The sequence below is a fragment of the Juglans regia genome, chromosome 4, assembly GCF_001411555.2.
Source record: "Juglans regia cultivar Chandler chromosome 4, Walnut 2.0, whole genome shotgun sequence".
Taxonomy (NCBI): domain Eukaryota; kingdom Viridiplantae; phylum Streptophyta; class Magnoliopsida; order Fagales; family Juglandaceae; genus Juglans; species Juglans regia.
In genome coordinates this window covers 25,673,092-25,745,180 of record NC_049904.1, presented here as the reverse complement: position 1 = coordinate 25,745,180, position 72,089 = coordinate 25,673,092, and the positions used below count along the sequence as shown (strand labels likewise).

The 72,089-nt window shown below is 34.2% G+C and overlaps 4 protein-coding genes across 7 annotated transcripts in view; all 4 read right to left on the bottom strand.

Annotated features, from left to right (window-relative positions):
* Nucleotides 1–1,681: 1,681 nt before the first annotated feature.
* Nucleotides 1,682–3,244, bottom strand: LOC109018730 (collagen alpha-1(I) chain-like). Its single transcript, XM_019000897.2, has 3 exons — nucleotides 2,984–3,244; nucleotides 2,629–2,713; nucleotides 1,682–2,473 (listed from the first exon to the last, which is right to left on the bottom strand). Exons 1-3 carry the CDS (start codon nucleotides 2,993–2,995, stop codon nucleotides 1,872–1,874), a joined length of 699 nt encoding a protein of 232 aa, XP_018856442.1. The 5' UTR covers nucleotides 2,996–3,244; the 3' UTR covers nucleotides 1,682–1,871.
* A 16,744-nt stretch (nucleotides 3,245–19,988) lies between these two features.
* Nucleotides 19,989–22,017, bottom strand: LOC109018731 (collagen alpha-1(I) chain-like). Of its 3 annotated transcripts, none has more exons than XM_035689857.1 (4): nucleotides 21,824–22,017; nucleotides 21,467–21,548; nucleotides 20,852–21,359; nucleotides 19,989–20,326 (listed from the first exon to the last, which is right to left on the bottom strand). In XM_035689857.1, exons 1-3 carry the CDS (start codon nucleotides 21,833–21,835, stop codon nucleotides 20,854–20,856), a joined length of 600 nt encoding a protein of 199 aa, XP_035545750.1. In that variant the 5' UTR covers nucleotides 21,836–22,017; the 3' UTR covers nucleotides 19,989–20,326; nucleotides 20,852–20,853. The 3 variants fall into 3 exon arrangements, with proteins under 3 accessions (XP_035545750.1, XP_035545751.1, XP_018856443.1); XM_035689858.1 differs by lacking the exon at nucleotides 19,989–20,326 and adding an exon at nucleotides 20,636–20,656; XM_019000898.2 differs by lacking the exon at nucleotides 19,989–20,326 and having other exon boundaries at nucleotides 20,679–21,359.
* Nucleotides 22,018–45,011: 22,994 nt separating this feature from the next.
* Nucleotides 45,012–50,727, bottom strand: LOC109018752 (desmethylxanthohumol 6'-O-methyltransferase-like). Of its 2 annotated transcripts, XM_019000932.2 has the most exons (4): nucleotides 50,275–50,727; nucleotides 49,111–50,075; nucleotides 48,428–48,640; nucleotides 45,012–45,203 (listed from the first exon to the last, which is right to left on the bottom strand). In XM_019000932.2, exons 2-4 carry the CDS (start codon nucleotides 49,876–49,878, stop codon nucleotides 45,132–45,134), a joined length of 1,053 nt encoding a protein of 350 aa, XP_018856477.1. In that variant the 5' UTR covers nucleotides 49,879–50,075; nucleotides 50,275–50,727; the 3' UTR covers nucleotides 45,012–45,131. The 2 variants fall into 2 exon arrangements, with proteins under 2 accessions (XP_018856477.1, XP_018856476.1); XM_019000931.2 differs by lacking the exon at nucleotides 45,012–45,203 and having other exon boundaries at nucleotides 48,236–48,640; nucleotides 50,275–50,725.
* Nucleotides 50,728–71,141: 20,414 nt separating this feature from the next.
* LOC109018703 (desmethylxanthohumol 6'-O-methyltransferase-like) overlaps nucleotides 71,142–72,089 on the bottom strand; it is a 1,654-nt gene continuing 706 nt past the window's right edge. Inside the window, exons 1-2 of the mRNA XM_019000852.2 lie at nucleotides 72,028–72,089; nucleotides 71,142–71,550 (exon numbers count right to left, since the gene is read on the bottom strand). The exon at nucleotides 72,028–72,089 is cut by the window's right edge and continues 706 nt beyond it. Coding sequence (XP_018856397.1) covers nucleotides 71,251–71,550; nucleotides 72,028–72,089 — 362 coding nt within the window. The 3' untranslated portion in view covers nucleotides 71,142–71,250. The remainder of the gene's footprint in view (nucleotides 71,551–72,027) is intronic.

The following is a 72,089-nucleotide window of genomic DNA, read 5'->3' as shown; positions in this document are numbered from 1 at the left end:
TGCACTCATTTCTTGGAAGAGTAAGAAGTAAGACAAAGTTTCCAAATCCTCCACTGAGTCTGAGTGTCGTGCTATGTCTTCTGCATGCTCTGAGATCATATGGCTTCGTGAGTTATTGGGTGAACTTGGTTTTCCTCAACTTCAGTCCACTCCTCTTCATGCTGATAATACCAGTGTTATTCAGATCACAGCTAATCTTGTCTTCCATGAGTGTACGAAACATATCAAAGTCGATTGTCATTCCATACGTGAATCCTATGACAAATATGTGATTACTCTTCCTTACACTTCTGCCGAACATCAAACTGCCGACATATTCACTAAAACTTTTTCTCAGCACCGACATCAGTTCTTAGTTGACAAATTGATGCTTCTTGATCTACTAGCATCAATTTGAGAGGGGATGTTACGAAGATATGATTTGGGAAAATATTTATTATATTTTTTGTGATAATTTTCTTTCTAGCTAGATTAGATATTGCGGTAAATACTTACCTTGTACAATATATTACACATAGAATCTGGCAACAATCTTGTATATTTTCTTCTATATAATGACAGCAAATCCAAACCCTCAATAAATGGTATTCAAATGAATTTTGACATAACATTCATTTTACTCATACATAAAGATGCTAATACCTCTTCATCTTCATCCCTCAAAATGATACATGCCCCCATCTTCAATCTCTTGGAGCCAAAAGAGGCATCCCAATCAACTTTCACCATGCCCTCCCCTGGTCTCTTCCATTTTTCCACTGCACACCCAGACCCTATAGCTCTGAAGTTGCAAACTAAGTCCTTTTGTGCCTTTTGGTACTCTTCTAAATTTTTTAGAGTTGTTCTTATAACTTTGTAAGGACTAGAGAACTTTTATTCAAAAACAAACTTATTTCTTCTTAACCAAATATTCCTTATAATGGCTGCCACCTTCTCCAGTTCTCATTGATTTAAGTTCTTCACTAACATTTCCCACAGATGATAAAAGTCCAACTCAACACATGACCATTTTTTTATTGGACTTTCACTTTTTGCCCAAACATCTGAGGAAATTGCACAACTCCAAAGTGAATGGGTAACTGACTCCACTTTCCTACTCCATATGAGACACATGGGTGACTCAACAACTTTCCTCTTTTAACAAGTTCTCCTTGTGGGTAAACAATTGTTAACTACTTTTTACAAGAAAGTTTTTACAATAGCAGGTGACTTCCATACTTATTTTCACGTTTCACTCTCACTGTTTGTTCTAGAAGGTTCACCAATATTAATATCTTCTAAGCCACATAGTTGTTGGTTTAAGTAATTAATATTTATGGTCATGGATATATATATGCAGAACCCACACTCGGGAACCGTACACGTGTTTCTAGTCCAAGCTGTGCATGGCAAGCATGCATTTAGGCTAGGGAGGATAAAGCTTCACTTGCATATCCACCTTGTACCCCTTTTTTTCTAAAAAAAAAACATTCTTGGACCTTGTCATGTTTCACTTGTAAGCCCATGTCCTTGCATACATTTGTATAAACTCTGAGATTCACATTAAAAAAAATTATTTTTTTAATAACGAATTGCACTATTTTAAAAAAAGAATTTGCGAAGTTACATACCTTTAGCATTAATTACTCATTAATCTCGAATATTGACTTGTTCTCAATCTGGAGTATTACTACAAAGTAAATTCAAATGAGAAATTTGATCAATGAAATTGATCAATATATTGTAAAGATAATCATATATAGAATTGAAATCATTAAATGGACGTACAAGATTTAATGAGTAATATTATGTCTCTCATATAACACGTACGTACGCGGGATCACATTAATTATTTGAATATTGTAAGAGACATGATGATGACCAGCTTACATTTACATTGTTGCGCATCCTGTGGAATCTCCTTCACTGCAGTACTCATAACGGCTCACATTACAAGGCGCATGACAATCACTAAGATACGGTTGCGGCCTCCACCACCATGGGGGTGTCCATCCTGGATAATTGCAACTCGAACCCCAACCGCCGCAACCACAAGTACATCCTCCGGGTGGATAAACGCCTGCTGGCCAGCATGGTACAACAATCGGACGGTCCTTGTCAATTGGATGACATGGTACTGGCTTTGGTCCCGGAGGCCCGGGTGGCCCGGGTGGCCCTGGAGGTCCTGGTGGCCCACAATGCACTGGCCCAGGAGGCCCCGCAGGCCCAACGGGCCCACATGGCCCGGGAGGTCCCACAGGCCCAGGTGGCCCAACTGGCCCAGGTGGTCCCTTAGGCCCTGCAGGCCCCGCAGGCCCAGGAGGCCCCTGAGGCCCTGCAGGCCCTGGAGGCCCCGGTGGGGGAGCTGGAGGTACAAACTCAATGCAACCTCCACCCTTGCAGATGATCTTTTGCTTAATCCTCTCAGGAAAGCAGGATACAACTTTGATTGTGACCAAGTTTTTCTTCTCGTCGAATATCTGGTCATGTATTTCTGTTGTTCATAACAAAGTTCAACGTTAACGCATATATATATATATATATAATATATTTAACTCAGTCCTTTTGTAGGCAAATATTGCTAGATATATATATATATATAGAGAGAGAGAGAGAGAGAGAGAGAGAGAGAGGGAGAGGGAGACTGACCAGGAAATTTACATAGAATTCTCTTCACCTTCTTGTAGCAGTGATAGCACTGCAGGTCAGCCTTAAACACCATTATGACTGTGGCCTGTAAGATCAGTACGGAATTTCTAAATCCATACATACATATATATATATATATATATATATATAATATTCCCAGCCAAGAAAAACATATATATATAGAACAGACTTTCTGACAAAACAAATAGAAAGTTGTTGATGATCATCATCTGCCGACAAAATGAAATCAGCTGGAAACCCAAAAAAGAAACGATCGAAGAATAATAAATGATGAGATCATAATATGAAAGAAATGCATCATGGGTTAACGAAAGATGCCTCTAAATTTACAAACCTTTTCACCCATTGCTGTATGTTCGGATTTGATCAACCTGATCGAAACCAAAGGATTGCAGGAAGAACACTACTACTCTACTTTCACTAAACTGAAACTGCGAAACAGAATGCTTAGAGATTGCCAATATAAAGATGCAGGATGGAAAACAAAACACAGAGGTTTCCCACGTTGTATTTCTGCTGCATGCGATGATCTATCACGAAGAGACCTTCGGCATTTTATCGTGAGCGTGCGGTACTGGCTGTTTGGCCTACAAGAAAAGTGGATATGTTTTTAAATTTTTACATTTGCGCTGTGCAACTGGCTTTGATTGATCCACGTCACCTTCCATTTCTCTTTAATCATTAACATAGACCGATCTATAAAATTTAATAAAAAATTTAATTTTTAATTTTTATCTCATTTAATAATTAAATCAGACTTAAAAAGCTGAATTGAATTTTTTTCCTTAAATATAGGATAAATATTTATTTACTTTTTTCAAAATAAATACGCATCGTTTTGTATATTTTATGACTATAAATATTATTTTTTATTTTTTTAATTCACATTAAAGAATTATATATAATTGTAACCTAGAGTAGCTGTGGCCTTGTGGGGGTAATTAATAATCCATGGGCCTATTTAAATGGCATGCATATATGGTAGGTTAGATGCATCTTGAATATAAATACGTTTTGTCTGTTTTGTTATCTTTTCTAAAATATAAGACATTTTAGGTTACATCTCTACTATTCGTAGGTTTTGTCATTCTCTGTTATCTTATTCCATTATTTGTTGGAAGCTGAAGATAACGTACCACCACACGATATTTATCAATAAATTAACTATCTATTGCAATTTATAATGAATATTGTGCAAATTTAATAGTAATTTGTAGGAACTAGGAAGTCTCATCCCTCTTAGCCCCTTATATATATACAAGTCTTCATAAATTTAAAAAAAAAAAAAATTCTCCCAAAAATTATTTAAAAGTAGCCCCTAATTATAAATATCCAGTTAGTCTATTTTTATCATAAATAATCATTATCGTCGCAAATAAATAAAAGAAGAACTCCCCGACCATAGTTGCAAACATTGTTTTGTTTGTTTCCTTTTCTTTTTGTTAAAGAAATAAAAACTCATAATATTTTCCAAAAACCTAAAAAAATGGGTGGTCATGTAGTGTTGCTTTTAGGTGAAGTTTTGTCAAGTACTAGCTAGTAGTTTAGGTGTTAGATGGATGGACCTAATTAATTTGTCATGAAGTGATTTTATAAGTTGGTTCTCGGTGGTTTCTAATTCATTGAGCAACATTGAAACCTTACGCTGTTAATTACTTTGTGATGAAGTTTTATATATGAAGAAGTTGGTTCGATCGAGTACTATGCAGGCTTTTAATATAATGGGCAACTTTGAAACTTTATCACTTTGTGATGTTGCTTTGTGACGAATCAGCTGGCTTTATGATATTCTTTTGCTCATGAAGTTTGATGCCTGTCACAGTCATATATATACAAAAGAAGTTGCATGGGGACCGCCATATAACAACTTACTCGATCATTTATAATTACCAAATGCTTTATCATATTAGTTATTTCACATGGTATGATTAGAGTAGAAATACTTCTGAGTTCGAATCCTGATCATATATTACCGGAGCGGTCAACTATGAGTCGCATACAAGCTTTTCTCATATATAATAAGGATCATGCTTAGTTTCTGGCCACGACGTTGCCCGCGATCGGACCAAGTCTCTATCAGTACTATTAATTGAAGATAAGATGTTTCGGCCACTTGTTTCGAAGGTTGTACTATCATGCATGTGCAAGTATGCCAAGACTAAGCATTGATTATATATAAATATATATATATATATATATATAATGAGTTATTATCTTCTTATTATTTATTTATTACTTTTTTTTATTTAATTTTTTTAATTTTATATTTTACTTAATAGGAAATAACTATTAATAAATTTATATATATTTTTAATTTTTTCTTAATGAGTAAGAATGTTAAAAAAATATTTAAAATAAAATGATAAAAAATAAATATATTATAAGTAGTAAATATATAGTAAATGGGAAGTAACTCTATCACTACCTCTATATATATATATATATATATAGAAAAATTATAGGGTTACTATCCTCTATTACTCATTTACTATTTATTTTACGTTTGATTTTCTTAAGTTTTTTATTTTATTTAATGGTTAAGAAAGTAATTATTAGTAAAATTATATATCTTTTTCTTAATGATTAAGAATGTTAAAAAAATATTTAAAAAATAATAAATTTGAAATGAGCTATGAGTAATAAATACGTAGTAATAGGACAGTAATCCTTTTATTATTACCCTATAGTATAATAGGAGTTGCTAGTACTAATGCCTCTCAAGTTAAGTTAACACGGCTTATACTACCACTAAAAATATAGATTTATCTAAAAGAAATAAAGTTGTTAAAGAAGAAGACAAAAGACCTCTTAAATGTCTCCTATGCTTCTATTATTCACAATTAATTATTTGTGATAAATAAAATTTTTGAAATTAATTTAATTTTTTTGTATAAGGAGTATAGTTCTGATAAAAATAAAGAAGAAATGTCATCATGCAACTTTTGATAAAAAGGAAAAATTATGTGTTAAAAGAAAATATAAAGAAAAAACGCATGACACCCAAGAGTATATACTATTTTTTTATTTTGTTGAAAACTTTTAGGTTTCAAAGAATGTTTCACAAAATAGTTTAAATATGGTAAAAAAAATCAAATTTTGTTACTGAAAAAAATATATTATTCAATCGCTTTCTTGGTATTTAATTTTCAATTATTGACGTAACATCTTTTGATCATTAAGGAGTTGGAGAAGATGGTGAGTGAGTTACAACAGAGTCAAGAACAATAAGGGAAGCATCTTGAAGATCATCAAGGATCACTGGAACTATTGAACTCGAAGATGGATGTCTTGATTGAACCTGTTAATGGTGGAAGATGAGGTCATCAAAATGGCGGTAACAGACCAGAAGATTCTGTGCGAGGATTTGAACACAGAGGTATGCAATTTCGTACCATTATACTCGACTTTCCAAAGTTTGATGAGGAGAATCCGACGGGATGGGTTTATAAAGCAAATCATTATTTTGCTTTGTATGCCATGTCAGATGGGCAAAATATTTTATTATCATATGTTTATATGGAGGGGAGTGCTTTAATTTGGTTTTAAGATGCTGAATCTACTGGTATCTTTGATTCTTGGAGTGGGTTTGTGAATGCTTTGCAATTGAGGTTTGGGAATTCGTCTTATGATGATCCCATGGAAGCTCTTACTCGACTTAAATAGAATTCTATAATGACTGCCTATAAAACACAATTTGAAGTGATATCTAATAGATTGAAGAGGTTGTCTGAAAATTACAAATTAAGTGGTTTATAAAATGAAATAAGGCTACCTGTGAGGATGCTACATCCTTAGAGTCTCAATTTAGCATTTGGCCTTGCCAAGATTCAAGAAGAGTACATCCTTAGTACTTGTGGCAACAGTAGAGGTGGGAATTATCAAACTTCCTATGTACGATTTTTTGCTGGTGGAAATGACTTTAATAATAGTATTGTAAGGAAGGAGAGTACTAGGAGGGTAGGAAGAGCTAACAGTTTTAAGCCTTCTTTGCCTATACAAAAAAATAGTCCAGATGAAATGAAGGAAAAAAGGGAAAAGGGTTTGTGCTATTTCTATGATGAGAAATGGAACCCTAGTCATGTGAAAGATGGAAAGCAAGAATTTTTCTCATGGAACGGATAAATTGTTTTAAAAAAGATGAAGTTCAAGACTGTAAGTAGATAGAAAAAGAAATTGTTGTTGATAGTTTGGCATCTCAGAGTGAAGTTCCTGAGATATTCTTGCATGCAATTGCAGGATCCTTGAGCCCAAGAACCAGGAGAATTCATGGTTGGGTTCAAAAATGTTCTGTAACCATTCTTTTGGATACAGGTAGTACGCATAATTTTCTTGATCCCATGGTTGGTAAGAAGGTGGGATTGATAGTTAATGTTGTACATTAAGTGGAGGTACGAGTGGCAAATGGAGAGAGGATAAGGAGTGAAGTTATGATAGAAGGGTTGCAGTTTCACATGCAAGGGCATCAGTTTAACACTGATTTCTTTTTATTACCACTAGGAGGCTGTGATGTGGTGGTTGGGATGCAGTGGCTAAGGACTTTAGGTCCTGTGTTGTGGGATTTTAATGGTCTCACAATGTCCTTTCAGCACAATAGCAAGTCAATAATCATTCGAAGAATGAATGCTGCCAAGTCTGAGATAGTTGAACAGATCTGCCAGTTACCAACAATTGAGAGGAAGGGAATGTTCTTGCAGTTAATTCAACAGCAGCAAAGTGATGTTAAGGAAGAAATTGATGGGGTGATACAAGAGGTTTTAACCAAAGTTTCTCTGCAATCTTTAAAAAGTTTCCCTTTGTACAAAAAGCTGAGAACATAGTCAAAGAATTACTTCAAGCTGGGGTAATACGGTGTAGTCAGTCTCCTTTTTCTTCTTCAATTATTCATGTGAGGAAGACTGATGGGTCTTGGCGAATGTGCATTGATTATAGTGCTTTGAATAGGGAAACTATTAAAGATAAGTTTCTTATTCCTGTGGTGGATGAGCTTCTTGATGAGTTGTGTGTGGCTACTATTTTTTCTAAACCAGACCTATGGTCCGGTTATCATTCGATCAGAGTGAGGGAATCTAATATTAAGAAGACTGCCTTTTGAACCCATTAAGGACATTATGAGTTTTTAGTTATGCTATTTGGCTTAATCAAGGCTCTTGCTACTTTTCAGTCTTTAGTGAATGAAGTGTTCAGTCATTTTTGAGGAAGTTTGTCTTAGTTTTTTTTTTTTTAAATATATAATAAAAACAAGACTGATCACTTACAGCATTTGACTACGGTATTGACAGTTTTAGCAAAGCACTCATTGTTTGCTAAAAGAAACAAGTGTAGATTTGCTTGTCAGCAAATTGATTATCTTGATCATTTAGTATCTGATAAGGGAGTGTAGGTTGATCCATCCAAGATAAAGGCCATGATTGAGTGGCTTCAACCTAAGTCTATTAAATCCTTAAGAGGATTTCTTGGATTGATTGGCTACTATAGGAAATTTGTGAGACATTATGGATTGATTGCTGGTCCTTTAATTGATCTGCTCAGGAAGGATGCATTCCATTAGGGATCAATAGCTACTCAAGCATTTGAGACACTGAAAAAAGCTATGACTCAACCACCTGTCTTAGCTTTACCTAATTTTACTAAACCATTTTTTATTGAGCGTGATGCATCAGGTAGAGTTGTGGGAGCTATCTTGATGCAAGGTGGAAGGCCTTTGGCATTCCTCAGCCAACCTTTGAGAGGGAAAGCTTTGGATTTATCTGCCTACGAGAAAGAATTCTTAGCCTTGGTGTTGGCTGTTAAGAAGTGGAGACCTTACCTTTTGGGGACTAAGTTTATCATTAAAACTGATCAATAAAGTCTAAAGTTTTTGCTAGAGCAGAAAATAGGCACACCATCACAGCAGAAGTGGTTTAGCAAGTTGATGGGCTACAATTTCACAATTGAATATAAGAGAGGTAGAGAAAATGTAGTTGCTGATGCAATGTCAAGAATGGATGAAGTTACTGAGAAGGAAGCAGTGTTAGCTGCTATTACTGTCTTGGATCCTATGTGGCTGCAACAATTTAAGGATTCTTACTTGAAAGATGAGGAAATTACTGACATTGGCAGGAGGTTGCAACAAGGAGAGCTGGTGACTAAAGCTTTTACAGTCAAGAACGGATTCTTGTTAAAGAAAGGAAAGTTGTTTCTTTCAGCTAAGTCTTCTTTGAAGCAACAACTTCTCAAACTTATACATAGTAGTACCTTTGGTGGACATTTAGGGTATCATAAATCATTGCATAGGGCCAGAGCGGACTTTATTTGGACTGGAATGAGAAGAAACAATAACTAGTTCATTAAAGAGTGTGAGGTTTGTCAGAAATGTAAATGAGAGAATGTATTACCTGCAGGCTTACTTCAGCATTGCCGATTCCTATGAAGTCATGGAGTGATATCTCTATGGACTTTATTGATTCTCTTCCCAAGTCACAAGGATTTTATGTGATCCTAGTAGTTGTCGATCGTTTAACAAAGTATGCTAATTTTTTTTCTATGTCTCATCCTTATAATGCAGCTTCAGTAACCTTGATTTTTATATCCTAAGTTTTTAAGTTGCATGGAATGCCTCCAACAATTGTTACTTACAGAGATGCTACATTTACAAGTACCTTCTGGAAGAAGCTTTTTAGGCTTCAAGGGAGTAAGTTGCAATTTTGTAATGCCTCCCATCCTCAATCAGATGAGTAGACTGAAATTGTCAACAAGTATGTGCAACAATACTTAAGGTGTTTTGTCTCGGATAGTCCTAAACAATGGAGTCATTGGCATCCTTGGGTATAATGGTGGTATAATACATCTCTTCACTCAGCAACTAAAAATACACCATTTGAGGTGTTGTATGGTGTGACTCCTCCTACCTTATTGCAATAAGTGGCTGGCACTACTCGAAATAAAGCAGTGGATTCTAAGTTAAGATCAAGAGAAGAAATTATGCCATTATTGAGGAAGAATTTGGCAACAGCTCAAAATTATACAAAGCAGCAATATGACAAGAAGCATGTTCACAGGCAATTCCAAGTCGGTGATATGGTTTACTTGAAATTGTAGAAATATAAACAACATTCAGTAGAAGCAATTGTCATGGCAGAAAGGTATTGCGGTCCCTTTAAAATACTGTAGTGCATTGGATCGGTTGCATATAGATTGGAATTACTAGAGGGTATAGTTGTACACCCAGTATTTCACGTGTCTAGATTGAACAAGCATATAGGTCCATTGACAACTGTTTCTCCAGTACTGCCATTACAAGATTCTCATGGTGCATTTATAAGTGAACCTGAAGCAGTATTGCAGAGGAGAATGTCTGTTGTTGATAACAAAGCTTTTATTGAATTGTTGATCAAATGGAGTGGAGCTGCTGAGGAGGATGCTACTTGGGTTTCTATTGATCAGTGGAGGTTAAAATATCCAGACCTTGTGGGCAAGGTCTTTTGAAGGGGGTGAGTTGCTTTTAGGTGAAGTTTTGTCAAGTAGTAGTTATATATGTTGGTTCTGGCATGGGTGGTTCATTATTTTTTTGCTAGGTGTTAGATGGATGGACTTAATTGATTTGTCATGAAGTGATTTTATAAGTTGCTTCTGGGTGGTTTCTAATGCATTGAGCAACATTGAAACTTTACGCTGTTAATTACCTTGTGATGAAGTTTTATATTTGAAGAAGTTGGATCGTATATGATCTAGGTCTTCTATTTCTCTTGTTCACAAAATTCAAACACATCACGAAGAACATCTGTCTTTTTCTTTTGCAGGAAATACTGATTACAATTAAAGAGATCATGACAAAGAGAAGAGACTCATGAGGATATTTAGACAAAACTCTCTTCACCTTCTTGTAGTAGCAATAGCACTGCAAGTCAACCCTCCTCACCATTATTGTAGTAACCTGTTAAAAGTGTTCGAAACTCTAAATATATCCCATTATATATGCCGAGTAATTAAAAGCAACAAGGGAAGAATCTTGAAGATCATCAAGGATCACTGGAACTATTGAACTCGAAGATGGATGTCTTGATTGAACCTGTTAATGGTGGAAGATGAGGTCATCAAAATGGCGGTAACAGACCAGAAGATTCTAAGCTAGTGTTTGATCACGGAGGTATGCAATTTCGTACCATTAATCTCGACTTTCCAAAGTTTGATGGGGAGAATCCGACAAGGTGGCTTTATAAAGCAAATCATTATTTTGCTTTGTATGCAATGTCAGTTGGGCAAAAGATTTTATTGTCATCTTTTTATATGGAAGGGAGTGCTTTAATTTGGTTTCAAGATGCTAAATCTACTGGTATCTTTGATTCTTGGAGTGTGTTTGTGCATGCTTTGCAATTGAGGTTTGGGAATTCATCTTATGATTATCCCATGGAAGCTCTTACTCGACTTAAATAGAATTCTACAGTGGTTGCCTATAAAACACAATTTGAAGTGATATCTAATATATTGAAGGAGTTATCTGAAAATTACAAATTGAGTGGTTTAAAAAATGAAATAAGGCTGCCTGTAAGGATGCTACATCCTTAGAATCTCAATTCTGCATTTGGCCTTGCCAAGATTCAAGAAGAGTACATCCTTGGTACTCGTGGCAGCAATAGAGGAGGGAATTATCAAACTTCCTATGTACCATTTTATGCTGGTGGAAATGACTTTAATAATAGTATTGTAAGGAGGGAGAGTATTGGGATAGGAAGAGCTAACAGTTTTAAGCCTTCTTTGCATAAACAAAAAAATAGTCCAGATGAAATGAAGGAGAGAAGGGAAAAGGGCTTGTGCTATTTCTATGATGAGAAATGAAACCCTAGTAAAAAAATGTGAAAGAAGGAAAGTAAGAATTTTTTTGCTGGAAGAGATAGATTGTTTTAAAGAAGATGAAGTTCAAGACTGTGAGTTGACAGAAAAAGAAACTGTTGTTGATAGTTTGGCATCTCAGAGTGAAGTTCTTGAGATATCCTTGCATGCAATTGCAGGATCCTTGAGCCCAAGAACCATGAGAATCCATGGTAGGGTTCAGAACTGTTCTGTAACCATTCTTGTGGATACAGGTAGTATGCATAATTTTCTTGATCCCCTGGTTGGTAAGAAGGTGGTATTAATAGTTAATGTTGTACAATAAGTGGAGGTACGAGTGGTAAATGGAGGATGAGGAGTGAAGGTATGATAGAAGGGTTGCAGTTTCACATGCAAGGGCATCAGTTTGACACTAATTTTTTTTTATTACCACTAGGAGACTATGATGTGGTGGTAGGGATGCAGTGGCTAAGGACTTTAGGCCCTGTGTTGTGGGATTTTAATGGTCTCACAATGTCCTTTCAGCACAATAGCAAGTCAATAATCATTCGAAGAATGAATGCTACCAAGTCTGGGATAGTTTAACAGATCTGCCAGTTACCAACAACTGAGAGGAAGGGAATGTTCTTGCAGTTAATTCAGCAGCCGCAAAGTGATGTTAAGGAAGAAATTGATGGGGTGATACAAGAGGTTTTAAAAAGTTTCTCTGCAGTCTTTGAAGAACCAAAAGAATTACGTCTAAGAAGAAGCCATGATCACAAGATTAATTTGAAGGAGGGTACAATGCCTATTTCTGTTAGGTCCTATAGGTATCCATTTGTACAAAAAGCTGAGAACATAGTCAAAGAATTACTTCAAGCTGGGGTAATAAGGGGTAGTCAGTCTCTTTTTTCTACTCTAATTGTTCTTGTGAGGAAGATTGATGGGTCTTGGTGAATGTGCATTGATTATAGTGCTTTGAATAGGGAAACTATTAAATAAGTTTCCTATTCCTATGGTGGATGAGCTTCTTGATGAGTTGTGTGTGGCTACTATTTTTTCTAAACCAGACCTATGGTCTGGTTATCATCAGATCAGAGTGAGGGAATCTGACATTAAGAAGACTGCTTTTTGAACCCATTAAGGACATTATGAATTTTCGGTTATGCCATTTGGCTTAACCAATGCTCCTGCTACTTTTCAGTCTTTAGTGAATGAAGTGTTTCAGCCATTTCTGAGGAAGTTTGTCATAGTTTTTTTTATGACATTTTGATATATAGTAAAAACAAGACTGATCACTTACAGCATTTGACTATGTTATTGACAATTTTAGCAAAGCACTCATTGTTTGCTAAAAGAAAAAGTGAAGATTTTCTTATATGCAAATTGATTATATTGGTCATTTAGTATCTAATAAGGGAGTGTAGGCTAAACCATCCAAGATAAAGGCCATGATTGAGTGGCCTCAACCTAACTCTATTAAATCCTTAAGAGGATTTCTTGGACTGACTAGCTACTTCAGGAAATTTGTGAGACATAATAAATTGATTACTGGTCCTTTAACTGATCTGCTCAGGAAGGATGCATTCCATTAGGGATCAACAACTACTCAAGCATTTGAGACACTGAAAAAAACTATGAGTCAACCTCCTGTCTTAGATTTACCTAATTTTACTAAACTATTTTTTATTGAGTGTGGTGCATCAGGTAGAGTTGTGGGAGCTGTCTTGATGCAAGGTGGAAGACCTTTGGCATTCCTCAGCCAACCTTTGAGAGGGAAAGCTTTGGATTTATCTGCCTACGAGAAAGAATTCTTAGCCTTGGTGTTGGCTATTAAGAAGTGGAGACCTTACCTTTTGGGGACTAAGTTTATCATTAAAACTGATCAACAAAGTCTAAAGTTTTTGCTGGAGCAGAAAATAGGCACACCATCACTGCAGAAGTGGCTTAGCGAGTTAATGGGCTACGATTTTACAATTGAATATAAGAGAGGAAGAGAAAATGTAGCTGCTGATGCACCATCAAGAATGGATGAAGTTACTGAGAATGAAGCAGTGTTAGCTGCTATTACTGTCTTGGATCCTATGTGGTCGCAACAATTTAAGGATTCTTACTTGAAAGATGAGGAAATTACTGACATTTGCAGGAGGTTGCAACTAGGAGAGTTGGTGAATAAAGCTTTTACAGTCAAGAATGGATTCTTGTTAAAGAAAGGAAGGCTGTTGCTTTCAGCTAAGTCTTATTTGAAGTAGCAACTTCTCAAATTTATACATAGTAGTGCCTTTGGTGGACATTCAGGGTATTAGAAATCATTGCACAAGGCCAAAGCAGACTTTATTTGGACTGGCATGAGAAGAGACATTAAATAGTTCATTAAAGAGTGTGAGGTTTGTCAGAAATGTAAATGGGAGAATGTATTACCTGGAGGCTTACTTCAGCATTGCCAATTCCTATGAAGTCATGAAGTGATATCTCTATGGACTTTATTGATTCTCTTCCCAAGTCACAAGGGTTTTCTGTGATCCTAGTAGTTGTGGATCGTCTAATAAAGTATGCTCATTTTTTGGCTATGTCTCATCCTTATAATGCAGCTTCAGTAACCAAGATTTTTATATCCTAAGTTCTTAAGTTACATGGAATGCCTCCAACAATTGTTACTGACAGAGATGCTACCTTTACAAGTACCTTCTGGAAGAAGCTTTTTAGGCTTCAAGGGACTAAGTTGCAATTTTGTTATGCCTACCATCCTCAATCAAATGGACAAACTGAAATTTTGAACAAGTGTGTGCAACAATACTTAAGGTGTTTTGTCTCGAATAGCCCTAAACAATGGAGTCATTGGCTTCCTTGGGTATAATGGTGGTAGAATACATCTCTTCACTCGGCAACTAAAAATACACCATTTAAGGCGTTGTATGGTGTGACTCCTCCTACCTTTTGCAATATGTGGTTGGCACTACTCGAAGTGAAGTAGTGGATTTTGAGTTAAGATCTAGAGAAGAAATTCTGTCATTATTGAGGTAGAATTTGGCAGCAGCTCAGAATTATATAAAGCGTCAATATGACATGAAGCATGTTCATAGGCAATTCCAAGTGGGTGATATGGTTTACTTAAATTGCATAGATATAACAACATTCAGTAGGAGCTGTTTTCGTGGGAGCAAGGTATTGTGGTCCCTTTAAAATACTGCAATGCATTGGATTAGTTGCATATAGATTGGAATTACCAAAGGGTTCAGTTGTGCACCTAGTGTTTCACGTGTCTAGATTGAACAAGCATGTATGTCCCTTGACAATTGTTTCTCTAGTACTGCCATTACAAGATTCTCATGATGCATTTATAAGTGAACCTGAAGCAGTATTGTAGAGGAGAATGTCTGCTGTTGATAATAAGCCTTTTATTGAATTGTTGATCAAATGAAGTGGAGTTGCTGAGGAGGATGCTACTTGGGTTTCTATTAATCAGTTGAGGTTACAATATCCAGACCTTGTGAGCAAGGTCTTTTGAAGGGGGTGAGTTGCTTTTAGGTGAAGTTTTGTCAAGTAGCAGTTATATATGTTGGTTCTGACATGGGTGCATTATTTTTCTGCTAGGTGTTAGTTGGATGGACCTAATTTATTTGTCATGAAGTGATTTTATAAGTTGGTTCTGGGTGGTTTCTAATGCATTGAGCAACATTGAAACTTTACGCTGTTAATTACTTTGTGATGAAGTTTTATGTAGGAAGAAGTTGGATCTTATATGATCTAGGTCTTCTATTTCTCTTGTTCACAAAATTCAAACACATCACGAAGAACAGCTCAGTCTTTTTCTTTTGCAGGAAATACTGAATACAATTTAGGAGATCATGACAAAGAGAAGAGACTCACGAGGATATCTAGACAAAACTCTCTTCACCTTCTTGTAGCAGCAATGGCACTGCAGGTCAACTTCATCACCATTATTGTAGTAACCTGTTAAAAGTGTTAGAAACTCTAAATATATCCCATTATATATGCCACAAACAAAAGTAATCAAAAGCGAAAAACAACGACTTATATAGATCTGGAAAGCAAATGATTAATCAAATGATCAAATAAAGTTGTGACACAAAAGATATTGATCCTGGATCATATAATTATAAAATGGGTATTAATTAAGAGATAGAGATCATCTGGTTAGTACAGTATTTAGAAACCTTAATTTCTGACCTTATGGCTGTCAATTCAGATGTACATGAGATTGAAGAACACTTCTCTTAGAGCAACTAATTAAAGTGAAATTGTTGTGGATCAGATCGTCATGGGTCGTATAGAAGGCAGGGCCACCGGACAGTGAGAGATCGATCGACTAGGGCATTATATTAGAAACATTAGGACAAAAGGCATCTTATAAAGAAGATGCATGGATGGGGTAAGCTGCATCATTTCGTATGCCCAAGAAAGAAAAAGAAAAAAAAAAGATTTCGTAGTACGCTTTGATCGAAAAGTTTCGAGCTAATGGGTTGTAAACACGTAAGAAAGTTTCCCACGTTGAATGTCATTCTAATTTGTAACACAAGGGCCAAGATGTTGGCAGCTTGGCTATTTGATTGCTTATTAGGTACTGATCTCATCTCTGGCAGGCCAATCTAACATTTGCATCTGTTGGCTTGGATTAATTGAATTAACCACCTCGATCGATCGTACGTAGTACCACCTTCGGATATTAATATATTCTTTTTTGAAGTAAATATGTATTATTTCATTACAAAACTAATACCAAGAGATACAAAGTTTGTCCTGTATTACAAGTGTAAAGATCTCCGATGGGTCATTTTCAATCCATACTAATTCCTCCTCTGTTTACAAAACTAACTTAGCTAATTGATGCGCCACTGTGTTGCTTTCCCTATATGTATGTTGTATCTTCCAATCTGTTCTACTGGTAAAAATGCCTTTCAAATCTTCAATTAACTAACCATACCACATCCAAACCACCTCTTTACTATTTACATCTCTTATCACTATTTGTACGTCTCATTCAAAAAACAATGTTCTTCATGTTTACTTCCAAACAAAACTCCACAACCCTCCATAGTGCATAAATTTCAACAAGTATACGGTGGCTAACGTGTTATGGACATATGATTTGGGAAATATTTATTGTATTATAGTCATAATTTCCTTTCTAGCTAGATTAGATATTGTTGTAAATACTTACCTTGTATAGCATATTAGAAGCATAGAATCTGGCAACAATCTTGTATATTCTCTTCTATATAAGGAATGCAAACCCTCAGTAAAGGGCATTCAGACCAATTTTGACATGCTACCAGAGCCCCTACTCTGATATTCATCTCTGCGGCCTAAATCCTTCATGAGCGATAGGAGTAATTTTTTTTACTCTATTTCTACAAGATTTTCTTGCTCTTGGTGTTATAGGTTGCGGAGTCGGAGCTATCTGTGGTGGTTCTCGGCTATTTTTTGGTTGTTCTCGGTGGTGGGTTTGGTTATTTTTTTGGTGTTTGTGTGTCTGTCGGCAATTTTTGGTGGTTCTCGAAGCTATCTGTGGTGTCTATCGGCACTGTCTGTGGGTGGTTGTGTGGCTGTCGGCACCATTTGTAGCCGTCGGTGTTTGGTGGTTGCGTGACCATCGGCCATTTCTGTCATGCTTTGTGGCTTTAGGAAGTTCTTTGCTTGTTGTTTGCATGCTGGCAAAAGGTATTTCCGCATATAATTTTTTTTGTGGGCCGTTCCTTTTTTTACCTTCATTGGGCTGCTTTATTGGGCCATTTGTTGGTCTTTTACCATGCCTTGGTTTCTTGTAGGCTGTCTTTTTTATTGGGCCATCAGCATCTATTTGGGTTGCTTTTGTTGGATTTGCTACTATTTTTATGTCTTTTATCATGTCTATTGAGAATACTATTGTTCCTTTGGAAGAATTTTCCTAGTTGGGAATTTCAATTTAAGATGTTCTTGAAAGGGAAAAAATTATCAAATCATATTGATAGTTTTGTTCGAGTTCCCACTGATAAAAATGAATTTGCCCAATGGGAAGTTAAGGATAATATGGTGATCTCTTAGCTATTGGAAATGATTGAGTCCCATCTAGTCACCAATCTTCGGTGTTTTACTACGACTCAAGCTATGTGGGACTACTTGCATCGTATTTATCACCAAGACTACAGTGCTCGAAATTTTCAATTGGAGTTGGAAGTTAGCAATTCCAATCAAGGTAATTTGACCATTGAGCAATTTATTCTGGTTTTATTAATCTTTAGAGCGAGCATTTTGCTATTGTTCATGCTAAGGCTCCCCTGGGGCCCTCGTGGCTCTTCAAGCGGTTCATGCTAAGAGTCAACGCGATCAATTTTTGATGAAGCTTCAACATGAATTTGAGCCTATTCGAGCCGGTTTATTGAACTGTAATATGATTCCTTCTTTGGATACTTGTTTGGGAGATTTATTGCGTGAAGAACAGCAGTTATCCACTCAGATGGGTATAACTTCTGAAAAAGTCTTTTCTGAGGCTGTGAATGTAGCCTATGTATCACAAGGGAGAGGGAAGAACAAGTTACAATGTTTTACTTGCAAGGAGTTCAGTCGTATTGCTTGCAACTGTCCAAAGAAAGTTTGTAAATACTGCAAGAAAGATGGTCATATCATCAAAGACTGTCAAGTGCGGCCTCAAAGTCGCCAATCCCAAGCCTTTCAAGTTGTTGTTCAGTCCTCGTCTTCTTTTGCGCCCCCCACTGGAAGCTCTGATTCAATTGTTTTCACAACTGCCATGGTCCAATAGATGATTGTGTTTGCTTTTATGGCTTTAGGCCTGCAGTGTATGGATCTTAACTCCACTTCTTCTTGGATCATTGATTCGAATGCCTCTAATCATATGATTGGTAGTACGACAAGTCTTCATGGTGTTCGTAAGTATGGAGGCACGCAAACTATTTAGATTGCTAATGGCAGTACAATTCCTATTATTGTTGTTGGTACTTTGGGCTCTTCATTTCAAAATGTTTTTGTCTTTCCTGGATTATCTACCAATTCAATTTCTATAGGACAATTGGTGGATATAACTGTAATGTTCATTTATCTCGTGGTAGTTGTCTTGTGCAGGATTAGATGTCGAGGACGGTGATCGCAAAGGGGCCTAAAGTGAGACGTTTATTTCCTTTACAGTTTTCTATTCCTAATGTTGTTTCTTTTGCTTGTACGGCTACTGCCAATAATAATGAAGTTTGGCATCAGAAATTGGGTCATCCTAATTCTGTTGTCTTGACTCATATTTTGAAACATGATTTTTTGGGCAATAAATATTCATTTTCTTCTTCTCCTGTATCTTTTGATTGTACTACTTGTCATCTTGGTAAAAGAAAAATTTTACCTTTTCTTGCGCATGGTAGTCGTATTTCTAATTGCTTTGAGATTGTGCATACTGATGTTTGGGGTGTCAGTCCTGTTATTTCTCATAGTCAGTATCGTTATTTTGTGACGTTTATCAATTATTATAGTCGATTTACTTGGATCTATTTTCTCCGTTCTAAAACTGATGTGTTTTCTGTTTTTTAAAAATTTGTTGTGCTTGTCGAGACATAGTGCAGTACTTATATCAAAATCTTATGCTCTGACTTAGGTGTTAGGGACCCGGGTCTTGTCCCTATACACTAAAGACCACGAGCTCGCCTTGGTGAGAATGATGACTGAGTGAACTTGCCAACTTGCTTAGGTTTCAACTTCTGTGGCAATGGAGTGATGGTGATGATGATAGAATTGGGTAAATTGAGTAATTAATGGAGGCAAAACAATGTGGAACGGCTAATGAATTGTCGTTGAGGGTGGCGCCAAGATAGATGAAGGCTAGGGTTGATGGGATGAAGTGAGGTTAGGGTTTCAGGTAAGAGGTAACTAGGGTTGCAGTGGACTATGGGAATGGATTAGGGTTGGCGAGAATTGGGGATTGGTTAGGGTTGCACGATTGAGAATGGATATGGTGAGATTCCTACATGGAAGGAATCTATCTAGGAAAGAAAGGGAATTCAGCTATGGGCTAATATGGTAAAATGGAAGACTTCGACCAGGGCAAAATGGAATAAGGAAATATTTGTGGTAGCCGAATATGATAAGTGTATTTCATCTAGGGCAAAAGGGATGGAAGAAATCAAATATGGAAAGGTAAGACAAACACTCTAGTGGTCGAGAATTAGGGGTATGGATGGATTGAATGAGCAATGCAATGGATGAACATGAAGAACAATGAATGAACACTCAAGAACTTGAATGAACACAAAGATAAACCAATCAACTTTGATTCACGAATTGCACAAAGATGAAATGAAACCTCATATATTGATAAATGAATCACACTTATTCACGAATTGTAAAGTGTGATTCTGTCTTAAAGAATTCACGAATTGCACCCCAAAGAGCTCAAGTGCTAAGCACCGAAATAATGATCTCAAGAACAATAGCCATCTACAATGAAAAATTGTCAAAAGATGTAAAAGAAATGCCTAAGGGTCCTATTTATAAAGTTTATAAAGTGGAAACTCCCAAAAGGTCTATTGGAAAATAAATAAATAAAAATAAATAAGAAAGCAATACAATAGTTGGCATGGGTCAAGTTGGCATGTGACATGCATGAGCCCATGGGTGAGCTAGGATGGTGCATGGTCTTCGATTGGGCTGGTCTGGTCCATGGCTAGTGGGCACGACATGGCTTACTAATGAGCATGGCATAGGGCCATGCAAAGGCCTGTTAGTGGGCATGGCATGGTGCCATGCAAGGCCTGCTAATGGACTTGAGCCATGCGTGCGTGCTGCATGGCCCAGGCAGGGGGCCTGGGCATTGGCTCTGCATGGCCCAGGCTGGTGGCTTGGGCGTTGAGGTTGTAAGGGATGGATTTGAGCCATGTGCTGGATGTCATACCTGGTGAGAAACCATATCCTTTTACACTGTATCGAATGTTGACTTCTTCTCGATCTAGAAGTAGTACTAGTCGAGTTGAGTGACTAATTTCCACCAAATTAAAAAATATGTGTATACATTCTCATGACCAAGTAAATTAAAGTGAGAAATCTGATAAATGAAATTGATTGAGAATTTAACTTCTCATTAATTCACAAATACCCAACAAATTATATTAATGTCTCATGTGCACGAAAAATCCTCAACAATTCTCATGTAAATTACTGAGGCATGCAGAGCACTGTAAACTTGAATAAATCAGCATGGAGGTTTGCAACGACAGTACCAAACCTAAAAGGTTTAGAGATAAATATGCAGCAAGAGATCAATATATAGTAAAGATCAATCATATACATAATTCAAATCATTAAATGGACGTACAAGATTTCATGGGTAATATTAATATGTCTCTTATATAACACGTACGTACGCGGGAACACATAAATTATTTTAATATTGTAGGAGACATGATGATGACCAGCTTACGTTTACATGGTTGTGCATCCTGTGGAATCTCCTTCACTGCAGTACTCATAACGGCTCACATTACAAGGCATATGACAAACACTAGGATACGGTTGCCTGCACGACCATGGGCGTGTCCCTCCGCAACCACAAGTACAGACTGGAACTGGATAAACGGGCGGTCCTACCATATAACATGGTCCTGGAGGTCCTCGAGGTCCCTGAGGCCCTTCAGGCCCCTTAAGCCCCACAGGCCCGGGAATCCCTCGAGGCCCGGGCAGCCCTTGAATCCCTTCAGGCCCTTGAGGCCCGGGAATCCCTTGAGGCCCGGGAAGCCCTTGAATCCCTTCAGGCCCTTGAGGCCCGGGAATCCCTTGAATCCCTTGAGGCCCGGGAGGCCCTCTCTCAACAAACTGAATGCAACCTCCACCCTTGCAGATGATCTTCTTCCTAATCTTCTCAGGATGGCAGGATACAACTTTGATTGTGACCAAGTCTTTCTCCTCGTCAAATTTCTGGTCATGTATTTCTGTTGTTCATAACAGAGCTCAACATTAATGCATAATATACAACATCATATATATATATATATATATATATAGAGAGAGAGAGAGAGAGAGAGAGAGAGAGACTGACCAGGAAATTTACTTAGAATTTTCTCCACCTTGTTGTAGCATTTAATGCACTGCAGGTCAGCCTTCAGATACATTTCTCTGGCCTGTAAGATCAGTACGGAATTTCTAAATCCATACATATTATATATATATATATATATATATATATATATATATTCCCAGCCAAGAAAACATATATATATATAGAACAGTACTTTCTGACAAAACAAATAGAAAGTTGTTGATAATCATCATCTGCGACAAAATGAAATCAGCTAGAAACCCAAAAAAGTAACGGTCGAAGAATAATAAATGGTGAGATCATAATATGAATGAAATGCAGAATGGGTTAACGAAAGATGTCTCTAAATTTACTAACCTTTTCGCCCATTGCTGTATGTTCGAAACCAAAGGATTGCAGGAACAACACTACTACTCTACTTTCACTAAAGTGAAACTGCGAAACAGAATGCTCAGTGACTGCCAATATAAAGATGCAGGATGGATCGGAAAACAAAACACACAGGTTTCCCACGTTGTATTTCTACTGCATGCGATGATCTATCACGAAGAAGAGACCTTTACCTTATATATTATTTATTTAGTATATTTTAATTCATAACTTATAAATTGAATCTTATCGTTTAAGTTTTCGAATTAGGAATAGAATAATTCCTTTACACTATTGCAAGGGCCATGCACGCATTCCCTCTTACATGGCAACAGCATATGTCCGTACACCTTTAAAGTGGCAACAATGTTATAGTCTCGTGAAAAAGTGGTCGCAACTTCACTTTTTCTTAGGTGTGGACTTCACTTTTTAAGGTCTTTTTAAAGTATTATTAATTGAAATAAAATAGATTGAGATGAAAATTAAAAATTAAAAAATATATTATAAGAATATTTTTTTAATATTATTATTATTTTAAAATTTTAAAAAATTAAATTATTTATTATATTTTATATAAAAATTTAAGAAAATTATAATGATGAGGTAATATGAGATAAGATGAAATATTTTTTCTATTTAAATTGGGCCTAAGTTAGTCTTTGTATATAAACTATAACCTACATTTTCTTTTTCCTTAATTTGGCACGAAATTATCTATTCCTTAATATATAAAAATTAAATTATTAAAATATTTTTTTAGTAATTTATATTTTTAGAATAAATAATAATTTAACATAATATCTTAATAGAAGTTTAGAATTTGATTACCATTTAAAAAAATAAACTCAAATATAATTATGAGAAGAGATAAATTTAATTACTTTATGCAATTTTTTTTATACTAGATACAATCATAAGTTATGCAAACGTCGTGCATTCTTTTTTAAAAAGAGTTGGCTTTATTATTTAAAAAATAATTTTTTTCATATAAATTCTATATTTATTCAATTTTTTAAAAATAAATACATGTCGTTTTGTACATTCTATGACTACAAATATTAATTTTTATTTTTTTTAATTCACATTAAAGAACTATAATTGTAACCTAGAGGAGCTCTGGCCTTGTGGGGGCAATTAATAATCCATGGGCCTATTTAAATGGCATGCATATATGGTAGGTTAGATGCATCTTGAATATAAATACGTTTTTTCAGTTTTGTTATATATATATATATATATATATATATATATAAGTCTTCGTAAATTAAAAAAAAAAATCTCTCAAAAATTATTTAAAAGTAGTCTCTAATTATAAATATCCAGCTAGTCTGTTTTATCATAAATAATCATTATCATTATAAATAAGTAATTTTCTTATAGTAACTAGAGAGTTTAAAAAAAAAAAGGAACTCCCCATTGAGCAACATTGAAACTTTACGTTGTTAATTACTTTGTGATGAAGTTTTATATATGAAAAAGTTGGTTCGAATATTATGGCTTTTAATATAATGGACAACTTTGAAACTTTATCACTTTGTGACGAATCAGCTGCTTTATGATATTCTTTTGCTCATGAAGTTAGATATATCTCCTTTATCTTAAAAGAGTGTATAAAGATGAACAGGAGTGAATAGTGCCGTCCAAAACCGCAAAACCGCGTCCTCTCTCACACGGCAAAATCGCAAAATCACACGGAAAAATCGCAAAATCACACGGGAAAATCACAAATCTCGTCACATCACAAATCACAAATCACAAACCGAAGCAAAACCACAGCAAATCCTCCGTAAAATCATCACAAAAATACACGGTAAAATCATAAAATCATCGTAAAATCTTCACAAAAATACCACAAATTAACAAAATCACCACAAAGCAAAATCACAAAACCGCAAATCTCGTCCCTCTCTGCATCCTCGAACGAAAACCACAGAGACAAAACAAAAATACCACAAGGAGATATGGGCGTCCGTGAGGCCGGAGGATATGGGCGTTCGTGGGAGCAAACGGCACGGAGATGGAGGCCGAGCTCGCTGGAGGGGGATGGCCGGTGGGAGACGAGACTACCATGGAGGTGGTGGCGCCGGAGGATGGCGTACGGCGGCGCAGCAGTATCAAACCCATTCGCGCTGTGCACAGCCGAGAGAGAGGAAGAGAGAGCGTGAGAGAGGGAGACCGGTGTGGGAAGACTCGCCGGAGTGAGGTGGTGCCGGTGGAAGAGGCGGTGAGGCTCACCGACGCACGGCGGCGTCGGGCTGGGCAGACGAAGATTCGGCTGGGAGGAGAGGCAGCGTACCGCGTACGCGTGAGCCGAGGGAGGAGAGAGAGAGGGGAGGGAAAAGTGTGGGAGAAAAGAAAATATATAGGAATTTATTCACTTCTTTCATTTTGGGATCTTCAAAATGATTTAACAATAAAAAATTAAAATACTGATTAAAATATACATAAATATTAATTTAATTAAAAATATTGAAATAAATTAAATAAATAATAAAATTTTATTAAATATTTTTAAGAAATTAATTTCAATTCTACATTTTAAATTTTTAGATTTGATCTAACAATAGAAATTTAAACATTAATTTAAACTAATTTACTAAATAATAAAATGTAAACAATAATAAAATTTTACTAAATATTTTTAAGACATTAAAATTATGTAAATAATTAAAATTTTAACATAATTTAAATATGATAATATTCTTAATTAATTAAATTAGACAAACGTGCACGGGAAAATGTTAGTTTTTAGGTTTTAAATTACAACCCTTCATCTTTATTCTTCAGATTTAATCTAACGATAGAAGTTTAAATATTGATTTAAACTAACATAAAACAAATAACTAAAATATAAATATTTTACCATACACTTAAAATTAACTTTAATTTATAAAATATTAATTTTTCATCATTATAGGAATTTATTCACTTCTTTCATTTTGGGATCTTCAAAATGATTTAACAATAAAAAATTAAAATACTGATTAAAATATACATAAATATTAATTTAATTAAAAATATTGAAATAAATTAAAAAAATAATAAAATTTTATTAAATATTTTTAAGAAATTAGACAAACGTGCGTGGGGAAAATGTTAGTTTTTAGGTTTTAAATTACAACCCTTCATCTTTATTCTTCAGATTTAATCTAACGATAGAAGTTTAAATATTGATTTAAACTAACATAAAACAAATAACTAAAATATAAATATTTTACCATACACTTAAAATTAACTTTAATTTATAAAATATTAATTTTTCATCATTAAATAAAAGATAAAATTTTACTGAATATTTTTAAGAGAATAATATTATATCATACACTTAAAATCAATTTTAATTTATAAAATATTATTTTTTCATCATTAAATAAATGATAAAGTTTTACTGAATATTTTTAATAGATGATGAATATAATTTAATAAATTACTGAATATAATCTAAATTCCATAATAAATGATGAATATAAATAAATAATAATTTTATTCATATATATTAAATTATTTTAATATTAAAAATTATTATTTATTTATTTTCTCAATTAAGCGGACATGGCAAACGTGCTTTGCACGTTAGTCACCGCTAGTATATATATATATATACATACACACACACAAAAGAAGTTGCATGGGGACCGCCATATAACAACTTACTCGATCATTTATAATTACCAAATGCTTTATCATATTCTATCGTTACATTATTAAATTATATAAATACAAAATATCTTATAATTTATCGATCGGCTTAAATTTATGAGACAATTAATTATTTCACATGGAGTGATCAGAGTAGAAGTACTTCTGAATTCGAATCGTGACCATATACTACTTCACTTCACTTCACTAATTAAATATTCTATGTGTTAGGTTCATTTATATAAAAAAAATATTATTAATTTATATTTTGTAATTTCTAATTCGTGCCGAATAGATGTGCCAACAAATTAGATATTAAAACCCATGAACAAATTGAATTTTACATATTCATAATACCTCCCAATTTTTACAGCTAAAGAAAACCAAACGTACTACTCGTTCATAGCTTAATTAATCTTGACCAAAAGTCTTAAAGTTTGCTTGCACCTTGATTCCATGACAATATATAATGAGCAGTGCTACTCTATAACTTAAGTAGCATTGTTCATTTATATCGTTAATTATTATTTTTTATTTATTTTTATATTTTTTAATTTTTTAAAATATTTTTAAAAATTAAAAAAATACGTTAATATACTTAAAATAAATTATTTAATTATTAAATAAATAAAATAAAATAAATTTTTTTCTTCTCAATGGTATACTGTAGCGGTCAACTATGAGCCGCATACAAGCTTTTCTCATATATAATAAGGATCATGCTTAGTTTCAGGCCACGACGTTGCCCGAGACCAAGTCTCTATCAGTACTATTAATTGAAGATAAGATGTTTCGGCCACTCGTTTCGAAGGTTTATCATGCATGTGCAAGTATGCCATGAGTCATGACTAAGCATTAACTTCACACACACACACACGCACATATATATATATATATATATATATATATATATATATATATATGGACGGTGCTACTCCCACAGAGGGAGTCCACCGAAATCACCACCGAACATGCAAAAATTTTATCTTTTTTTTTTTTTTTTCAAATATATTTTTTAAATTTATTAAATATTTCTTTTTAAAAAATAAAAAATATATATTCATTTTAAAATAATTACTTAACAATTAAGTAAAATAAATAAAAATAAAAAATGCATTCGGTGGCCACCTTCGGTGACCACGGAGAAGCAATTTCCTATATATATATATATAACACTAACGATTATATAATGTGCAGAGCAAGTTTATCTATTTATCTAATTAAAAATAATGTGTTTAAAAAAAGAATATGATGTATAAAAATAATATGTTTTTTTAAAAAAAATTAATTGGTTAATAATTTAATACACATGAGCAGAAAAATAAATTTTAACAAGCATTATAATGATAACAAAACGTTACAGTAATATAAGTAATATGAAAATTAAAAGATTTTAGATATTTTTACAATAATTTTCTTAGCAAAATATTTGAATTTTGTAGAATTCAACCAGAATACTCAATGACCCAAGGAGAACTGAAAAAATACAGAATCTTTTATTTCTATATTGTATTCACATTTTTTCATTATTAAAGTAAGTATTTTCTATTTTTAAAACTCCAAAAATATTATAATGGTAACAAATCATTTTATCTAAATAATTTTAGTTAATTAAGAATATTATGAGATTTAAATTATATTAAAAACTCTAATTATTTATATGATTTTACTCTCTTAAAAATATGAAAAATGATAATTGCAGTCGTGAGCGTGCAAGCGCCGTGCAGTCACTTTGAAAAAAGTGAATAAATATTAGACCCACATGAAAATAAATTAATTCTTTAATAATAGACTCCATAATTTTTCAAAGCGACTGCACAGCGTTTGCGTATTACATGACTGTATATAGTATTACTCTAAAAATATTTAACAAAATTCTATTATTTTATTTTACTGTTTAGCACTGTTTATACAATTCACGAACACTGTTCATCACTGTAGCACATTACTGTAACACTCTTCGGCACTGTTGATTACTGTAGTATGTTGCATACTGTTCACATTGTTCAACACTATTTATTACTGTAGCACTGTATACTGTTCGTTAGAGCACTCTCATTGGATTAGTTAAAGTTAAAGTACATTTTTTATGAATGTAAGATGAATTTAGCATTTAGCTATTACATTCACATAAATTTCTACATTGAAATAGCCATTTTTTCATTATATGACAATAAAATAATATAAGATGAATTTAACTTTGACTATTCATATCAAATTTTCACATTGAATTATCTATTTATTCATTATATAGTAATGAGTAATTAATAATTTTAAAAATTTTTTAACTTTTTTAATTGTGAATTTATTTTATTTTATCATATTTTACTATTCATAATATTATATATTAATTAGTAATTGTATTCTAATTATGTTTTTTCAATTGTCATTTAAAATGGAGAGATAAATAATTAATATTAAAAGGAGAGAGAAAGAAATAATATAAAAATGATTTGATGAATGAATAGTGTGTTCCAAATTTGAAAATTAGTTTAGACTTTACTGTAGCTAATTCAATGTGAGCAATTTTATGACCTAATAGTTAAATTCTCATTGGATTTAGCTTTTAGCTAATCCAATGAGAATGCTCTTACTGTTCGCGTTATTTATAGCCACTTTTAAATTAAAGGATATATATATATATATATATATATATTAAAAAGATAGAATTATTATTCTTCTATTACTCATTTATTATTTTTTTATTTGATTTTTTTTAATTTTTAATTTTACTTAATGGTTAAGAAAGTGACTATTAGTAAATTTATATATATTTTTAATTTTTTCTTAATGATTAAAGATGTTAAAAAAATACTTAAAATAAAATGATAAAAAAATAAATATACTATAAGTATTAAATGGATAGTAACCCTATCACTATCCATATATATATATAGTATAGAAAAATGATAATGTTATTACCCTCTACTACTCATTTACTATTTATTTTATATTTGATTTTTTTAATTTTTTATTTTATTTAATGGTTAAGAAAGTGACTATTAGTAAAATTATATATTTTTTTAATTTTTCTTAATAATTAATGATGTTAAAAGAATATTTAAAAAAATAATAAAAAAATAAAAATCTTGAAATGAACTATAAATAATAAATAAGTAATAATAGGATACTAACGCTATTACTACCCTATAGAATAATAGGAGCTGCTAGTATTAATGGCTCTCATGTTAAGTTAACACTGCTTATTATACGACTAAAAATATAGATTTATCTAAAAGAAATAAAGTTGTTAAAGAAGAAGACAAAAGACCTCTTAAATGTCTCCGATGCTTCTATTATTCACAACTAATTATTTGTGATAAATAAAATTTTTAAAATTGATTTAATTTCTTTGTATAATGAGTATAATTCTGATAAAAATAAAGAAGAAAGAAAATGTCATCATGCTACTTTTGACAAAAAGGAAAAATTATGTGTTAAAAGAAAGAGTTCCTCCTTGAACCTGTGTATCCTATAAGTGGTGTTTATCGGATACCAATAATATTTGGACACATCAACTAAGCACACGCACACAGCCTAAACCTGGTTGCATCATAGAAACAAATCCCTTCAAATCGGTTGAACCTGGAAAGTGGAACCTGCCAAGCATGAGACACCCAGCTGCATGCTAGACCAGTCCCAGCTGCAAGCCGTACGCCGGTGGACGAGCAACTCTTCCGACGAACCTAGACCAGCGCACCCCACTCTTTTTCGTACACCCACAGTTCGCAGCAACTGCCCTCCAGACCATTCCAGCAAGCGATTGATGAAAATGGAGTTGTTAGCATTCATAAATGCTGATGATTATTTGGCCAAAATATTTCATCTGCACCCCACCCTTTCTTGCTTGGACTGTCTTTCTTCTGGCAATTCACACGGAATGGCAAAAGGAAGCAAGAAATGAGGTGCTCAAAATATTTGGCCACCAAAATCCAAACCTAGATAGTGAGAGGAGAGGGAGAGAGAGAGAGAGAGAGGGATGCAGAGAATCGGGGGGATGAAAAATTATTTCAGAGAGAGAGAGAGGGGGGGGGGGACGCAGAGAAACGTGGGTGGGGGGCGGGAATGGAGAGGCTCGAATAGCTTTTTTTTTCATTTGAATCGCATCACATAACAATTTGGGTGTGTGGTCTACATGGTATGTTTTAATTGGACACTATTATTTAGAAAAAAACCGAATAACTTGTATTAAGTTTTTCTCTAAAAGAAAATATAAAGAAAAAACGCAAGACACCCAAAAGTATATACTATTTTTTGATTTTGTTAAAAACTTTTATGTTTCAAAGAATGTTTCACAAAATAGTTTAAATATGGTAAAATATGATAAAAAAAAAATCAAATTTTGTTACTAAAAAAATCCATTATTCAATCGCTTTCTTAGTATTTAATTTTCAGTTGTTGACGTAACATCTTTTGATCATTACATATGCTTGTACTAAGTTTCTTAATAATACTGATAATTTTACTATAGTGAAATTATCATACTTAATCAATCTAGTAGCATCAATAAGCTTGTCATATATATAAATATATATATATATATATATATATATATAAATGCTTTAATTACAAAGTGATCCCGTAAAAGTAAACTTATAAATAAATATATTTTAATGTAATACATTAGATTGAAAACTTAACTACTGTTATTGTAAAGTTGATCTAACATATCATATTAAATTACACCAGTTTGTGAGATCTTTTTATGACTATAACACTTCTTATATATATAAAAGAATGTGTATATATATATATATATATATATAAGAATGATATACTCTTATATATATAATTAAAAAGTACTCTAAAAATAATATACTCATCTGGGCATGTTCTCAATTCTCAAACTCAAAAAAAATAAAAATAAAAATAAAAATAATAAAAAAATAAAACCAAATGCCTCCAAACCAAAGGAAAACGTACTGAGTTTTTATTATTTCTCTCTTATTATTATTTTTCTTTTCTTTTCCTCGCATTTTCAATGAAAACGTGAGTTTTTTAGTATTATTTTTCACATCCATAAAATGTATGTCATGCACCTTATAAGGTCAATGAGTAATTGGATATAATATATATATATATAGATATATTGTTTGTCTCAATCCATTATGTAAAACAAATGAAAAAAAATAAAAATAATTGAGATGATATATATTAATTCGATCTAGGAGTGTCAAATCGTGTTAACGGGTTATGTTCGTGTCGTGTCAGAGTATATACATTACAGTCAATGGGTCAACATGAACACGACCTGTTAAGGGTTTCGTGTCAAAATTTTAAACATGAACACGACACGGTTTGATAACGGGTTGACACGACAAGACCCGTTATGACACATTAAGAAATAAATTGACACGACATGACCTGACCCGTTCCAACCCGTTTAGGTTAATGGGTTGAATAGACACGATACGACACGACACGATCCATTTGACCTGAATATAAATTTTAAATATAAATAAATAAATAAATAAATTACAAGTCTAAAATTACAATCCAAACAAATATCCACACACATTGTAACAATATATTAAAATTACATCCCAAATATAATAAACAAAACACACATAGTAAATATATTAATGTTACAATCTCAAATATAATAAAAATTAAAAATATAAATCTAAACAAATCTAGAACTTGAAGAATGAGGTGGAGCATCCTCCAAGTCCTTGCCCTTGTTGTTCTCCAACTCTATTATATCTTCAGTTAACTCGTCCAATTCAACTTCTTATTGTGTTTCTATTAAAAAAAGACATAAGTAAAGTTTTATATTATTGAAAAATTACAGTCATTTATTCAATAAAATAAAAATAATATTACCTTGCTCTTCGCCATATAACCAATCTCTAGTGCAAACTAATGCTTCAACAATATATGCTTTTAGTGCACTCCTAAACTGATCAATGATACGCCCACCAACACTAAAAGTAGATTCAGATGCAACTGTAGAAACTGGAACACTCAAAATGTCACGAGCCATACGAGCAAGATCAGGATAACGAAATTCATTTCCTTTCCAAAAGAAAAGAATATCAATCTTTGCATTTCTTTCTGCCCTAGGTTCATCCAAGTAAAGATCCAATTGACTTTTTTTCATATAGCTAGAAAGTTCATCAAGTCTAAATGTATCAAATTCCTATATACAAAAAACAAATAAAAATATTTTCAAGCCAATATGTGATATGAAACAACAATATAATATAAATCATTAAACAAAAAATATTATTTGATATTATCTCCAATAAAAAATTATCATATGAAAACTGACTTTCCTCTCTACTAATAGTGCTATTAGAAGTCGTGATAGAACATGTCATTGTGGGAGCACTAGAAGAACCATATTCCATGAAAAGATATGACATTTTACTCCGAACATTCATATACTCTATGGAACATTCTCCATAAAGCTTTGTATAAGAAAAATCAACAAAATAAAGCTTGTATTGAGGACTCAATATAACTGCTATAGCCAACAACACATTGAACTTGGACATATATTTCTAGAACTTAGCAAGCATTTTACAACACATTCTTTTCATGTAGTCATCTTCACCCTCAAAGTGCTGCTTTAATGTAAAATAAATCGAAAACACTGATAGAAAGTAGATATTGGTTGTAGGGTGTTTCATCCCAAAAAAATTACAGTTGTCTCTATAAAAAACTCTCAATAAATCGTTAATCTTCTGTATTCTTTCCCACTCAGATATTGATGAACAATGCTTAAAATTGGAATCAGTCAACTCCAAATGAGTAAAGGCACGACGATAGAAAAGAGCACTCTCAAGCATAAGATAAGTAGAATTCCATCTAGTGGGGACATCCTGTCTCAACCCTTTCTTGTTATCCAAAGACATTTGATTTGTTGAATCTATAAATTTTACTTTCCTTGTTTTATGATCTTTTGACATACTTGATACTTTCACGAACTTTTTGGATAGCAACATCAATCTCTTTTAACCCATCTTGTACTACCACATTCAGAATATGAGCATAATAACGAAGATGAAAGAACTCACCATCACAAAGAAGAGCTTTCTTAATGTTCAATTGAGTTTTTAACAACTCTACTGAAACATCATTAGAAGAAGTATTGTCTAAAGTCAATGCAAAAATCTTGTGTTGAATTCCCCACTCACATTTTCTTTTTGCAAACTATAAAAAGCTCACACGTTTGACCGTTTCCTTCTTTTTGCTTTAACTTCCTCATTTTGAAAACTTTCCGAGTCAAACGGGTCCAAATCAATCATCTCGTCATTTTCACTTGCTACTGAACTCATCTAACAACAAACAACAAGAACAAATGTAAGAGTAGGACATTATATATAAGATTTACAGAAACTTATGGACAGATGTGGTGCTAGTTGACTGAGAAATATACATGGAAATGATGGAATGTACAACTACTAGTTGATCTCCAAAAACATATATCTATGAATTATAGGTCCAGCAGACTACTAGTTTATCCTTTAGCTTCATATGTACAACTATTAGTTTATCCTTTGGCTTCATATGTTGTTTTGTTAGATATATAGTTACATACTACACGTAACACCTTCATTCACTCTTTTCACTAGGAGTCTAGGATCAAGTATCAAATATCTGTAAACTTTGCCATAAATGGATAAAACGTTATATATAAGGTACTTTTAACAAAAACATCTTACAACCAAATCTCATTCTCAATAATTAGTAGGCTTTCTTTCACCCTGTTTTGCTTTGAAAAGGGGAGGTAATAGTGCAAAAATCAAACACCACCAAACAACTATAGTTTGTAGCCGGCAAAAAATGCTAAATTAGTCACAAATCTATTCCAAAAACTAAGATGAAAGTGAGTCTTAGCCATAAGTAAATTTCGTTTGGCACGGGTCTCACAAACTATAGCATACCGAATCCCTCGATGTATTCCTAATTTCCCTTATTAATGAACATATGGCTCTTTGAAGCCTTTTCACAAACAACTTGTATCCAAAATTTTATTTCATTGCTACCATACCATTTCTGCTATTACATCCATTCCTTAGTTACACAGTCATCACCACTACATTCCCAGCAGGTTCATTACAATCAAATCGAAAAGTCATTGAGATTGTGATTGTAGGGATCTCAAAAAATCTCACCGAGTACAACACAACAAATATAGCAACGAAAAGTAGGTGGTGTGGCGTGGGTGATGGGCGTGGGTGACAGGCATGGGCGACGGGGCGCTGGCGGTGGCAAGTGTGAATCCGTGGCTTTAAGTCTATGTAGGCGACTCGGCGTCACCATGAAACTGGAGGGGGTCGGCGTAACCATGAGGTGTGAAGACTGAAACACACTGGAGGCGACGCGGCGTCAACTTGAAGAGGAGTGGAGCGGCGAGCCTAGAGGGGGCGGCGTGGTCACGAGGAGTCCGAGTTTCTGAAGAAGAAACATTGTGAATTTTGAAACGAAGGGGGGTGACTGGTTAGATTAGATAATTTGAGTTAGGGTTTTTTTTTTTTACTTTTTTTTTTTAGGTTATAAGGATATAAGGGTAATTTTAAAATTTTAAATGGGTCGACCCGTTTTGACCCGAACCCGTTAACATTCAACCCTAACCCGCTTTTATCGTGTCATGTTCGTATTGGATTAACAGGTCGTGTCACATATTTGACAGCCCTAATTTGATCATCTAAACATCAAGAGTTTTTCTACTCATCAACCCTAGACCACATATTTGCTGAGGGAAAAAAAATATAAATATGAAAAATAAAAACAGATTTGTGGTATAGGACTGCTAAATAGAAATTTTCAAACATCAAACCCTAAACCGAACATGCGGGCCTAGAAAATATATTTTGGATGATGCTTGGTGGTTGGTGAAGTATTGTAATAGAAAAATTTTACTCATCATCTCTAATCCATACACTACATATGATTTTATTTTTTTTATTTTTTATTTTTTTTCCTTACCATGAAATGTTTGCTGTGTGGATGATGATTAGAAGAATTATTTTATTTTAGTAATAATAAAATATAAAAAAATCAGGTATGAGATGTGGTGTCTAAATGATGAATGGAAGCCTAATTAATTATTAGTGCTCCTATATATGTATTGAGGTCCAGGACTGGGCTTCAAAAGTCGGCACCAAGTTGGAGGCCACACTTCAAGTGCTAATAATTATGGTTGTGGCCAAATGTCCAACCTTGACCAACAGGCCATGCATGCATCCAACTCATCATGCGAACAGAGGCCACAACCACAGAGATTTGGGTTTCGTAATTAGCGGTTTGACCCAATCTTGGTGCAAGTTTTTATATTTTGATTCCTTAGGGATTCGTAATTAGCTTTAGAAATATCGCCAAGTTTTAAGAATGAATCGAGCACGCAATGCAATGGATAAGGGCTAGGGTTTTAGCTTGCCCATCACTGATCATTTCGTGTTCAGCCAGGGGTACCAGCTCTCTCTTTGTGCCTTCGTACCATTAAACTCGACTTTCCAAAGTTTGATGGGGAGAATCCAACGGGGTGGGTTTATAAAGTAAATCATTTTTTTGCTTTGTATCCCATGTCAGATGGGCAAAAGGTTTTATTGTCATCTTTTTATATGGAGGGGAGTGCTTTAATTTGGTTTCAAGATGCTGAATCTACTGGTATCTTTGATTCTTGGAGTGGGTTTGTGCATACTTTGCAATTGAGGTTTGAGAATTCATCTTATGATAATCCCATGGAAGCTCTTACTCGACTTAAACAGAATTCTACAGTGGCTACCAATAAAACACAATTTGAAATGATATCTAATAGATTGAAGGGGTTTTCTGAAAATTACAAATTGAGTGATTTAAAAAATGAAATAAGGCTGCCTGTGAGGATGCTACATCCTCAGAGTCTCAATTCTGCATTTGGCCTTGCCAAGATTTAAGAAGAGTACATCCTTAGTACTCGTGGTAGCAGCAGAGGAGGGAATTATCAAACTTCCTATGCACCATTTTCTGTTGGTGGAATTGGCTTTAATAATAGTATTGTAGGGAAGGAGAGTGATAGGGTAGGAAGAGCTAACAATTTTAAGCCTTCTTTGCCTATACAAAGAATTAGTCCAGATGAAATGAAGGAGATAAGGGAAAAGGGTTTGTTCTATTTCTATGATGAGAAATTGAACCCTAGTCATAAATGTGAAAGAAGAAAAGTAAGAATTTTTCTGATGGAAGGGATAGATTGGTTTAAAAAAGATAAAGTTCAAGATTGTGAGTTGACAGAAAAAGAAACTGTTGTTGATAGTTTGACATCTTAGAGTGAAGTTCCTGAGATATCCTTGCATGCAATTGCAGGATCCTTGAGCTCAAGAACCATGAGAATCCATGGTGGGGTTCAAAACTGTTCTGTAACCATTCTTGTGGATACAGGTAGTACGCAAAATTTTCTTGATCCCATGGTTGGTAAGAAGGTGGGATTGATAGTTAATGATGTACAATAAGTGGAGGTATGAGTGGCAAATGGAGAGAGGATGAGGAGTGAAGGTATGATAGAAGGGTTGTAGTTTCACATGCAAGAGCATCAGTTTAACACTGATTTCTTTTTATTACCATTAGGAGGCTGTGATGTGGTGGTGGGGATGCAGTGGCTAAGGACTTTAGGTCCTGCGTTGTGGGATTTTAATGGTCTCACAATGTCCTTTCAGCACAATAGCAAGTCAATAATCATTCGACGAATGAATGCTGCCAAGTCTGAGATAGTTGAATAGATCTGCCAGTTACCAACAATTGAGAGGAAGGGAATGTTCTTGCAGTTAATTCAATAGCAGCAAAGTGATGTTAAGGAAGAAATTGATGGGGTGATACAAGAGGTTTTAAAAAGTTTCTCTGCAGTCTTTAAATCTAAAAGAATTACCTCTAAGAAGAAGCCATGATCACAAGATTAATTTGAAGGAGGGTACAATGCCTATTTCTATTAGGCCTTATAGGTATCCCTTTGTACAAAAAGCTGAGAACATAGTCAAAGAATTATTTCAAGCTGGGGTAATAAGGTGTAATCAGTCTCCTTTTTCTTCTCCAATTATTCTTGTGAGGACGACTGATGGGTCTTGGCGAATGTGTATTGATTATAATGCTTTGAATAAGGAAACTATTAAAGATAAGTTTCCTATTCCTGTGGTGGATGAGCTTTTTGATGAGTTGTGTGGGGCTACTATTTTTTCTAAACGAGACCTATGGTCTGGTTATCAACAGATTGGAGTGAGGGAATCTGACATTGGGAGGACTGCTTTTAGAACCCATTAAGGACATTATGAGTTTTTGGTTATGTCATTTGCCTTAACCAATGCTCCTCATACTTTTCAGTCTTTAGTGAATGAAGTGTTTCAGCCATTTCTGAGAAAGTTTGCCATAGCTTTTTTTTTATGACATTTTGATATATAGTAAAAACAAGACTGATCACTTACAACATTTGGCTATGGTATTGACAATTTTAGCAAAGCACCCAATGTTTGCTGAAAGAAACTAGTGTAGATTTGCTTGTAAGCAAATTGATTATCTTGGTCATTTAGTATCTGATAATGGAGTGCAGGTTGATCTATCCAAGATAAAGGCCATGATTGAGTGGCCTCAACCTAAGTCTATTAATTCCTTAAGAGGATGTCTTGGACTGATTGGCTACTACAGGAAATTTGTGAGACATTATGGATTGATTGCTGATCCTTTAACTGATCTGCTCAGGAAGGATGCATTCCATTAGGGATCAACAGCTACTCAAGCATTTATGACACTGAAAAAAACTATGAATCAACCACCTATCTTAGCTTTACCTAATTTTACTAAACCATTTTTTATTGAGTGTGATGCATCATGTAGAGTTGTGGGAGTTGTCTTGATGCAAGGTGGAAGACCTTTGGCATTCCTCAGCCAACCTTTGAGAGGGAAAGATATGGATTTATCTGCCTACGAGAAAGAATTCTTAGCCTTGGTGTTGGTTGTCAAGAAGTGGAGACCTTACCTTTTGGAGACTAAGTTTGTCATTAAAACTGATAAACAAAGTCTAAATTTTTTGCTGGAGCAGAAAATAGGCATACCATCACAGCAGAAGTGGCTTAGCAAGTTGATGGACTACGATTTCACAATTGAATATAAGAGAAGAAGAGAAAATGTAGCTGCTGATGCACTTTCAAGAATGGATGAAGTTACTGAGAAGGAAGCAGTGTTAGTTGCTATTACTGTCTTGGATCCTATGTGGCTGCAACAATTTAAGGATTCTTACTTGCAAGATGAGGAAATTACTAACATTTGCATGAGGTTGCAACAAGGAGAGTTGGTGAATAAAGCTTTTACATTCAATAATGGATTTTTGTTAAAGAAAGGAAGGCTGTTTCTTTCAGGTAAGTCTTCTTTGAAGCATCAACTTCTCCAATTTATACATAGTAGTGCCTTTGGTGGACATTCAGGTTATTAGAAATCATTGCACAAGGCCAAAGCAGACTTTATTTGGCCTGGAATGAGAAGAGACATTAAATAGTTCATTAAAGAGTGTGAGGTTTGTCAGAAATGTAAATGGGAGAATGTATTACATGTAGGCTTACTTCAACCATTGCCGATTCCTATGAAGTCATGGAGTGATATCTCTATGGACTTTATTGATTCTCTTCCCAAGTCACAAGGATTTTTTGTGATTCCAGTAGTTGTGGATCATTTAACAAAGTTTGCTCATTTTTTGCCTATGTCTCATCCCTATAATGCAGCTTCAGTAACCAAGATTTCTATATCCCAAGTTTTTAAGTTACATGGAATGCCTATAACAATTGTTACTAACAGAGATGCTACCTATACAAGTACCTTATGGAAGAAGCTTTTTAGGCTTCGTGGGACTAAGTTGTAATTTAGTTCTGCCTACCATCCTCAATCAGATGGCCAGACTGAAATTGTCAACAAGTGTGTGCAGCAATACTTAAGGTGTTTTGTCTCGGATAGTCCTAAACAATAGAGTCATTGGCTTCCTTGGGTAGAATAGTGGTATAATACCTCTCTTCACTTAGCAACTAAAAATACACCATTTGAGGCGTTGTATGGTGTGACTCATCCTACCTTATTGCAATATGTGGCTAGCACTAATCGAAATGAAGCAGTGGATTCTGAGTTAAGATCAAGACAAGAAATTCTGTCATTATTGAGGAAGAATTTGGCAGCAGCTTAGAATTATATAAAGCAACAATATGACATGAAGCATGTTCCCAGGCAATTCCAAGTGGGTGATATGGTTTACTTGAAATTACAGAAATATAAACAACATTCAATAAGAGCTGTTGTCATGGCAGCAAGGTATTGTGGTCCCTTTAAAATATTGTAGTGCATTGGATCAGTTGCATATAGATTGGAATTACTAGAGGGTTCAGCTGTACACTTAGTATTTCACGTGTCTAGATTGAAGAAGCATGTTGGTCCATTGACAACTGATTCTCCAGTACTGCCATTACAAGATTCTCATGGTGCATTTAGAAGTGAACCTGAAGCAGTAATGCAGAGGAGAATGTCTGCTGTTGATAACAAGCCTTTTATTGAATTGCTGATCAAATGGAGTGGAGCTGCTGAGGAGGATGCTACTTGGGTTTCTATAGATCAGTTGAGGTTACAATATCCAGACCTTGCGGGCAAGGTCTTTTGAAGGGAGGTGAGTTGTTATGAGCAATAATTGAGAAGGAAGAATTCTGAAGGGTCGAGGGAAGCTTATGTTAGTTCTGTTAGTTAGTTAATAAGCAAAACACTATAATTACAATAGTAGCCTTACTTAACTGTCATAATGTACCAAAATGCCCTTATCTTCATAACATAATAAACGATAGGATTGTGTATAAAAGGGAGGGCTCTATAAGATTAATGCATTGAAAAAAGCTTAGTAAAGTGCATTTGGAGGAACTAATCCCTCGAAGATCTGATCTGTGAGTTATTCTTGAGTTTTATCCTTACATGTTGCTGCTTAGCGTTTAATCAATCCAAAGGTTATACTATACTACATATACAAGAACGTACTCTCAAATACTTGTATCCTTGCAATAATATTCCTCTTCCATTGATGTTTTCTAATTAGGATATGATAGATCATATGGAAGTATTTCAAACTCTTTTAATGAAATAGTATTATATATCTTTTAGATCCAAATCCCTCAAAATCAAATAAAAGTCTAATAAATCCAAGAAATAATATTATTTTTAATAAAAAATTGCATAAAATTTGTATAATAGTTGTGCTTTCTAATTAGATTTGCCTATGGTCGGTATAGAAACTTATTTGGACGGGGTTGGGTTGTGAGATCACATCCCCCCTCCTTCCCGACCAAGCCACCATGATTAATGGATGGACGACTGACATCCTTCAGTGTGGTCTTAGTGGCATGCGATGGTCATTTCTAATGGTTAATAACCATTGTAAACTGTGGGGGGGCCCTCGGAGAGAAGGGCCCAGGCCCAAAGAAACCAAGCTACGGAGACCCCATGCCCCTTCGGCGATCACCCAAAGTAGGCTAAAAGCCTAGACTAGGAGACCACGTACCAAGCCCACAACCATTAGCATATCCAGAAAGGTTTTGGCATCGAGCTTGAATCCCACCTCGGGGCTTGGTAACCTACTGAGCCCTGCCATAAGGTACAGTGCAGACTACCGACGTTGGACTCAGGCTACTGAGCGTGTCCGATTGTGGGCACGTCAGACCCGAGACACATCGTATTCAATGCGTGTCAAGGAACCCAGCATGCAACGATGTGCTGTCGGAGGTATGTAGGACGACTTGACCACGACCTGACACCCTACCACGACAGGATGGTGGCAGCAGGTCTGACTGAGCATGACCTGACATGCCATGATCTCCCTCGACAGTTTGAGATGCTGCTTGACACACTGTCACGACAGGGGGGAGTGGTAGCAAGTTTGACCCAAGTACGACTTGATACACCACGATCTCCCTCGGCAGTCGGGTCTAAACCAGGTATAAATAACAGCCATCCCTCCCACGGGAAGGCTCTTTAAACCTTTCACCATTTTTCTAATTCTTTAAGTTTTCCCCATCACTCGAGTATTCTTCACTAACTTTGGCATTGGAGTGACCAGAAGTCACTAGAGCCCCCCTTTCTTCCTTTTAGTTGCAGGTGGTGTAAGCTTGGCTGCTTCGGTATTGCTTGGGCTGTAAAATATGACATCAACAATGGCGTCGTCCCTAGGATTTTTTTTCCCATAAACAATGTGTACTTTTCATGTCGCAACACGATCCCAAACTACACGAAGGGAAAAGAACCAGGATGAAGGAATGGAGGTGAGACTTGCAGGAATGGAGGAAACGATAAGGAAGCTGACGGAGTTAACAGGATCGCTTTGCCAAGAGAATGCAACACTCAAGTGAACCAACAAAGAGTTGGTGGGAGGAGGAGAACCTAGAAGCATCGAGCACATGGATTCACAACGGGTCCTTATGAACACCACAGTGGAGGAGGAGAGATGCAAGATGCAAGATGCACCTCGTCAGCACCAACCTACCATACAATGCAGGAGTCATGGCGATACCTCTTCCACCCAAATTCAAAGTTCCTCAGATGGAGGTGTATGATGAGTCCGTAACCCACTGGAATACCTGGAGACGTTCAAGGCTCACATGACCTTGCACGGCTTTGGGGGTGAAATCGCCTGCCAGGCCTTCCCTTTAGTGTTGAAAGGACCCGCTTGAGCTTGGTTCAGATCCATGTCACCTGGGATAGTAGATAGCTTTTTCGAGATGGCTCGCCAATTCATGACGCAATTCATGGCGAGCAGAAGGAGAAGGTGCCCATTTGCTTACCTCGTCACTGTTAAGCAGTAGGATGGGGAAAGCCTGAAGTCATATCTCTCCTGGTTCAATCAAGAATGCATGATGACAAACAACCAAGATGAGAAGATCACATTGGCAGTCCTCTTGGGGGGATCTAGCTTAGGAACCCGTTCATGGCTGAAATAGCAAGGAGGACTCCCACCGCACTCAGGGCATTCATGGACCTGGCAGACTGGTTCATCAATGCCGAAAACACCCTTAAAGCCCTGACAGCCCCACAACGAACTAAGATGGAGAAACGGGAAGGCGGCCGGGCAAAGGGGAAGCCACGACCTCAAGGGGAGGGGTGCGCGAAAGAATTGAAGAAAGGTGCCTGGAGGTCGCAATCGTCCATCTCTTCCTTGGAAGGGACCAAAGGGTTGGAAGGGACCCAGTAGAGGCAAGCCAGGGGCTCATTGAAGAAGAAGGCCTGGCGGTGGAGTGTGAATCGCTCAGGAAAGTTGTGCTCCCCCATGTTGAAGGGACCAGAATCTCCGAGCGCACGAATTGTTGCTACCTCTGCACTACCACAGGAAGAGGAGGCGCCCCTGGCCTCATTACTTGGTTTCTTCTGAGGCGGATCGTGATGGACCTTCGGCCGCTTCACCATGCCACCAGAAGAGCTCCAAGCTCGCTTTTGGCCTGGGGAACCTTGCCCAAGAAGTTCCTACCGACCTCGTATGAGAGATTGGGAAGGACAAATAGTCTCGAATGTTCTCATCAGAGAGAGCTTGATCGGTCTGTGACTTTTCAGGATGGGCCCTTACCCAAGCCATCACCGTCTCTAAACGAGCCTCTTCCCTCGGGTTCAGTGTGAGCCCTAAACTCTTTGTGGGCTGCCTCCGCCTCAAGGTATTCCCAGTCCAAGCCTGAAATGAAGAAATACTTCCGGGACCACTTCTTAATGCTCGAGTGGACCAATTTTCCCCCTCTCCTTAGCCAGGGAAGCATCCTAATTGGCCTTGTAAGACTGCTTAGGAGGTTTGTTCCACTTTTAATGAATCTGTCCAGAATTATTCTTTTGAGGTCTGTTGTGCACTGGAACATTTTTATAAGCCTACTATTCTTCCCTTGCTTTATTGATAATGGAGTTAGGGTGTCTGAATTCTTTATCATGAATAAATTCATTTCTCCCTTCCACATCATCCTTGCTACTATTGCACATTCCTCGAGTTCCTCTTGCTGAAATTTATTGCATAGCCTGCTCCATATGTCCAAGAAAGAGTTACTGTGAAAGGCCTCCATATAAGTTTTCTTGCTTCAAGTGAGCTATGTTTTGATGTCATGCTAAATCATTTATTACTTCATATATTTAAAATAATAAAATATTTAAATTTAATAATTTATTTAATACTCCAACCTTTTATGTTTCAAGTTAGAGAAACTTTATTTATCAGTTTTTTTTATACATCAAACACATTGTTACACTTCAGCTAATAAAAAAAACCAATAAAAAAAGTTAATAAAAAAAAAGATTTTTGATTTTTTTAGGATTTTTTTGAACTTATAATAAGCAGCATGTTTACACATCAGTTTATAAATAGCATAATTCTCAAACTACACTTGCCTTTATTGTACTTGGACACAAACTTTAAACCATATAACCCATTTTTTCCTATAATTTGAGGATCAATTTACGGTTTTGACTAAAGTCGCCCCTACACCTGAATCCCTATTTTAGGGAAAAGGTTTAGGAGATGAACAGTGGTTCCCCAAATATAGGGAACAACTATTCATCCCTTAAATAATTTTTATCAATATTTTATTCATTTCAAATAAATTAATTCTTCTTCCAATCATCTACACTTTCTTTCATACTCACATTTGTTATAGTTTTAAATAATAGTTTTAAAAGTAATTTAAATAACAATGAAAATATTAAAAAGAATTAATTTTAAAAATATTATCATACTAGCAAAAAAAAAAAAAAAAATTTTTGCTTAAAATATTCGCTAGATAATAGTTCAAAACATAAAAAAAGCTATTGAGTTGTTAAGTTTGTAAATAGAAGTAAGAGAAAAAAATAATAGAGAAATATTATTTTAATAGAATAGAGAAATAATAGGGAATGTGATGTATGAAGTTTTTGAAAGATGAGTAAAATTTAGGGAAAAGTTCTAGGGAATGTAGTTTTTAGTTAAATTATAGTGAATTTTGTAGGGAATGGGATGAAAATGCTATTATTTCCCTATAATTTGAGGCTCATTTTACGGTTTTGGTTAAAATTCCTCCTACATCCGAATCCCTGTTTTAGGGAAAAAGTTTAGGGGATGAACATTGGTTTTCCAAATATAGGGAATCTCTATTCATCCCTTAAATAATCTTTTATCAATATTTTATTCTAATAAATAAAATAAATTCTTCTTCCATTCATCTACACTTTCTCCCATACTCATGTTTATTATAGTCTTAAATTATAATTTTAAAAATAATTTAAATAATTACTAAAATATAAAAAAAAATTAATTTTAAAAATATTATCATACCTGCAAAAAAATAATTTAAATTTTTGTTTAAAATATTCACTAGAATAATAGTTCAAAATATAAGAAAAAATATTGAGTAGTTACTTTTGTAAATGGAAATAAGTGAAAAAATTAATAAAGATAGATAGAGAAATATTATTTTAATGGAATAGAGAAAGGATAGGGAATGAGATGTAAGAGATTTTTGAAAGATAAGTAATATTTAGGCACCGTTTGGATTGAGAAGTGATATGAACTCATCTTATCTTATCATTACAACTTTATCAATTTTTTATACAAAATATAATAAACAATTCGATTTTTTCAAATCCCAAAACAAAAATAATTTTAAAAATAATATTCTAATAATATTTTATTCAACTCATCTAAAACCATCCCATCTCATCTCTCAATCCAAAAAGGAAAAAATTTAGAAAATGTGGTTTTTAGCTAAATTATAGGAAATTTTATGGGAAATGGGATGAAAATCCAATGTCTTCAAACATACTACGGCTTTTGAATGTGATGAGTTGACCCTTCCAACGTGAATTTCGGATGAAAAATTTTTCATCTCGGAATCAGATTTATTGTAAGGTGCAGAAGGATGGACTGTCATGGAAGCTACTATAGAGAATGGAAGTTGGCATCGGAAGGGAATAAGTGAACAAAACGGTGCGTAGCAATTTGTAACAGAAATAACAACATTACACTTAAGTGAAACAATGAATATTGACTGTAAGAGAAATAACTGCTTGGAAGTGCAGACTAGGCTCATTACGACGACGTTTTATTATTCTTCTTCATTCTATAAATAGCATTGTAATAAGCAGAGTAGGGCATTGAACAATCTTGATAGAAGTTCTTCATTTCTTGTAAGGAGGTTCTGGGTTCCTCAAAAACCCTTAGCAAGAATCAATAAGAGTGGTTCTTGATTTACGTTCTGGTTTGTGTGAGTGAGTAAGGTTACTGGTTAATTCTCTTGAGTTCCATTGTTCTCTGGTTTGGCACCTTACATTTACATTCGAATGTCATTAAATGATTTTGTTAAATTTCATTCCAAAAAATATTTTTAGAATGAAAAGTTGAATTTTGTCCCAAAAACATATTTTAGGACAGTGATATTGGGATAAATGTTTTTCATCACCAAAACAATTTGGGGACGAAAATGTTACTTTTCGGGATGAAAAATTTCGTTCCAAAAAAACTTTTCTATTGTAGTACTGCACGACTAAAATTGCCTGTCGTAAAAACTTGAATGCAACAAAAAGACGATGCAATTAGTTGGGTTAACTCTGAAATCTTAAAAACCAAACTCTTTATTTCTTTTGTTTTTATTCATTGCTAGCTGCAATAGCCTTATCATATAAATTAAGAGAATTTACTAATTCTCTATTAATTTCATGCTGGGTGGGCCTATATAATGGATGGAAAAGCAGGAATCTTGATGATCTTGTGGTGGGGAAAGCCTCCCTCTTCGAGCAATATCTTCCAATCCAGCTGTGTCCTCTCCTTTCCACTCGGGGTTACAGTTATTCCTTGGCTGATCATTTGGAGCATTTAAGGGTAGTGTTGGGGGTTTTAAGGCAACATACTTTGTTTGCAAATGTGTCTAAGTGTAAGTTTGGCTTACAAAAAATTGATTACTTAGGCCACTTAATTTCTGAAAGTGGGGTGAGAGCAAATCCTTCTAAGTTGGCAGCTATGCTTGATTGGCCCATACCTGGTTCCTTAAAAGTTTTGAGAGGCTTCCTGGGTCTTACTAGGTATTATAGGAAGTTCAAAAGGAACTATGGTACCATTGCAGCACCTTCAACAGACTTGGTTAAGAAAAATGCATTCCACTGGTCAAAGCCTACAACTAGAGCATTCTAGAAATTGAAGGAGGCAGTGACTAAGCCTCCTGTTTTGAGGCTACCTGACTTTACAAAGGACTTTACAATTGAATGTGATGCCTCAGGCATTGGTCTTGGGGCAGTCTTTATGCAAGAAGGACAACCTATTGCTTTTTATAGCAAATGTTTAAAAGGAAAGGAATTGCTACTCTCCACATATGAAAATGAGCTTTTAGCTCTTGTTTATGCAGTCTTTAAGTGGAGAACTTATCTGTTAGGGCAATCTTTTAAGGCTAAAACAGATCAACAAGCCTTAAAACATCTCCTTGAGCAGAGAGTTGGTGCTGAATTCCAACATAAGTGGTAATGCAAGTTGCTAGGATACGACTTTACCATTGAATACAAAAGAGACAAAGAAAATGTAGATGCTGATGGGTTATCAAGAAAGAATGAAGAGGACTGTGTTGTGCTAGGTTTAATCACTTTTCCTACTCCTTTATGGATTCAGGAATTAAAAGATAGTTATAAACTATCCAATGAGTTAGATGAGATTGTAACAAAACTCAATTATGGGATGTTGGGCCCTAAAAATTTTAGCTTGCAACAAGGCTTATTATTGAAGAAGGGAAGACTGGTACTGGTTCCTAATTCTTCATTCAAGATGAAGATTCTTGATTATCTTCATAACAATCCTCAAGCTAGGCATGTGGGCTATAAGAAGACTCTCCAGAAGGCTAGAAGAGAGTTTTATTGGCAAGGGATGAAGGCTGCTATTCGAACTTTAGTAAGGGAATGTGTCATTTGTCAGACTACCAAACATGAAACAATGAAGCTTGCAGGTCTTTTACAGCCATTATCAATTCCTCCTTTTCCTTGGTTAGATATAGCCATGGACTTTGTTGAAGGCCTCCCTCATTCCAATGGGTTTTTTGTCATTCTGTGTGTGACTGATAGATTAACTAAATTTGCTCACTTCTTTTCCTTATCTCATCCATTTGCAGCAGCTAAAGTGGCTCAAATTTTCTTCTCAGGGGTTTTCAAACTTCATGGAATGCCTAAATCTATTGTGTTTGACATGGATTCATTGTTCACAAGTTCATTTTGGAGAGAAATGTTTAAACTACTAGGGATCTTACTTCATTATAGCTTAGCCTATCACCCACAATCTGATGGGCAAACTGAGAACTTAAACAAGAATGTGGAAGGCTAGTGACAAGCCCAAGGAGTGGAGTAATTGGTTATCTATGGCAGAATGATGCTACAATACAACACCCCATTCTTCAATTGGAATGTCTCCCTTTGAAGCACTTTATGGGTATGCTCCTCTTAAGCTGCTGACTTATGTGCCTGGAACAACTTCTAATGCAGCTGTAGACCAGCAATTGAGATCCAGAGATGAGCTCTTATCCTTATTAAAAGGAAATATCCAGAAAGCTCAGCATAGAATGAAGTTCTTTGCTGATGCCAAGAGAATTGAGAGGGAAATTCAGATAGGGAATTGGGTTTTCTTAAGACTTCAACCCTATAGGCAAAAGATAATGGCTTTAAGGCACAATTTAAAGATGTCTCCAAGATTTTTTGGTCCATTCCAAGTGCTGGAACGAATTGGATCTATGGCATGCAGATTAGACTTGCCTATCTCATCTAGGATTCATCCCGTCTTCCATGTTTCTTGCCTAAAAAAGAAACTAGGTCAGGGTGTTTCACCTTTGCCAGTCCTTTCTCAAGTTGATGTCCAAGGGAGAGTATAGCCTGAGCTTGAACCAATCCTTGAGAGGAGGATGAAAAAAGTTGGGAGTCAAGCTGCAACCGAGGTGTTAGTCAAGTGGGTTGGTGCCCCAATTGAAGACAGTTCTTGGGAAATTTCATGGAAACTGAGGAACCTATATCCACACCTTGTGGGCAAGGTCATTTGAGAAGGGGGAAATGTTAGGGTCTTGTGGACAAGGTCCTTAAAGCGGTGGAGAATGTAAGGTGCAGAAGGATGGACTGTCATGGAAGCTGGTATAGAGAATGGAAGTTGGCATTGAAAGTGAATAAGTGAACAAAACGGTGCATAGCAATTTGTAACAAAAATAACAGCATTACACTTAAGTGAAATGATGTGTATTGAAATGGTGCATATTGACTATAACAGAAATAATTGCCTAGAAGTGCAGACTATGCTCATTACGATAACGTTTTATTCTTCTTCTTCGTTCTATAAATAGCATTGTAATAAGCAGAGTAGGGCATTAAACAATCTTGATAGAAGTTCTTTATTTCTTGTAAGGAAGTTCTAGGTTCTTCGAAAACCCTTGGCAAGAATCAATAAGAGTGGTTCTTGATTTACGTTTTGGTTTATGTGAGTAAGGTTATTGGTTAATTCTCTTGAGTTCCATTGTTCTCTGGTTTGACACCTTACATTTACATTCGAATGTCATTAAACGATTTTGTTAAATTTCATCCCAAAAAATATTTTTAGAATAAAAAGTTGAATTTTGTCCCAAAAACATCTTTTAGGACAGTGATATTGGGATAAATTTTTTTCATCACCAAAACCATTTTGGGGACAAAAATGTTACTTTTCGGGATGAAAAATTTCATTCCAAAAAAACTTTTCTATTGTAGTACTGCACGACTAAAATTGCCTGTCATAAAAACTTGAATGCAACAAAAAGACGCTGCAATTAGTTGGGTTAACTCTGAAATCTTAAAAACCAAACTCTTTATTTCTTTTGTTTTTATTCATTGCTAGCTGCAATAGCCTTATCATATAAATTAAGAGAATTTACTAATTCTCTATTAATTTCATGCTGGGTGGGCCTCTATAATGGATGGAAAAGCAGGAATCTTGATGATCTTGTGGTGGGGAAAGCCTCCCTCTTCGAGCAATATCTTCCAATCCAGCTGTGTCCTCTCCTTTCCACTCGGGGTTACAGTCATCATTATCAAATCGAATACTAAGCCTGTCTCATCAAATGGTCCATTTCCGTTGGGCTCCAGAACATGTTCCACAATAATAATCTTCCCAGTCTTCTTTGGTATTGCCTTTACACAGTTTTTTAAGATCTTGATGCAATCTTCATCGCTATAACAGTGCAGTACTCTCTACAAGAAGAAAAGAAAAAGTCACATGGGTCGACGTTGCGTGTATGTAGTCTGTATGGGTGTATATACAATGGTATATATCAAAGCTACTGATACAAGCTGCATCGACATGGAAACTATAATTGGCAAATTAATCATTTAGTGTTAATACAAGAAGGCAAGCTGCATGTATTTATATTCAAATTAACAATTGGTTCCCACAAAAATAAGTAAATCTCTAGCTGGATTTTCATTTTTCAGGGTCCTAGTGGAAGAACAGAGATTTTTTTTTTATAAGACTACAGCCTTTAAAATCGAGACGAACTTCTGAGGTAAAAATATAGAACATGACAAATACGGCTTACATCTAATCAAACAAATGGTTGAATTGTCATGTTAAGCTAGCAAATGAACGAACGAGACTAATATTTGTGAATGTACTCAAGCATTCATAAATTGATCTGAAACTGACGATTGGGTCGATTTACTACCTTTAATAGAATTGCATCAGCATTAGGAATGGCCTCAAACATGTTACCCTCAACATGGGAGACCCCTTGGTGCATTGGTGCCGTTGTGATAACATGAGGCAGATCGAAGTTGATTGCTTTGATGTGTGGATGTGCTTTCACAATCTTAGCCACCATCTCGCCAGTCCCACCTCCCACATCCACCAAGGAGCCATTAATGGAACCGAACCCATCTCTGTATCCCCATAAGATGGGCTCTGCCACGAGCTTGGCCGTGCAAGCCATTGCATCGTTGAACATTTTATTGAATTCAGGGTTTTTGTGAGCAAAGTCTATGACCTCACAACCATGGACCTTGCTGAAAGCAGTGCCACCTTCCTTGACACATTGGCTAAGGCAAAGCCATTGAGTCATTAGCCCTGGATGGCTTTGCATCAATATGAATGGAACCAGGCTAAATTCAGAGCCTTGCATGAGCCATCTTGATGCGTGAGCTGTCAACCCATAGAGAGTGATCTCCCCAGAGTCTGATGGCTGATGATGAGTGGTGAAGATATCTTTGCGCACTAGCAATCTCATGACGCGTTCGAGGATGTCGATGTTTAGAGAGGGAGAGTCTATACCAGCAGCTATTTGGGATAGAGTGATTGGGCCACCATGGGAGTGTATGATGTCAACAATGCCGAGCTCCAAGGCACATCTCAGTGCCATGGAGTCCATAAAGGCAAATATGTTTCCCCAAAGCTTTGCTTCGCCTTGTATCATTGCCTCCATCGTTGTGAGTTCCATTTTCTCACACTCTTAGGAGTACTACTCGTGCGCTTTCAATTGGTATATAAAGACACAGTAGAGTTTGGTAGCTACATGCGAGCCTGCAACCCGGCCCGCCCAAGGCTATTGTGGAAACGACCCGACGGCCAGCCAGTTAGGAATCGACCCGATCCGGTACATTCGGGTCGGGTTAAACATTGTCTCTTAATTGATTTCTAGCAAATAAAAAAGAAAGGAAGATTAATTTCTTTCGATCAGTATAGCATTAAATAAATTAAATTTGAAGGAAGAGAATAAAATAGGAAACCAGAATTTCAACAAATCCGGCGTCAACCCCGAAACAGGAATGCAAAAATACAACATAATCCATTCACAACACAGAAAAAACAATGATGCAAAAAAACCAACACTCACTTTAGAAACCATCATCAACAACTCCTCCAAACCAAGTCTCCCGAATCTGCCTTCATCTCTCTCCAAAAGCTTCAACATTTCCGAAAGGAGACTGAGTCCGGGTCAACTGAATCTTCCTTTATCTCTCTCCAAAAGCTTCAACATATCCGAAAGGAGATTGAGGCTGGGTCAATGTTTTGAGTTTTGGAGGAGAGAAAGGAAGAGAGAGGTACGACGGTTGGAGAGGATTTTAAATACTACTTTTTTTTTTGGATAAAACTATAGAAGACGAGATGAGAGAGAGGAGGAAGCTTCGTGGAAGAAGAACTTCTTCATAATTATGCTGAAGAAGAAGCGGACACCCTCGCTGGCGCACGCCCAGAGGAAGCAACAAAAAGATGAGTAGTAGTAGAAGTAGAAGCAGATGGAGAAAAAAAAAATCCATTATTATTACCATTGAAGTTGTTGAGAGAGAGAACGCAACTTTATGTTTGGAGAAAAAGCGTTTGGGTAGCAAAGTTTCTCACTACTTTTTAAGTATTGTTGTATTTATAAAAATACTTCACATATCATTACGTTTGGATAATAACAATATTTAAAAAGTATCAAGAATATTTATAAATAATTAAGAATAAAGATTGAAGTGAATTTATAAATTTTATTGAGAATATTTTAAATTATTTAGATATATAAAATATGTTGAGTTATTAATTTTTAAATAAATAATTAGAAAAGATATAGATTCTATCAATGATTGATTTTTTTTAATAATACTTTTATTTATATATAATAGTGATAAATATTATAATAGATTCGACTCTTTTTCGCTACAATGATTTTGGATTCAAATATCGTCCGATATTAATTGGATTGGATGGATGTCGAAACCGACATTTACTCAACCCGACTTTAACGGCTTCGATCCAATCGGGTTGTGCGGGTCAGCGAGTATTTTGCACAAGCCTAGCTACATGCCCCTGCCTACAGGGAGGGAAGGTAGAACTCCCAAAGCCGGTGCATGGATCCTTGGGAGCTATCTTAAAAATAAAAACATAATCTTTTACTATTCACACAATTTTCATACATTATATTTTTTTAATTTTAATTTAATTTTATTAAATATTTAATATATAAATAATAAATAGAATAATTGAATTAATTTAAAAAGAATAAACTCAAAAAAAATTAAAATGATAAAAAATTTAAAAATTTTAAAAAATATAATATATAGAAGTTGAAGAGATTAAGACGTTTGGATTCAAAGCTCATCTCGGCTCATCTCAACTCATCTCACTACTATTCATTATTATTCAGTAACTTTAACTCACAAATCTCACTACTATTCACAACTCATCTCACTACTATTCATAATCCATCTCAACTAATCTCAAATCATCTTCAAATTCAAACGTCTCCGAAAAGTAAACTTTTTAGTTATTGTAGCATTGTTCTAACAATAAATCCTCCTCTTAATTAATAAAATAGATCTTTAGAAATATCATCAAGGCCTATCTTCATTGATGACACTGCAGCATGAATTCCAACCAAAAAGTAAACTTTTTAGTTATAGATCATCCACCAATCATTCTAATATATGGACCGTTCTTAGGTTGCAAATGATCTAGTTTATGTTAGGGTTTTATATAAGCAAGTATATACTCTTGATTAAATTTATTTATTTTATTTTATTTATTTATTATTTTTTTTAGAGAAGAGTCAGGGCCACATGTCCTAGTAGCTCCTATCCCAAGTTCATTGATAAAGCTCTCACTTATAGCAAAGAAATATCATGGTAACAAGAGATACATAGAATTCACATATAAACATAAAAACCATCCCAAGCATCAAAACCAACAAAATCAATAAAGAAGCAATATAATAATCAAATAAATCTAAGCAAGCCTATAAACATATCCAAACAAACATAAAACAAATTATCTGCGAATATAAGAAAGCCCCAACAAGTCAATCCGAACAATGCCTTTTAAAATCTGTGGAAAGCTTTGATGACTAGCATAAATTGCATTTCTTCCCATTTCCCCTTATCTTGCTAAAAAATATGTTGCACAGTTTGCAGCACAATATTGAAGTGCCACCATGAAGTTCATTCCCTCCAACTCCTTGCATAGCTCTTCTCAAAAATCCCAAAGATATCAAAGAGTGCACCTTCCCTTTTGAATCCAATCGACAACTATTTGTGAGTCACTCTCACTGATAACATTAACAATTGAAGCCGTTTACACCAACGAATACGCTCCAAAATAGCCTTTTAACTCTGTCCCATTGTTTGTACCATAACCATAATGAGTTGAGAAAGCACCTTGAACCACGCCACCATTATCTCGAGTGATACCACCACCTCCCGAATTTTTGGGATTACCACGACAACTTTCATCACAATTAATCTTCATCTAGCCCGCTGGAGGCCTAGACCATGTAATGATTTTTGTTGGTCTTTTACAAGTGCTTGGACACTTCAACCGGAAATCCTCCAAAAATTTTCTATCATGCACAAATAATTTTGGGACTGAAACAATCTTATTGCCCAATAAATTAATCCACACCCGCACAGCTTGCCAGACTTGATTAGCATATTCCTGCCTACCTTCCATTCTCACTTTACATCTTCTCTTCCAAAGGCACCATGTAATCAAACAGAGAATTAAGCCAATTAATATACCTGTGATAGACGACTTCTTAGCATAATAAAACCAGGTAGAGACTCTAGTTTTCCACGGCCAATGGTGCAAACAAGGAACCCCCCAACATTGAACTAGCATAATTCCATACTTCAGATGCCACATCTCCCGAGGAAAGAATGTGATCAATATTTTCTATGCTTCTCCATGCACAACAATCACAAGCTGAAGCAAATGAAACCCCTTTACTTTGTACTTTCACATCCACAGCCAAACATTTAAACCAACCTTTCCACATACATATAGATATTATTTTAGGCAACATGCTATGCCAAAACCAATTGTGATCCGAAAAAAACTGACCTTTCTTTCGAATCACCTCCCAAGCAGTAGCTGTTGAGAAATTACCATCATCTGAAGGCTTCCAAAGAAAACTATATGTCCCTCTTTCACCAACCGGCACATTCTAAAGGATTTCCATAGCATTACCTACACCCACTAATTCCCTTAGAAGAACCACATCCCAGGAATTATTAACCCTACAATCACTATTACACAGTTTAGGATTTATAGTATCATCAACCCGCAGAGACAACACCCTCGACGCCAGCTATCTATCAAACCAAAACGAGGCATTACCACCTCTCACCACTACTTTTACATTGTCCATCACTTCTGGTAAAACAATCATTATCGATTTCCATAAACGAGAATCTGTTGGTCTCCCGTTTAGCAATAAGATGTGATTATTTCTGAAATATTTAGCCCGAAAAAAACTAGTCCACAAGTTGTCTTTAGATACTAGTCGATAAGCAAATTTCATGTGAAACGATTTCTGCACCTCTATGAGATCTCTTACCCCCAAACCCCCTTCATTAGTTGGCTTACAAACTTTACTCCATGATCGCCAATGGAATTTTCTTTTACCATCAACCTCCCCCATAAGAAATTTGCTAGGATGGAGTTTATACAGGAAAATGTAGTTGAAAGAACATTTATTATTGACATCACATGTATGGGCATGCTTAATAACACATGTTTCACTAGTATCAATCTCCCTCCTAGTGAGATCAACATGCATTTCCAACCAGCAATTTTCCTCCTCACCTTTTCAACAAGAGGTTCAATAAATCGAGTTGTTAACCTTCCTGAAACCAAAGGTGCACCCAAATACGTCACGGGGAATTTTCCTTCCTTAAACCCCGTAATTCTCAACAAACCATGCTTCCGAGATAATGAAATAAGCTTAGAAGAAAATAAAGCTGATTTTTCTTTGCTTACTTTTTGGGCCGGCCACTTTTCATATAACTCAAGTGTATGCACCAGATTTTTAATGGACCGCTTCTCTCCATTCACAAAAATAAGAACGTCATCAGCAAATAATAAATGGGAAACCAAGGGGGCCCTATCGGATGATGATATTTACCAATCATTCATTCCTCATAATTTTTCTAGAGGAGTTTCGTCAAAACTTCCTCCATTATAATGAATAAGTATGGAGAAAGTGGATCCCCTTCATGTAAACCCCGTGATGATTGAAAGAAACCCTTAAAAGTTTCATTCATCATAACTGAAAACCAAGAGGACTTCACATAATTTTCAATTAGCCTGCAAAACATCTCAGAAAAGCCAAATGCTCTAAACACCTTCAAAAGAAAATCTCTATTCACCCTATCATACACCTTTGCCATGTTAATTTTCACCATCACATTTCCCCCACTAAATTTTTTATGCAAATTATATACCATTTCCTACGCAAGCATAATATTCTAAAAAATGCTTCGCCTGGGAATAAAAGCACCTTACTCATGAGAGACCAACTTATCAATAACACCTGTTAGTCTAGTAACAATGATTTTTGAGAAAATCTTATAAGCCACTGAACATAGGCATATATGGCGAAATTTATCAAAACTCAAAGGCTTTGGCATTTTCGGAATCAACACAATAAAGGATGAAGAATAAAACCTGGATAGAGGAACACCTGTCAGTTTACTATTCAGTTCTTTATGAATAGTAGTGAGTTGAGTAGTAGAGAGAGTTATGTAGAATCCATCTAAACTGAGTTTAAAATGTGTTTAGATATTAGGATGGGTTTAATACTTTTTTTTGAGAAGTTAAAAATGGTTGTGGATCCCACGTATAAAGATGTGTTAAGTTGAAAAAGATTGTAGATCTCATGTGTAAGGAAGTTTTGAATTAATATGAGTTTAGTAATTTGAGAGTTTAGTGTATGAATGTTAGACTCAGATTAAAATTAAACAGAGTTCAGCTGAGTCTTGCAATCAAACACAGTCTTAACAGACGCTTTGTGTAAAGGAATGAATGGGGTCTGACTAATAGAGGGAGATAGAGGATTGGCTCTTCATCTAGCAACTTTTTATGGGTTCTCTATAATACATACTTTTGACCATAATAGAGCTAGCCCTTGGAGACATTTTGATTCATTTTCTTCATATCTCGTTAGGTATAACCATTAACAAGGCTGCTAGCTATTTTGTAGCTTGAGCATTAGTATCGGTTCTTCTATATGCATCTTCAAAATGACATTTTTTAAAGATTGATTTTACATATTAAGAAAAACTCTTACATTGGATTATGTATTTTTTAATCAAATAATAATAAAATATAATTGTTTTTTATTTTTTTGTTAAAATTATTATTTTTATACATTTTACAATTAGCACCATGTGCTCAAAAATACAAATTCCATATATCTAAATATTACCAATTTCATATATCAAAATTATCAATTTTATCAATAAATATTAATATGTACTAAAAAAACACTTTGTATCATCAACTTAATACAAATTTTATATATCAAAATCATCTTAATATAAATTTTACAAAGTTGATTTTAATGGGAAGGCGAGAGAAAAAAAGAATAATGTTTGGAAAGTGAATAGTATTTTTCAAATTTGAAGAAATACTATTTATAATTATGTAAAATTTTGAAGATGCATAATCTAATATAGACCAATTTAGAGAGTTATTATGCAAATATAAAGATGAATATGAAGATGCATAAACCATTATCAATACTCTTTAGTTTTCATGTACTAAAATTAGAATTTGTTTGAATAGATAAACGATTTCATCTCATCATTATAATTTTTTTAAATTTTTATATAAAATATAATAAATAATTTAATTTTTTTAAATTTTAAAATAATAATAATATAAAAATTAATATTTTAATTATTTAATCTAAAATTATCTTATTTCGTGTCATTATCTAAATAATCCTTAATGCTTATCCTTGCAATAATCAGTAGGTCTTTGATGTCGAGTGCATGGTAGAAAAATGCTGGATAGGCCAAAAGATTGACCTTAACTCATCAAAATGCTTTCTGGTCCGGTGGTTTCGTGACACCATTATCTTGGGATTCGATATTTGATAAGACAGAAAGTTTGGAAGATTGGATTGATGATGCAGTGGAATTGATTTTTTTATTTTTATTTTTTTTGCTTGAGCAATACGAGAATGCCACATGTTTTTTAAGAAATTGAGCTTTCCTTATCAATAGACGTGCCATTGAACTGTGGGCCACGAATTTGACGTTTACACAAATAACGTGACAGATTAGAATCTAGATATATATTTTTTTCTTTTTTATAAAAAAATAAATCTTTACAATTTCTTTATACTCTATATTTCATATTTTTTTTAATTTTTATTATTTTTTCTTTTATTAAATATTTATTATATAAATAATAAATTAAAAATTTGAAATAATTTAAAAAAATAAACTCAAAAAAAAAAATTAAAAAAGAATATTAAAAAATTAAAAAATTTAAAAAATATAAAATATAAAATATAGTAAAAATTGTATAACAAAACTCTTTATAAAAAGAAAATCTAGATATCCATAAAGAATGGATAACATATAATAAAAAAAGAGCAATGCTAGGTACAGTCTCCACTTGGGGACTGTATGTGCAGGCCTAGACTATTTTAACTTTATAATTTTGTAAAATTATAAAATTATCCCTCCTAAAATAATGTTTTCTCTCATTTAAGCATGTGCCTGCACATGCAGTCCCCATTTCAGGACTGCAAATAGAATTTCTCATAAAAAAAAAGATTTTTAATTTTTTTATGATTTTTTTAAACTTATAATAAGCAGTATGTTTACACCTCAGTTTATAAATAGCATAATTTTCAAATTGCACTTGTCTTTATTGTACTTGTACACAAGCTTTAAACCATATAACTCTTTTTTTCCAATAATTTGAGGATCGGTTTATTATTTTATCTAAAGCTGTTCCTATATCTGAATCTCTATTTAAAAAAAAAAAAAAATTAGAAGATGTACAGTAATTTTTCAAATATAGAGAATATTTATTCATCTCTTAAATCACTTTTATTAATATTTTATTCATTTCAATTAAATTTATTCTTCTTCCAATCATCTATAATTTCTCTCATACTAATATTTCTTATAACTTTAAATAATAGTTTTAAAAATAATTCAAATAACTACGAAAATATAAAAAAAAAAATCATTTTAAAAATATTATCATACCCCAAAAAAAAAAAAAAATTTAAATTTTTGTTTAAAATATTCACTAGAGTAATAGTTCAAAACATAAAAAAAAAATATTGAGCAGTTAAATTTCTTAATGGAAGTGAGAGAAAAAAGTAATACAGAAATAATAAAAAATATTATTTTAATATAATAGAGAAATTATACAGAATGTGATGTATGAGATTTTTAAAAGATAAGTAAAATTTGTGAAAAAATTTTATGGAATGCAGTTTTTAGTTAAATAGGGAATCCATTCCCCATAACATTGTTTTCGCTATAATTTGAGACTCGTTTTACGGTTTTTGTTAAACTCTCTCTTACATCCGAATCTCTATTTTAGGAAAAAGGTTTAAGGATGAACAGTGGTTCTCCAAATATAAGAAATTACTATTCATCCCCTAAATCATCTTTTATCAATATTTTATTCTAATAAATAAAATAAATTATTCTTTCAATTATTTACAATTTCTTTCATACTCATATTTATTATAGTTTTAAATAATAATTTTAAAAATGATTTAAATATTACTAAAATATAAAAAAATTAATTTTAAAAATATTATCATACCCGTAAAAAAATAATTTAAATTTTTGTTTAAGATATTCACTAGAGTAACAGCTCAAAATATAAAAAAAAAATATTGAGTAGTTAAGTTTGTAAATAGAAATGAGAGAAAAAAGTAACAAACAAAGAATAGAAAAATATTATTTTAAAAGAATAGAGAAATGATAGGGAATGAGATGTAAGAAGTTTTTGAAAGATGAGTAACATTTAGAAAAAAATTTAGAGAATGTGATTTTTAGTTAAATTATAAGAAATTTTATGGGGAATGAGATGAAAATGCTCTAATGAATGGGCTCTGACTGATAGAGGGAGATAGAGGAGTGGCTCTTCATCTATCAACTTTTTATGGATTCTCTATGATACATACTTTTGACCATAATAGAGCTAGCCCTCGAAGACATTTTGATTAATTTCCTTCATATCTCATTAGGTATAACCATTAACAAGGCTGCTAGCTACTTTGTAACTTGAGCACTAACATCGATTCCTCTATATGCATCTTCAAAATCACATCTTTTAAAAATTGATTTTATATAGTAAGAAAAACTCACACATTGGATTATGTATCTTTGAATCAAATAATAAAAAAATATAATTATTTTTTATTTTTTTTCTTAAAATTAGTATTTTTATATATTTTACAATTAGCACCATATGATTCCTTATATCTAAATATTATCAGTTTCATATATCAAAATAACCAATTTTATCAATAGATATTATTATATACTAAAAAACACTTTGTATCTTCAACTTAATATAAATTTCATATATCAAAATCATCTTAATACAAATTTTACAAAGTTGATTTTACTGGGTAGAAGAGAAAAAAAAACAGTAAAATAATGTTTGGAGAGTGACTAGTATTTTCTTAAATTTGAATAAACACTATTTATAGCTATGCAAAATTTTGAAAATGCATAATCTAATGTAGACCAATTTAGATAGACATTATGTAAATATGAAAATGAATATGAAGATGTATAAATCATTGCCAATGCTCTTAAATTTTCATGTATTGAAATTATTAGGATCTGTTTAAATAGATAAACGATCTCATTTCATTATTATAATTTTTTTAAATTCTCATAAAAAAAAATAATAAATTAGTACGTCTTTGATGTTCAGTGCATGGTAGAAAAATGCTGGATAGGCCGAAAGATTGACCTTAACTCATCAAGATGCTTTCTGGTCCGGTGGTTTCGTGAACCATTATCTTGGGATTCGATATTTGATAAGACAGAAAGTTTGGAAGATTGGATTGATGATGCAGTTGAATTGATTTTTTTATTTTTATTTTTTTGCTTGAGAAATACGAGAATGCCACATGTTTTTGAAGAAATTGAGCTTTCCTTATCAATAGACGTGCCATTGAACTGTGGGCCACGAATTTGACGTTTACACAAATAATGTGACAGATTAGAATCTAGATATATATTTTTTTCTTTTTTATAAAAAAATAAATCTTTACAGTTTCTTTATACTCTATATTTCATATTTTTTTAATTTTTATTATTTTTTTTCTTTTATTAAATATTTATTATATAAATAATAAATTAAAAATTTGAAATAATTTTAAAAAAATAAACTCAAAAAATAATTTAAAAAGAATATTAAAAAATTTAAAAAATTAAAAAATATAAAATATAAAATATAGTAAAAATTATGTAGCAAAATTCTTTATAAAAAGAAAATCTAGATATCCATAAAGAATGGATAACATATAATAAAAAAAAGATTTTTAATTTTTTTATGATTTTTTTAAACTTATAATAAGCAGAATGTTTACACCTCAGTTTATAAATAGCATAATTTTCAAATTACACTTGTCTTTATTGTACTTGTACACAAGCTTTAAACCATATAACTCTTTTTTTTCCTATAATTTGAGGATCGGTTTATTATTTTAGGGTAGTGGTAGGCTTACTACCTATCTACTACTCATCTACTATTTGTAGTGTTTTTATTTTTTTATTATTTTATTTTAAGTATTTTTTTAACATCCTTAATCATTAAGAAAAAATTAAAAAAATATATAAATTTACTAATTATCACTTCCTTAACTATTAACTAAAATAAAAAATTATAAAAAAAATTAAATATAAAAAAAGTAGTAAATGAGTAGTAAGAGGGTAGTAACCCTATCATTTTCCTTTTTCAAATATAGAGAATAATTTTTCATCTCCTAAATCACTTTTATTAATATTTTATTCATTTCAATTAAATTTATTATTCTTCCAATTATCTATAATTTCTCTCATACTAATATTTGTTATAGTTTTAAATAATAGTTTTAAAAATAATTCAAATAACTACAAAAATATAAAAAAAAATCATTTAAAAAATATTACCATATCCGCAAAAAAAAAATAATTTAAATTTTTATTTAAAATATTCACTAGAGTAATAGTTCGAAACATAAAAAAAAAATATTGAGCAGTTAAATTTCTTAATGGAAGTGAGAGAAAAAAGTAATACAGAAATAATAAAAAATATTATTTTAATATAATAGAGAAATTATACGGAATGTGATGTATGAGATTTTTGAAATATAAGTAAAATTTAGGGAAACATTTTATGGAATGTAGTTTTTGGTTAAATAGGGAATCCATTCCCCATAACATTCTTTTCGCTATAATTTGAGACTCATTTTACAGTTTTTGTTAAACTTTCTCCAACATACGAATATCTATTTTAGGAAAAAGGTTTAAGAATAAATAATAGTTCTTCAAATATAAGAAATCACTATTCATCCCTTCAATCATCTTTTATTAATATTTTATGCTAATAAATAAAATAAATTATTCTTTCAATTATTTACAATTTCTTTCATACTCATATTTATTATAGTTTTAAATAGTAATTTTAAAAATGATTTAAATATTACTAAAATATAAAAAAATTAATTTCAAAAATATTATCATACTCATAAAAAAATAATTTAAATTTTTGTTTAAAATATTCACTAGAGTAATAGTTCAAAATATAAGAAAAAATATTGAGTAGTTAAGTTTGTAAATAGAAATGAGTGAAAAAAGTAACAAACAAAGAATAGAAAAATATTATTTTAAAAAAATAGAGAAATGATAGGGAATGAGATGTAAGAGGTTTTTGAAAGATGAGTAACATTTAGAAAAAAATTTAGAGAATGTGATTTTTAGTTAAATTATAAGAAATTTTATGGGGAATGGGATGAAAATGCTCTAATTAAATATTTCCGTACTCTTTTACGTGATAATCTTTTCAAAATATTCATGTTTATTTTTTAATGCCACTGTGTTAATCCATACACAAGATTGAGCATCCAAAGCAAGCGAGCTATGTTCTGATGTCATGCTTAAACCATTTATTACTTCAGAAATTTAAAAAAATAAAGTATTTAAATTTAATAATTTATTTAATAATTCAACCTTTTATGTTTCAAGTTAGAGAAACTTTATTTATCAGTTTTTTTTTTTATATATCAAACACATTAATTGATAAACTTCTGTACTTAATAAAAAAAATATTTTTGATTTTTTAATGATTTTTTTGAACTTATAATAAGCAGTATGTTCACACATTAGTCTATAAATAGCATAATTCTCAAATTATACTTGTCTTTATTATACTTGGACACAAGCTTTAAACCATATGTGCATGATCTGTAGCTGTTGATCTTTTTCCTTCCACGTCTTCTATCATGATTAATAGTTTTTCCATCTCCTTTCTAGTCTATAATTTTCAGTAGCTTCGGTTAGGACACAAAGCTACCATTAGTGAAAGAATTTGAGAGGCAATAAAAATTGGAAGGGAAATGGGAAGATTAGGACACAAAGTTATGCATTATCTTCAAGTCATCATTTTTCATCTCTTAGGCATTCTATTATTATCATGTTATATTGATGTGATTTTATCAATCAATCAATTAATTTTTTTAATAATTAATTTAATAATTGATCGATACTGTCACATGATGAACATAATATGCTCAACGTGAGATAAGTGTGTAATATATTATATGAGTGATCAAATCAAATCATAACATATGACATATTTGAAATTGGACTGATGTTTTGGAGTTATTCATTATTAGCAACATTTGGCCAAAATAATTATACATCCTCTCACTTTAAATAAAGTAAAAACGCATGTATGCCTACTTTGACCCACATGCCAAAGAATTTCTTTGGATTTGCATTCTATGTCCATCTACACAGTTAAATTTAAAAGAATCACAAAAAATAGTTCGAATGAATGGTCTAATAGAAATGGGGATGGAGAGCTAAGTGGAGCCATTTAAAAGATAGCTTCTCTTATTTCAAATTAAGAGAAATCAGATAGGAGCTTGGAATTTAAGTCATTGGAAACTTGAACTTCCAAATTTGCCAGACAACTGCCTATATTAGTAGGATTAGAAGATTTAAACAAATAAGTAAAGAAGGCCTTGAAAATATCACATATTCTGGTTTGATCAGAGGATAATTCTCCTTGTTGATCCATGATATGATGAATGAGGTTTGCAAGACATTGTAGCAGATGTGATAGAATTTAGTATTTCTATCCCTATGTGACAACCACTACTACTTTGCGCATTGTTTCCATTTGATCTCCTCTTCTTGTAATAAGCATTCCTCTTCATTCTGCAGAGTTTTTACATTACATAATTGATCTTCATCTCCTACATCTTGCAAGTGTGATAGTCTCTCAATTCTTGCTTTTATTGTGCCTAGAGTCTCCCGGTTGTTTGATTGATTCCACTCTTTCAATGCCTCCTTACAAGTTTGGAGTCTTCCTCTAACATCTGATCCTCCCCTAAAACTTCATTGGTTTTTATTCCATGCTTAATTTATAATCTTCGAGCAATCCTCCTTTAGGTCCCAAGATGCTTCATATATGAATAAATAACTCTTCCTTCTCGTACTGCTATAATTCTTAGCAAGTATTGCCAAGATGAGACTTTGATTAGACTTAATTGTAGGAAAAACGAGGCAATTGGAATCTGAGAAGCATTGATGCCATTCTAGATTTGCAAGAGCTCTATCGAGCTTCTCCTTGGTAAAGCCCATGCCTTTTCTATTGTTTGTGCAGGAATGAGAGGTCTAAATTTTACGAGTGGCTGATGAAAATTAAATAACAAGGTGTGTACGTACACAAGATTGGAAGCTCATTAAAAAGTCATCATTGTCTTGTACTTTTATAATTTCTCTGGCCAAATGGGATTTGTGATTACTTAACCAAGGTGTCTAAGACTACATTAAGAAACGTTGTTTGGTAATGCTTAACTTATTTAATATATGTAGCCAAAATATAGAATATGCAAATGCTTTATTCTTATAATGACTTGTTCGAGTATGATTTCGAACTAAATTTTGGACTGAGAGATGAGCGCAAGACTATTGATGAGTTTATGTGTAATGCATTTCATAAATATAAGGTGAGATGTCATGACTATTATAATAAGTTCAAGAAGAAGGACGAGGCGTGCCAACATCATTTTCAAGATATTCGACTTTGTGATTGGAAACAAATTTGTGACAAGTTCGAAGACCTACATATAAGGTAAATGACTTATTTTACGTGTCATATTTTATAATTTTCTCTTAATAATATTTACTAATTATTTGCAGGAGCAAAGTTCCATAAACAAATACATGTCCATTCAGGTTTTTTTAGCTTTATCTATTATTTTTTACGAAAAGAGCTCTGCTAGGGTTTCTTTCTCTTTTGCGTCATATGGTTCTGTTATGTAGGGCTACATGGCAGCCGCGGTTGGTAATGCTGGGGCGAAATTCCTTTGCAAAACTTGTTGCGGCTATGCCCCAGCCTCTCCTAGAGGTTTCCTTCCTATCTCGTATGCCTAAGAGCGTGGATGGCGTGTTATACTTTTAGTTATCGAATGAGGAGATCTCACGTTCGGCTGATCCTTTCAAATATTCCATTGTCCTGAAGTTTCTCAGAAATCATCCCTCATTGGATGCCATTAGAGCTTTCATACGCTGCCAATGGGGTCTGGAAGGCACCCTAGTGGTCTCTGCTATACGGCATTTTCGCAACATCGTTGTTCGTTTATCGTCTGAGGATGATTTTCTGAAAGCATTGTCTCGTGAAGCCTGCGACATCGATGGAGTTTTCCACCTTGCATTCCATTGGACATCCGATTTTAGTGAAGATGAGGACCCTCCATGGTTCCAGTTTGGATGGTGCTCCCAGGTTTGCCTCCAAACTTCTATCACGAGTCATTTTTATGTATTTTCACTGCACCTATTGGTAAGTTCATCAGAAGAGATAATCCTACTCAATGTGTGACTTGCACGAATGGAGGTCGTTTATGCGTGGAGATGGATGTGGTGGTACAACCAATTCCATTTTTCTGGATTGGCGTCCTTGGTATGACCTCGAGCCGTAAACAAGATATTATATATGAAACACTTCCTGCTTTCTGCTGTAGATGTGAATTGCAAGGACATAACTCCCATATGTGTTGTGCTGGGAAGGCTGTGAATGGGGAGAAGTCCTGGGTTCAGCAAAAATGTAATCCTTCTAGCGAGGATATGAAGGCTAAGGCCTTTGAGAATGAGGTAGTTTAGACTGTTGTGATTCAAAATGAGTCCAAGAAGGAACTAGAGGCAGGGGCCATCGAATATTCAACAGGATATGAGTTTGGTGGTGGTTTCCGATGTGGCTGGTCAGACAAGTTCTGGAAAGATTATTGATGAGCTCCCATTGGTGTAGCCTTCATCATCTGAGTTGTAGATGGGTGCCCTTTTGAGGGTGCAACTTAGTGACTCTTCATTGGTTCAGATGCAAAGTGTGGTTTCTGAGGTTAATGGCCAGTTTGGTATGGTTGTAGGCCCTCTTATGTCGGTTTTGTCCCATGCTAATGAGTTGCAGATTGATGTTTTCCCACAGGTGTAGTCTAATGTTCTTACTTTGGAGCAGACGTGTCTTATGATTCCTGTACAGGATGCACTTGCACACCAATTACCTGAGATTGTAACTGAAACAAAGGAAGTGCGCCCTGAAGCAGGGGTTTCTCTATATGCCGCAGAGGCACAAGTGCATGAGAGCCCTAACACCAGAGATGAATTTATTTTGGAAGGGATATCGGTTTCAGATCCAGAACCTGCTCTCGACTCGAATGTTTTGCCTTAGGAGAATGACTGTCATATGGAGTCGGAAGGGGATCTCGCCACTAAAAAGACATACGAAAAAACAGTTTGTGAAAGTCAGGAGTTCTACTTGAGTTCAAATCCAAACTACTAAATTTTCTTTATGATTGGTTCCATCTTTGTATGGAATATTAGAGTGATTCGAACCTCTAAAGGTTGGTTAAAGAAGTTAATTAGGTCTCTGAAACCTGTTATTGTTATTTTAATGGAACCTTTAACTAGTTTTGATCAAGCTCAAAGTTTGATGAGGTGTTTGAATTTTGAGAATGGCACGTCAAATGAAGTTGTTGGTAGGAAAGTTTGGTTATTCTGGAATAATGTCGTAGTCGTTCAAATTGCGAGCATGAGCTCTCAATTTATTTCGGCTCGTGTTGATGCCGAAAATTAGGTTTTTTTTTTTTTTTTTTAATGTCATTTCATTTATGCAAAATGTAATCGAAGCAATAGGCTGGAGTTATGGGCTAAGTTGTGCTCGCGTTGTATTAGAGTTGAGCCTTGTTTAGGAGATTTTAACATTATTCAATCTGTCTCTGAAAGGAGGGGAGGCTGTCCTAGGCCTTAGGTTGCTATGGATGAATTTAATAGCTGGATTGATCAAGGCGGTTTAATTGATATGAAAACTCAGGGTAGCAAATACTCATGGTGCAATGGCCAACAGGGGTTATCTAGGAGTTGGGCGAAACTTTATCGAGTGTTTCTAGATGCTACTTTATTGTCCCGTTTCTCTAATGCAACTTGTTCTACTCAGCCTCTTTCATTGTCTTAATCCCGAAGGTTGATGTGCCTACTGGGTTTGATAAGTTCAGACTGATTAGTTTCTGTTCGGTGTTCTATAAAATTTGTCCTAAAATTCTTGTTAATTGATTGACAGGTCTTCTCCCTAGCATGATCTCTCTTGAGCAAGGTGCTTTCATTCCGGGATGCAGCATTTTTGAAAATATTTCCCTTACGCAGGAAAAGATCCATTCTATTAACAAGAAATCTCATGGTGGCAATATTATTCTCAAAGTGGATATGGCGAAAGCGTATGATCGAGTTGATTGGTCTTTCTTGTTGGAGGTTCCTCTCACATTCGGATTTTCTACTCAGGTTTGTGATTTAATTTGAGCTTGTATCTCATCTCCATGGTATTCTGTTATGATGAATGGAACCCCTAAGGGTTTTTTTCATGGAGGTCGTGGTTTGCGCTAGGGGGATCCCCTTTCCTCTTACCTGTTCATTATTCTTCAAGAAGTCCTTTCTAGACTTCTTAAAAATAGTGTTGTGGAAAAAAGATGTTGGCAATTTTCTCAAGCCAAATGTACGATTCAAATTTCACATCTTATGTATGCTGATGATGTGGTGATCTTTGCGAATGGTAGCACGAGAACTATTCAGGAACTCTTATCTATCTTTCATAAGTATAAGACTTGGTCTGGCCAGAGTATCAATTGAGAAAAGACTGTTTTTTTTTTCCTCAAAAAATTTCATCGGGTCGCAAGAGATCTATTAAGCGTATGACTAGGTATTTGGAAGGTTCTTTTCCATTCAAATATCTAGGAGTGCCTATTATTTCAGGGAGGCTCAAGCAAGTTCACTTGGAGGAGATGGTCATAAAAGTCCGTAATAAAATCAATGGTTGGAAGATGAAGCTTCTTTCTTCGGGAGGTCGTCTTATCCTCCTGAGGCATATGGTTTCTAGCATGGCTCTTCATTTATTTGCTGTCCTTCAAGTCCCTAAATCTATTATCAAGGAGCTGCATCTTTTAATGAGCACTTTCTTTTAGGGAGGGGCTAGTGGGAGAGATAAAAAAAAATGGGTAACTTGGAAGAACATGTGTCTTCCAGTGGAAGAAGTTGGATTGGGCTTGCGTCACCTCGATGATATGCAGAAGGCTTTGCATATGAGGTTTGCTTGGAATTTAATCCAAGGTAATTTGTTATGGGCTCGGTTCTTCAAAGATAAATATGTGGGTTCTAAACCTTGGCTTCTTATTGATGTGAATAAAGGCATGAGATTTTGAAAAATGATTGCTAAATGTATTCCTTTGGTTCTCAAAAATTCTAAGTGGCGACTCAGGGAAGGCAACCTTTTCTTCTGGTATGATAAGTGGCGAGATTGGGGTCCCTTGTATTTTGATCTTCCGGTGGTGGGTAGTCCTTTACTTAAAGTTAAGGATTGTTAACTGTCAAATTTGTGGGATGTGGACTTTTTTGTTAGTTTGGTGGGCCAGGATTATATGAATGATATTCTGGAATCTTTAGCCATTTGCAAGGGAGAATCGTATGTATTGGTATGGATAAAGCAAGATAGTGGTTGTTTCTCTACAAAATCAGTGTGAGACTGTATCCGTATTAAGGGCTCTACTATGAATTGGCATCCATGGATATGGCATAAATTGCTCCCTTTGAAGGTTTCGGTTTCTATGTGGAAGATTGGCATAATGCTTTCAGTGTGGATGATCGTCTCCGTCATGTAGGGGTGCCGATTGTTTCTAAGTGTGATTGTTGTGATGCTGGTAATTATGAGGATCAAAATCATGTTTTGTTTGAAGGAGATTTTGCTACTCGGATGTGGCGCTATTTTTGGGTTACCGTTTCATGGTAATTGGAAAGAGATAGTGTCCTTTTGGTTTCGTCATGCATCTTCTTCTTCTCAGGTTGGTATTATTGTGGGCCTCATTCCTTCATTTCTTTCTTAGCATCTTTGGCGTCGTAGATGTGTAGCTCGCATGGAAGCTCGGCTTGAGCCTTTTAGTTTGGTTTGGCAATCGATTGTGCATGAGATTCACTCAATCTGCCAGGACATTCACAAAGTTTCAAAATGCTCTAGGCATGATTCTCAGATTTTACAATCTCTGCTTATCTCGCCTCTTGTTTCACCAAGGCGATGCTCGAGTTTGGTGGCCTGGTGCAAACCCTCTCAAGGTCGTTTTAAGTTAAATGCTGATGGTTGTAATTTTGGGAATCCTGGGCCGTCTGTGGTGGCTTGTATTATCAGAGATGATCATGGTAATTTAATTCATGCTTTTGCCTCTCCTCTTGGCTTTGGTTCGAATAATAGAACTGAATTATTAGCTCTGCTATATGGCCTTAAAGCTTGCAAAACTCTGAAGATTGGTTACGTGGAAGTTGAACTAGACTTGCAAGTGGTTGTTTCGTGGTGGAAACAACGGAGATGTGGGGTTTGGTATCTTGAGGATTTTTGGGAGGAGATTCTTGGTCTTCTGGATTCAATGGTCTTTTCTCTATGTCAAGTCTTCAGAGAGGGTAATAAAGCTGCTGATTGGCTTGCACATTATGGTGTGCGCGGTCATCACATGGAGCAACAAGTGATTGGGGAAGTGCCAAGTTTGCTGAGACGGGCTCGTTTGTTTTCAGAGATGAGTTGAGATTAAAGTTAAAAAGTTGAATAAAATATTGTTAGAATATATTTTTTAATATTATTTTTGTTTTGGGATTTGAAAAAGTTGAATTGTTTATTTTATTTTGTGTGGGGATTTGGGAAAGTTGTAATGATGAGGTGAGATGAGATGAGATTAGATATTTCCTTAAAACAAATGAGGTAATCTGCTTGGACAAGCTGGTTCTTCCCTCGTTACACTATCGCTAATTTCTATTGCTTTAGTTGTTGCTGTTTTTTGCTTTTTATTCAGGCTTGTTTAGATTTTTCGAGTATTGTTGGTTTTTTTGTTTTAGGCTTGTTAGAATTTGTTTTTTGCGGGTTTTATTAGGTTTTTTTGGCTTATTTTGACACTTGGTTTTTGGTTACTTTATAGCGTTATATCTTGTAAACCCTCGAGTGTAATGATGTTACCACGGTATTCCTCCGGCATAAGTGAGAGCTTATTAATAAACTTGGAATGGGGCCGATATGTGTGTAGCTACCGGCTCTTCCTTAAAAAAAAAAAAAAAAGTTCTATAAACAAAACAAATAGCTCAAATTTGAAGATTCATCATCATGTAGAATCAAGATTTTTCTATCTCGTAATGCCATTTTTTTTTTTATAATATCATGTTTGATATTTGTCATATTCAATGGAGTTTATATTTATAAAATATGTGTGTCTTGTCGGGTTGTAAAAAAAAAAAATTGGTGAATCCGTAAAACTGATTGAACCGTTGTGTTCAATTCAGTTTGGAACCGGTCCGATTTGGTTCCAGTTCCTAATAATCAAAACTAGTTAGAAATTGGCCCGATTCCTATTTTGATGTTTACAACACGGGTTTGAACCGAACTGGACCGACAAATACATATATTTTAATTTTTTATATTATATGTAATTTTTATATTATATAATATATATTTTATACTAATTGCTAATTAATATAATATGAAATTTTAATCTTATTATTGATATATATTAATCTTATAAGATAAAATTAATATAACATTTGATATAACATAAATTAATCTTATAATTTTTAACATAACGTTAGAATTTTGTATAACATATATATTTTAATTTTATAACATAAAATTAGGGATATGAGTCAATCACTTTTTAAAGTTTTGTTGGAATATGATTTTTTTTTTAATCCATAAAACTGGAAAAACCGGACCGAACTAAACCGAAACCAGAAAAATCGGAAGTTCTGGTTTCGGCGGTGAATCAGTCCGGTATCGGTTCTTGAATTTTCAAAACCGGTATATAGCGATTTGGTTCTAAAAAATTTCTAAAACCGGACCGAACTAGACCGGTTAGACCCTTAGTGTCTTGTAGCAATAATCAAATAACAATTACGATCCGACAAAAGTATATGCTGCATCATATATTGATCGTAATGGTGAGTGAACTCATCCTTGAGCACGTGAAAATTATATAAGCATTATTACCTGTTTTAATAATAGGTATTTGTGTATGTGTGGCAATATTAATTATTTCTCTTATGTGCATGAAAAAATGGTTGACCTCCATGTTGAATTTGCATCTGATCAAAATTTCTCAACGAATGATATTTGTGTTTTCACCAAAATTTTAGATCCATGTTTAGGATATTTGAAGGATTTAGGTCGTTGCGTCAAACCTTCTAGCTCATCCTCATCATCCAATAATGTCTCTATTAGTTCTAGAGATTTAGATGAAGCAAGTTTTGAGATCGAGTGATTGAGGTCAAAGAAACAAGAGTTGGAGAATATATTAGTACAACAAGCAAAACAAGAGATGCTATTAAAACAACAACAACAAGGGGAGTTCATGAGAGAGATGCAGCTTCAACAAGAATAGATGCTTCACCAAACGCAGATTGTTTATTAAAAAGTTGTTTTTTAATATTTCTTGAACAATTTCTAATGTATGTTTGAAGATATTATGTATGTTTATTACAAAATTTATATTATTTGAGAAAAGTATTCCTTACCGTTCGAAGGCCCTAAAATTGTTCGAACAAATATTAGACAGCATTCAAACGATTACATTTACATTCAAAAGGACATTGGATGCAATTTGCGTTCGAACGCATCCATACCAATCGATTGGAGATACAACCTTACCTTACAACGTAATTAGCATTGTGTTCCAACGTGATAAGTATTTAAATGGCTTCTCACACCATCATACATTACATATACGTTCAACAACTAAATATATTGTTCGAATGTGTCTCCGAATAATATGGTCGAATGTATTAGAATTCAATTGAACATGCAATCCAATGTGTTCAAACATACTACGACGTTTGAACGTGATGAGTTGACTGTTCCAATGTGAATTTGGGACGAAAAATTTTTCATCTCGGAATCAGATTTACATTCGAATGTCATCAAACATTTTCGTTAAATTTCATCTCAAAAGATATTTTTGGAATGAAAAGTTGAATTTTGTTCCAAAAACATATTTAAGGACAGTGCTATTGGGATGAATTCTTTTCATCACCAAAACAATTTGGGGACGAAAATGTTACTTTTTGGGATGAAAATTTTCATTCCAAAAAAAAATTTCTATTTTAGTAATGTGCGACTAAAATTGCCTGTCATAAAAACTTGGAAGGCAACAAAAAGAAGCTGCAATTAGTTGGGTTAACTCTGAAATCTTAAAAACCAAACTCTTTATTTCTTTTGTTTTTATTCATTACTCGCTGCAATAGCCTTATCATATAAATTAAGAGACTTTACTAATTCTCTATTAATTTCATGCTGGGTGCGCCTCTATAATAGATGGAAAAGCAGGAATCTTGAGGATCTTGTGGTGGGGAAAGCCTCCTTCTTCGAGCAATTTCTTCCAATCCAGCTGTGCCCTCTCCTTCCCACTCGGGTTTACAGTCATCATTATCAAATCGAATACTGAGCCTGTCTCATCAAATGGTCCATTTCCATTGGGCTCCAGAACATGTTCCACAATAATAATCTTCCCAGTCTTCTTTGGTATTGCCTTGACACAGTTTTTTAAGATCTTGATGCAATCTTCATCGCTATAACAGTGCAGTACTCTCTACATGAAGAAAAGAAAAAAGTCACATGGGTCGACGTTGCGTGTATGTAGTCTGTATGGGTGTATACACAATGGTATATATCAAAGCTACTGATACAAGCTGCATCGACATGGAAACTCTAATTGGCAAATTAATCATTTAGTGTTAATACAATAAGGCAAGCTGCATGTATTTATATTCAAATTAACAATTTGGTTCCCACAAATATAAGTAAAATCTCTAGCTAGATTTTCATTTTTCAGGGTCCTCTAGTGGAAGAATAGAGATTTTTTTTTTTTATAAGACTACAGCCTTTAAAATCGAGTCGAACTTCTGAGGTAAGAATATAGAACATGACATATTCGGCTTACATCTAATCAAACAAATGGTTGAATTGTCATGTAAAGCTAGCAAATGAACGAACGAGACTAATATTTGTGAATGTACTCAAGCATTCATAAATTGATCTTAAACTGACGATTGGGTCGATTTACTACCTTTAATAGAATTGCATCAGCATTAGGAATGGCCTCAAACATGTTACCCTCAACATGGGTGA

Coding starts and splice junctions, on each gene's coding strand:
- LOC109018752 (XM_019000931.2), bottom strand. CDS start 49,878: ATGGAACTCACAACGATGGAGGCAATGATACAAGGCGAAGCAAAGCTT. Junction 48,641..49,110: donor CTGATGCAATTCTATTAAAG/GTAGTAAATCGA, acceptor TTCTTCTTGTAG/AGAGTACTGCACTGTTATAG.
- LOC109018731 (XM_035689857.1), bottom strand. Junction 21,360..21,466: donor AATTCTAAGTAAATTTCCTG/GTCAGTCTCTCT, acceptor TATGAACAACAG/AAATACATGACCAGAAATTT.
- LOC109018730 (XM_019000897.2), bottom strand. Junction 2,474..2,628: donor AATTCTATGTAAATTTCCTG/GTCAGTCTCCCT, acceptor TATGAACAACAG/AAATACATGACCAGATATTC.